Source organism: Budorcas taxicolor, chromosome 5, assembly GCF_023091745.1.
Source record: "Budorcas taxicolor isolate Tak-1 chromosome 5, Takin1.1, whole genome shotgun sequence".
In the NCBI taxonomy this organism is placed as follows: Eukaryota; Metazoa; Chordata; class Mammalia; order Artiodactyla; family Bovidae; genus Budorcas; species Budorcas taxicolor.
Genome location: NC_068914.1, coordinates 60513472 through 60585560, shown reverse-complemented (window position 1 = coordinate 60585560; position 72089 = coordinate 60513472). Strand labels below are relative to the sequence as shown.

General features: G+C 36.6%; 1 protein-coding gene across 1 annotated transcript; it reads left to right on the top strand.

Annotated features, from left to right (window-relative positions):
• Positions 1 to 16897: 16897 nt before the first annotated feature.
• Positions 16898 to 47138, top strand: RASSF9 (Ras association domain family member 9). Its single transcript, XM_052640532.1, has 2 exons — positions 16898 to 16944; positions 45881 to 47138. Exons 1-2 carry the CDS (start codon positions 16898 to 16900, stop codon positions 47136 to 47138), a joined length of 1305 nt encoding a protein of 434 aa, XP_052496492.1.
• The last annotated feature ends 24951 nt before the right edge of the window (positions 47139 to 72089 follow it).

Sequence of the window (72089 nt, the reverse complement as noted above, 5' to 3'; positions counted from 1 at the left end):
TCTTGATCAATTTTGTGACAGATTTTTTAGTTTTATTCATCTTTCAAAAAAAGCTACATTTGTTTTCATTTTTTCCATCATTTGATCTTTATTTTATTGATTTTCAGTCTTAGCTTTATTCCTATTTCCTTTTTCTTACTTTTGGCTTATTCTTCCTTCTCTATCTTTTAAAGGTTAAGTTTAGAACATTAATTTCAAACCTCTTCTTTTTTTTCCCCAATATAAACATTTAAACATTTTAACTGTTTTATCAGATCATGGTTTTAGCTGTTTCTCACTAATTCCAATTAAAGTGTATTTTCATTACAATTTATTTTAAAATATTTTCTAATTTACTCACAGGTTTTCTCTCTGATCCACAAAGTGCTGGATCCCACCCTGAAAAGGCCTTATTGTGTAGACCAGGTTGCAGTCTCATAATCAGCATTTCCAACAAATTCCCAAATGATGCTAAGGCTGCACTCAGGCATGGTCCTTATTCTCCAAGGATGACCCTTCTGAAGATTCTTCTCTCTGGCAGTTTGGAAACCCAATTTCTTCCAACACTGGGCTACTTCCAGAATCTCTGCTCTCACTTTCTGAGCAATTACTGTGTGCCTGTATGTGGAGTCAAGTCTTGCAAGGTATTGCCAAGCGTTTGTTTAGTCGGACATCTGAAGGGGCCACTATGCAAATTTCTGAGGCTCCTTCTCTTGCCTCTGCCTCATCTCTGCTGGCCTATGCTATGGAATATAGCAGCTTTAGCAGCAACAAAATAGAATCACTGTTTTCTTTGACCAGCAGCTTTGCTCTCTTCTCTGGGAGTTCTTCACCCTTAGGCAGCAGTTTGAATATGCCCAGGTAGAAAATCGAAGGGAATGTGGGACTCAGTTCTGGAGTTATCCTTCTTTCGTGAATTATCGTTATATGCTGTGTTTTTTCCCAACGCTTAAAAAGGTGTTTCATATATTTTACCCTATTTTGTTCATTTTTTATGGCAGGAAGATAAACCTGACATTCAGTATTCTGCTGTGGCCAGTATTCTGGCTGTGTATATAAATGATTATCGCAAACTCTTACCTTCAAAGGAATGAAAGATGTTCTCTCAAAATAGCTCATTGCTTTTCTTTTCCTCCACTCCTCATTTTCCACTCTCCAATTCCTGCTCCAATTGTAAGAGACACAGCAAAATACTCAATACTTGGAACTCAACTAAAAGGGAACGTCAATGAACGAGAAATCATTCTCTAAAGTAACACTTCGATTGAAACAAGTTAAATGGCAACAAACCAGCTGATGCAAAGAAAATTGTTTTTTAATTGTTGATTCATTTATATTTATTGAACAGTGACTTTTTGTCAAGCACTGGGTTAAAGATTGGGAATTAAACAATAAGGAAGAGAGACATAATTTTTTCTTTCAATTTTAAGAAAGAAAGCTGAAAGACAAATCTCACAGTGGAAAAAAAAAAAAATAGAGCATTTCAACCGCCTAGATACCAAGAGTTATCTTTGGTTAGTATCTATATTAGTGAATTTGCCATGATTTAGGATCCAAAAAAATGGCCATGTCTTAGTTTTAGATATAATCAAATCCTAGACAACTTAATTCATGATAACTGAACTCACTGAAGTGTAAACAGCAATTTACTCTGAAAGAGCAATTTCTTAATATATACTGAGGTCTCTAAACTACCCTCAAAGTCTGCTGCCACACCCTTAGACCAAAACATTCTTTCATTTTATAGAAGTCTATTATAATCAAGAGTTGTTTTGTGAGAATGAAATCAGCACAAAGATTGCTAAATGATAAGAATGGTTTCTGGCACCAGGCTCTGGTAATCTAATACTTCGCTTGCACAGTTATAATAGGTAATATTTATTCAGCTGTTATTTTCTCACAGTATTTTGAAGTGGTACATACAATTATAATCCCTGTTTTACAAACAGAGGTACTCTCTCACAGAAAGATTGAGCACCTAGCAAGTGGTAGAGTTGGCATTCAACATGGTATCTGGCTCAAGGGCCCAAGTTCTCAATTGCTTTGCTACAGGGCAATACAAGGTCACATACAGCATAGCTCCAATGGACTCATATTCCACATCGCTCCAATCTGCCTGAGCTGTCCAGGGCACCATATTCATTAGCATCAGCTATTAACAACTTCAGGTGTTTTCCTTACATATCCCTGATATGTAGCTTAGCTTGAAGGAATCATTTCTGACATTATTTCATCAAACTGTATGTAGATCTAACTTACTATTTTTAATAGAGTTGCCTAAATTTGGAGTATGTTATTTATTTAAATACTTTCTTATTAAACTGTATTCAAAATGCTTCTTTTTATGAGAGGCAGCCTATTGTAATTGGTAAGAACATAGCTTTGCTTCTCTGTCCTGCTGTTTAGTAGCTTTGCAACCTCAAGGAAGTTACTTCACTTCTGCACATTCCAGTCTCCCTTATCTGTGACATAATTATATAAATGTTGAAGCTAAAACTCCAATACTTTGGCCACCTGATGCGAAGAGCTGACTCATTTGAAAAGACCCTGATGCTGGGAAAGATTGAGGGCAGGAGGAGAAGGGGATGACAGAGGATGAGGTGGTTGGATGGCATCACTGACTCAATGGACATGAGTTTGGGTGGACTCCGGGAGTTGGTGATGGACAGGGAGGCCTGGCGTGCTGCGATTCATGGGGTCGCAAAGAGTCAGACACGACTGAGTGACTGAACTGAACTGAACTGAGTAATGTAAAAAATGAGCTTACAGCATAGACCCTCAAAAGAATTAAGGAAAGTGCTAACATGCAATGTGATCGTTACACAATTTGTTTTTCACTATTACACACAGTGATACAATAGTGCACCATTTGGACATTTACAAATACTCCTTTAGGTTAGATTTTTAGAAGCAGAACCACTGAATCAAAGCTATGTGTACTTTACATTTTTATAGAGTGTACACTGGAAAATTATTCTCCAAACAGATCATTTTGATTAAATATCCACAAAATGTGTATACCCTGGTGAATATTATTTTTAAAATTTGGCCAATGTAATGTTGAAAAAGTTACTTGACTTCGTTGTTCTATTTAGCATTTCTCTGGTATCTAGTAAGTCTGATTATAATAGTTATCTAACCATATAATATTGTGTAATATCGTGATTTATAACGATAAATATTTATTTGATTTTCATACCCATTTCTGGCACAGAGGTTGTAAAACCCTTGGAATTTACTAAGTGAGAATGGTAAAGATGTTTGTCTTTTTATGTAAATGAGGTGAATTTTGGATGGGATAATAAGAAATATATATTTGATTTTCATCCCCATTTCTGGCACAGAGGTCCTAAAACCCTTGGCATTTACTATGTGAGAATAAGGATGTCTGTCTTTTTTATGTAAATGATGTGAATTTTGGATGGGGGTCTAGTTGCCAGAAGAACTAACCATTTGATTAGAGGTTACACTTGTCAGTCCCCTGCCCCCCATCGACTCCAGGGAGGGGAGAGGGGCTGGAGGTTGAGTTCAATCACAAATAGCTAATGATTAAATCGATCATGCCTAGGTAACATCACCTCCATAAAATTTTAAAAGGATGGGGTTCAGAGAGTACCTGCATTTGAAACTGGGAGGAGAGTGGAGCATTCTGAGAGGGCGTGGAAGCTCTGCGTCCTTTCCCCGTACCTCGCCTTGGATGTCTCTTCCATCTGGCTGTTCCCGAGTTATATCCTTTTATAATAAATCGGCCATATGGTCTCTTCTGCCATTATTTGTTAGAAGAAAGTCACTAAGACAACCCTACGGCTATTAAGTGTGTCTCTAAGACCTGTCAACACACAATGGGAGGAGAATTAAGCTTCATCTTATTGAAGGAAGAAGCATCAAAGAACCTGTGGAAATATTTTTAACACTTCAACACTGGATATTTCTAATCTTTCTATGAACTTTCCGTTTACAAACATGACCATTTATTTTAAAGTCATAGGTTTTACAGCTCTGCTGCATCTGAGAATCTACAAATTGTAAGCCACGAGATTGGAGTAGCAACAGAGTCACGTTTTAAAAATATATATCTCGCATCAATCACCTGAGTAAATGCCTATATTTATGAGGAAATCTAGTATCACCTCTCCCTCTCTCCTTTACTTTCTTCCTTCTTTAGAAAAACAAAGCAACCCTGCTCATAGAAAATACCGGGAAGGAAATTTTGCAAATGTGAACAGCTTACTTGCAGTTCTAGATTTTTACCTGTCCTTGTCCCTTTCGCTCTCACAAGGTTACAGTCTCAAAAACTGGAACCAGAAAGTCAGATCTGTGTTCACTGCCCTAAAAAGCAAGTGCAGAAAAGGCAGCTTGGAAGGTCACACATTTCTTCCTAACCTACACTAACAAACATAGGTAGAATTGGAAAGTCTTTGGTGGCTGTGCTTTGACAGTTTTCCAGAATAAGTCTTCCCTCACAGACTAGAGTTTTCTGATAGAACACTAGTGAGAAAGACACAACCTGAAAACTTCCTTCAAGTTGAACTTGAATCACCCTTGGCCACCCTGGTATCTTTTTGGTCCAGAATGGCACCTTTATTCACTGAGAAATTCTTTAATATTAAATCTCAAAGGGAAGGTATGGACTGAGACCCCTGCACTTCTCAGGAGGCTCCCAGATCAAAGCGCAAACTCCCCCACCTCTTCTCCAAGAACACAAGGAATATTAAAGGAGGGGGCTTTTTCCTTTGGGACAAAAGGTTCTGGTTTGTTCTTCCTCAAGAAAGATTAGTGCAAATGTATCTGCTTCATATTATTGGTATATTAGTCTGCTCCGCCTGTCATAACAAAATATCACAAACTGGGTTACTTAAGCGACAGAAATTCATTTTCTCAGAGTTGTGGAAGCTAGAAACTCAAAACAAAGGTGCTGGCAAATGTAGCTTCTGATGAGGATGTTCCTCTTGGCTCATAAACAGCTGTCTTCTCTCTTGTCCTAATGACCTTCCTCTCCATGCCTACAGTGAGACAAGGTGCTGGTGTCTCTTCCTCTTCTTATAAGGATGCCAGCCCTATGGGAGCAGCACTCCACACTTACCTCATTTAACCTCATTTAGGTGATTCCCCAAATATCCTCTGTTCAAATACAGTCACACTGGGGGTTAGAGCTTCAGTTTATTAATTCGGGGAGGACACAATTCTGTCCATAACAATCAATATTAGTGCTTTGACACATATGAGGCTACTATGTTCTACACATCATAAAGAAAGATGGCTGATAGTGTGGTGAACTAAAATTACATTCACAAAATCTTTACTAAGTTTAAAAAAGGAAACAATGGGAAAAAAGGAAACAAAGGGAAACAAATGTACTTAATAACATATCTATTAAGTATCATCTGAGGAAAATTTTCCAAAGATCACATGATTATATTATAATTCTAAATTATTATTGTTGCAAACATTCATAAAATGGAAATAATAATACCTAGTTCTCAGAGCTATTATGATTTTCCTCTGTCATGCCTTAATAGATTTAATTGCTTCTCCCACGTATAACCACTGTGTTTCATGCACAGCTTAATTCAAGGGATGATGCTTTATATTACCATTGTTTTTCACATTCAACTAAAACTCTTTGAAAACTAGAACAGTGCCTTCTCACCTTTTAAGAGCAGACTTTTAATTCAGTGCTTTGCATACTCTAGTGTCTAATAAACATTTATTCTGTCAAAGAACTTATTAGCCTTAAGCCAAAGTGCTTGTTAAACATGAACCAAACATAAATGAGAAGAAATACTAATTAGCAAATGTATTAAGATTATGCTTGTATCTTTTTAACACTAATAATGTAACTGTTTTTAACCTTTGTTAAAAAATCATCAAAATTTGCCATTCTCTAAAATTCTTTGTGAATTACCACAAATTAATTTGAATTTCTCACTCACAAAATGTATTTCAAAGAAGAAAACCAGATTTAAGATTTTAATTTTAGCTATAATACTTGACACAGTCCAAGAATCTTAATGAATAGATGATTGTCCTTTGTAACATTTTTAAATGCTCTGATTGAAGAATAGTCTAATTATTTCTCATCTTCAACATATAAAAGTTAACTCCTTTTAAATATTTACTAATAATAACTATAACTTAGTCAAACCTGAAGGTTGACAACCAATTTTAATTTTTCTCTAGTAATAATTCTATCAATTTCATTTGTGAGTGGTTGAGGAAGTGAGAAGAGAAGAGGTGACCCGATTCTGTCCAAGAACAATCCATCCAATGGGATAATTTGAGCCTGAGTCATACATTGTACAGGAGGCAGTGAGCAAGACCATCCCCAGGAAAAAGAAATGCTAGAAGGCAAAATGGTTGTCTGAGGAGGCCTTATAAACAGTTGTGAAAGGAAGAGAAGTGAAAGGCAAAGGAGAAAAGGAAAGATATACACATTTGAATGTAGAATTCCAAAGAAGAGCAAGGAGAAATAAGAAAGCCTTCCTCAGTGATCAATGCAAAGAAATAGAGGAAAACAATAGAATGGGAAAGATCTCTTCAAAAAAATTAGAGATGCCAAGGGAACATTTCATGCAAGGATAGGCTCAATAAAGGAGAGAAATGGTATAGACCTAACAGAATCAGGAGATATTAAGAGGTGGCAAGAATACACAGAAGAACTGTACAAAAAAAGATCTTCACAACCCAGATAATCACAATGCTGTGATCACTCACCTAGAGCCAGACATCCTGGAATGTGAGGTCAAGTGGGCCTTAGAAAGCATCACTATGAACAAAGCTAGTGGATGGAATTCCAGTTGAGCTATCTCAAATCCTAAAAGATGATGCTGTGAAAGTGCTGCATTAAATATGCCAGCAAATTTGGAAAACTCAGCATTGGCCACAGGACTGGAAAATGTCAGTTTTCATTCCAATCCCAAAGAAAAGGAATGCCAAAGAATGCTCAAACTACCACACAATTGCACTCATCTCACACACTAACAAAGTGATGCTCATAATTCTCCAAGCCAAGCTTCAATAGTACATGAACCATGAACTTCCAGATGTTCAAATTGGATTTAGAAAAGGCAGAAGAACTAGAGATCAATGTGTCAACATCTGTTGGATCATTGAAAAAGCAATAGAGTTCCAAAAAAAAAAAACCATCTACTTCTGTTTTATTGACTATGCCAAAGCCTTTGGATCACAACAAACTGAAAAATTCTTAAAGAGATGGGAATACCAGACCACCTGACCCTCCTTCTGAGAAATCTGCATGCAGGTCAAGAAGCAACAGTTAGAACTGGACATGGAACAACAGACTGGTTCCAAATAGGGAAAGGAGTATGTCAAGGCTGTATATTGTCACCCTGCTTATTTAACTTCTATGCAGAGTACATCATGAGAAATGCTGGGCTGGATGAAGCACAAACTGGAATCAAGATTGCCAGGAGAAATATCAATAACCTCAGATATGCAGATGACACCACACTTATGGCAGAAAGTGAAGAAGAACTAAAGAGTTTCTTGATGAAAGTGAAAGAGGAGATTGAAAAAGTTGGCCTAAAACTCAGCATTCAGAAAACTAAGATCATGGCATTTGGTCCCATCACTTCATGGGAAATAGATGGGGAAACAATGGAAACAGTGACAGACTTTTATTTTCTTGGGCTCCAAATTCACTGCAGATGGTGACTGCAGCCATGAAATTAAAAGATGCTTGCTCCTTGGAAGAAAAGTTATGACCAACCTAGACAGCATAGTTAAAAGCAGAGGCATTACTTTGCCAACAAAGGTCAGTCTAGTCAAAGCTATGTTTTTCCAGTAGTCATGTATGGATGTGAGAGTTGGACTATAAAGAAATCTGAGCACAGAAGAGCTGATGCTTTTCAGCTGTGGTGTTGGAGAAGACTCTTGAGAGTCCCTTGAACTGCAAGGATATCCATTCAGACTATCCTAAAGGAAATCAGTCCTGAATATTCATTGGAAGGACTGATGCTGAAGCTGAAACTCTGTTACTGTGGCCATGTGATCCGAAGAACTGACTTATTTGAAAAGACCCTTATGCTGGGAAAGATCGAGGGTAGGAAGAGAAGGGGACGACAGAGAATGATATGGTTGGATGGCATCACCAACTCAATGGACATGAGTTTGACTAAAGTCCAGGCGTTGGTGATGAATAGGGAGGCCTGGCATGCTGCAGTTCATGGGTTTGCAAAAAGCTGGACATGACTGAACAACTGAACTGAGCTGAACATACACACCCAGAGTGGCAAGGACTGCAGGTTTATGGAGCTGACTTTTATTGATCAGGTATAATGTACTTTGAATGTTATCTCTGTTACTATACTAATTTTCATAATAGTCACATTAGGTATGGATTCTATTTGAAATTAGTTAGGAAATTATATTACTGACAATAATTCTCTCTCTTAGAACATTAGACCCTTTTCTTAGAGAAGGGAATGTTGACTGGGAGCTTCCATTAACAGTATGAACCAAACCTTGAGCACCCTCTGTATAGTTTTCTATTTACATCAGTCATAAGATGGGCCATACCAACAGTCTGCCTATTTACTCAGGCTCTTTGGACCATGTTCTAGAATTTTTTTTTTTTTCACTCATTTAGTTCATACACAGAAAGCATGTCTTTTGCCTCTGAAATCTTCCTGGTGGCTCTACACTGAAATACTATTTGCTGCGGCTGCTGCTGTTAAGTTGCTTCAGTCGTGTCCGATTCTGTGCAACCCCATAGACGGCAGCCCACCAGGCTCCCCCGTCCTTGGGATTCTCCAGGCAAGAACACTGGAGTGGGTTGCCATTTCCTTCTCCAATGCATGAAAGTGAAAAGTGAAAGGGAAGTCACTCAGTCGTGTCCGACTCTTCGTGACCCCATGGACTGCAGCCTACCAGGCTCTTCCGTCCATGGGATTTTCCAGGCAAGAGTACTGGAATGGGGTGCCATTGCCTTCTCTGGAAATACTATTTACCAAATGTCAAATTGTGTATGATGTTCTTAATTCCATATCATTCTCTTATTTCCCCACGTCAACAGGGTTAGAAGCCTGCAAACTATATTTATGAGGTGCTTTGCCAAGCTCAGTCATGTCAGACATGACTGAGTGATTGAACTGAACTCGCCAAGTTAGTGGCTTCAGTACAAACTTTCTCTTAAATTCTAACATTGAGAAATGTGGGCAGTGTTTGGAAAGCTGGAGAAGCTGAGAGACTGGCAAAAATTGACCCAGTGCTATTGGAGTGCACACTTCAGGATTTTCACCAGGAATAGTTAAAACTCAAGTGGAAGAAGTTGAAGAAGTTTCTCCAGAAGCTGAGAATCTGGTGCTAGCTTATGGGTTTCAGTACAATCATGGTAGCAACTTCCTGATATTCTGCTTATATTTCTCCAGTCTTTCCAACACCTTTGTAACCAATTCGCTGCATCAAACCTCACTTATCTTGAACTACCTAAAGTAGTGTTTAATTTCCTTATAGGAAACATATTGTATCACCTTCTCCTATTCATTCCATATTATATTTGCTAAAGGAGAGGTTTGAATGTTAAAATTGTTAGTTTCTGGCATATTAAAACTTGAATAGTAAATTTCTCATAATAAACACATCACATGTCTCTATAAGACATATAATTTTTGCAGCAAACTCTGTTAGTGCTTCATGAGTTCGTAAAATTCCTGTCACTAAATTAAAATAGTTTTCCTTCTTTATTAACTATGAAATAGAGGTCATTTAGGCCTATGAGATTTGAACTGGTCATTTAAATGCTTGAAAATAGATTAAGGACATACAGTTATATAATTTTACAAGAATACTGAATTGGGAGAACTGTGTTTAGAGCCTACTACTGCATTAAGTTTGGAAATCTACTCTCCTCTGCACTTAAGCAGTAAAATGAGCCCTTGCACAGATGAATTCTAAGGTCTGTGTTTTTAATTATGCTATTTAGGCTGTATATTTTTATTTTGTTCTATTTTAATGTTAATCAAAAAGCTGTATTTGAGTTGTTAATATAGCCAACAAGGTCTGTTCTTGGTTCTACTTCATGCTAACACATGTTTTTGAGCAAGTGCATTTATATCTGAGTCTCATCTTCTTCATTTACATAATGAGAGATTTGAAGTAGCGGCTAGAGCTATGGTTCTTACTTATACTAAAGTCATCTTTGACTCCACATTTTGTTCTTTGTTTTGAGTAATAGTTAAACCATCACATGGCTCTACACTTCAGTTTTTCTTATTTATAAAACTAAAACAATATTTTCTCTTTTGCTGAACATACTGGGATCAAGTGTATAAATGCTTTGTGTAAAGCACTAAAACATAATGTTATAATTATATTATTTCATATAACAGGTGAATGTATATTTGAGGATGCTTATATATTCATGTACACCCATTTTATTTTATTAAAGAATCTGTGTTTCACAATATCATCATTGAAGTTGATCAGTTTCTAGGAACAGCCTTCCTTATGTGGATTTGTCACTTTATCTCATTTAGGGTTAATAATAGCCATGGCTGATAAGGGAAGAAATTTGGCCTTTTATTTAGGACACAGGTACCTGGCCAACACCCAACAAGCCAGCTTTTCAAATACTGTTTAATCAATTAAAAGCTTGAAGCCACCTATTGAAGCTGTATGACTAACTAGACATGTGCTTACGTAAAACCTTCAAAAGCTTCAAAGTGCCATTCTAAAATTATTCTTTTTGGAGAATCAAAAGAGCATTGCCACTGTAGAATCCCGGAACTGAAATGAACCTGTGCTTCTGGGCTTTTCCTCAACCATTCAAGATTGTTACTTCTTCCTTGCTCAGACTTTTAGAGAGGGTATTTCATAACCCATAACACATCCATTATTTAAAAGATTCTGTGAGAAAAAGTACATCCATTCCCCTTTTTAGACATGCTTTCTACTTCCATGAGCACCCTTAAGAGAGGAACGAAGATAGGCACTTATTGGAATGATGATAACAGTAATAATAGCTCTGGAATTCCATTTGACCACATCTTCCACTCACTTTTTTTAAGATTTTTTACCTTTTGCTTTAAACAGCTCTGTTCCACAGGGTGCCCTTTTGCCGCATCTTGACTGGCCAAAGATTCTCATCCAAGTTTGGATTCCACTCTTCTGGCTAGTTTTAATTATCTCTGAGTTCTTCACTGTCCAAATAAAACAGGTTCTCTGTCTTACTGTGCTATGCTGTGCTGTGCTAAGTCACTTCAGTTTTGTCTACCTTTGTGACCTCATGGACTGAAGTCGGCCAGTGTCCTCTGTCCATGGGACTCTCCAGGCAAGAAAACCACAGTGGGTTTCTACACCCTCCTCCAAGGGATCTTCCCAACCCAGGGATCAGACCTGAGTCTCTTACATCTCCTGAATTGGCAAGTGTGTTCTTCATCACTAGCACCACCTGAGAAGCCCTCTCTGTCTCACTATTCTTCTCTAAATTGAAAGTGGGGTTTTCAGTAAATCAGTAAACTAATTGATTATAACAAGCGGTTATATTTAGTAAAATATAATAACATATAGTATGCTATTTCTTCACAGATTACCATATGGAGTGGAGTGATTAGCCACTCATTCATGTGACCACATGGACGGTAGCCCACAAGGCTTCTCTGTCCAAGGGATTCTCCAGGCAAGAATATTGGAGTGGGTGGCCCTGCCCTCCTCCAGGGGATCTTCCTGACTCGGGGACTGAATCCGCATCTCTCATGTCCCCTGCATTAGCAGGAAGGTTCTTTACCACTAGTGCCACCTGGGAAGGCTGTACTCATATCTGCTACTGAGCACTTCCGTTGTGTCCGACTCTGTGCGACCCCAGAGACGGCCTCCTACCAGGCTTCTCTGTCCCTGGGATTCTCCAGGCAAGAACACTGGAGTGGGTTGCCATTGCCTTCTCCAATGCATGAAAGTGAAAAGTGAAAGTGAAGTCGCTCAGTTGTGTCCGACCCTTAGTGACCCCATGGACTGCAGCCTATGAGGCTCCTCCGTCCATGAGATTTTCCAGGCAAGAGTACTGGAGTGGGTACTCATATCTACTATCCTTTTAATGAAGTAACACTGCTAAAGCTAAAAGTCAGCCAAATTCATATAATAAAAAGGCCAGCAGAAGTGTGGACAGGGTTGAGGGAGGGGGAATTGGAGGTAGGTGGTACAAACTTCTAGTTACAAGATAAATAAGTGTTGGGATACAATGAACAGCATGATAACTATAGTTAACACTGGCGTATAAGTACATTGGGCTTCCCTGGTGGCTCAGATGCTAAAGAATCTGCCTGCATGCAGGTGTCCTAGGTTTGATCCCTGGATCGAGAAGATCCCCTGGAGAAGGGAATGGCAACCCACTTCAGTACTCTTGCCTGTAGAATTCCATGGACAGAGTAGCCTAGCGGTCTACACTCCGTGGGGTCCCAAAGAGTCAGACACAACTGAGTGATTAACACTTTCATTTTCAAAAGGTATACTAACTTGAAGAGAGTAAATCCTGAGAGTTCTCACAAGAATTTTTTTTTCTTTTTTTGTTTTCTCTTTTTGTTTTATCTATAAAATGGATACTGGCTAAACCTATTGTAGTAATCACTTCACAATACATGTCAGTCAAACAATTATGCCATTCCCCTTAAACATACAGTGATATATGTCCATTGTATCTCAATAAAACTGGGAAAATTCAGTTTAAAAAAGACTCCCTAGGAAATTCCTTGGTGGTCCAATGGACTGCATGCTTCCACTTCAGGGAACACAGGTTAGATCCCTGGTCAGGGAACTAAGATCCAGCACGGTGCAGCAAAAAAAAAAAAAAAAAAGTCTTAATATGAAGAGAGGCTCTGAATAAACTGGACCCCATGCCTCCTTCTAAAACAGGCCTTTCTATCAGAATACGTGTTTTTACACTGTTTAGCTGCTGATAACAGCTTAACCACAGATTCGACAGCATTCATATGATTCAGGAGAACATTGATTCTTCTATTATTAAGTATAATGTAGCATCTTCCTTGTTGATTTTCATCCTAATTTAAATATATAAGGAAATATACTATTTTTATTTATTTTGGCTGAGCTGCATACTTAACTATGATTAAAGGAAGATTCCATTTTCTACCATCAAAACACATTTTACATGTTTTATCTTTTAATAAAGATAGGGATTGTATAGGTAGTTAACCATATTTTTGCTATGAAGATTTCTCATTGGTTCAGAAAAGAATAGATGCATGCTCAGAGTTTTTCTAAAGTATATCATTCAAAAACCTGAGCTGTACGAATCTCATACAAATATTAATATATAGTGTGCAAGTGTCAATGATTAATGTATTAATGAGGAATTCAATAGAATTGTAAAGCCAGTCCAAAAGCAGATAGGAAAGATTGCCATATATATTAATAGTTAGTGAATTAAAGAAAGAAGGCTGAAATAGTTCTAAGTTAGATGTAAAACTGGTTGATGTCTCACAGGGCAATAAAACTATAATCTTTTGAGTTATCGTTCTACTTGCATCTTTCTTTTCTTCTGTTTCTTTTTTCTTATACAACTTAAGCCCTTATTTCATAGAGTTTGGGCCTAATCAGTAGTAAATAGTAAGTTCAAAAAATCTCATTCTTCCAGGGAACTGAATAGTCTTTGAGAGGAACTGTTAGAAAAAGTTCCACTATATCACTGAATGGCTATGCAGTCATTAGTTTGCCTTATTTTCAATATAAGATAATTTTTATACTACTTTCTACCTAATAAAGAAAAATACCCAGTTCCTTGTCTAATACTGTGTCAAGACTTCATGTGTAATTTTTATTTAGTTCTCAACAGAGCATAAGACTTTTTATGAAATTGAATATTTCCTTAAGAAAAATTCTTATGAGGAAAAACTTGGATAAAAGAGTTCAAATATTTTAAAGGTTATTGATGTACATAGCCAAATTCATTTCTATCAGGGATATGACCATCCGTACTATTCATGTCGAGTAGAATACTCTGACCATCAACTGACACAGCTGAGCATTATCATTTTAAAAATCAGGCAATTTGGTAGATGAAAAATAAAATCTCATCTCAATTTATCTACATAATATCTGGTTAATAGCTGTTTTTTAAAAATGTGGTTTTGTTATTTTCTTTCAAATCATTGTTTGCTTGAATTTCTATTTAGATAAAAGTGACCATGTTTTCGATTCCTTTCAGCTTTTGATATCTGAGGGATATTAATCCTTTGTGTTTAGTTCTCATATATCAAAGAGCTTGTCATAAATAGTATTGCTAGAATATTTTATGTGAGGAATAATTACATCCTAAATGAGGTTCATTTGTGCTAACTTGAAACTCAACATAAGATTATGCTAATAAAGATATAATGTTGTTTCCTCTTGTTCCATTAAACTGCTCTATTAAAAATTGTTTTATATGAAAACTACATATATTAATAATGTTAATAAGGGTCGAGGACTGAAGCTACAGGAAACGCAAGGATATTTGTAAATGCAAAATTCTTTCCAACTTGGCTGCAGCCATTGTTAATAAGTGAACAGTATAGCTTTAGGGGATTCTATTTTGAACAACTTAGAATAACTGGGCAAGTTTCCATGATAGTGTCATTTTGGGGGGATGTGCTTGTAAATAAAGTCAAGGACTGAAGCTGAATTATATCCAAGATTGTTTTATTTATGTTGCATGTAAAGTGTGTATGTGTGTATATATATACACATATATACACACATACATGTGTATGGTGGTGGTGGTGATGGTGGTTTAGTTGCTAAGTCCTGTCTGACTCTTTCCAATCCCATGGACTGTAGCCTGCCAAGCTCCTCTGTCCGTGGGATTTCCCAGGCATGAATACTGGAGTAAGTTGCCATTTTCCAGGGATTAAACCTGAGTCTCCTGCTTGGCTGGCAGATTCTTTATCACTGAGCCACCTGGGAAGCCCCATACAGGTATAAATTAATATGTATATATATATAAACATATAAAACAAAATAAGTCATTAATACTTACTACTGTTAGTATTTTAAAGATTTTCTCTGGCATCATTGCCACAGATGCATTTAAAAGATGACTGCATTTTTAAAAAATTATCCTATCCTCCAGGAGTAGATAAGAGGTAAGGGAACCCTATCAATGCTTCAGTCCATGGGGTCACAAGAGTTGGACACGACTGAATGACTGAACCGAACTGAATGGAATTAAAGCACTGGCTATTGTAATAAATGAGCTAACTTATAACAATTAGGGATATATATGTGGCTTGTAATATTTATGTACATTACAAATAGTAAATTTTAAATAATAGTGCTATACAAAATACATATATGTATATACAGCACAGAGGACTAGGTAAGAATTATGATAGTAAATTTTGGAAAAACGAGTTTTTTGAGCTCTGTAGAATTCTGTATAAATCAGTGCATATAAAAACTATAGGAAACTTTGAGATCACCCTTTTCTCGGTGTGCTTTTGTTGAGGGTCAGGAGTGTGCTCCCAAAGTATGAGCCTTTCATGTCCTTTGCTGAGGGCTAGAGATCCACCAGCCTGAAGTGTTACTCAGACGGAAGCCACAGTGCTTTGAGATATATATATATATATATATATATATATATATATATATATATATATATATATATTTTTTTTTTCCCCCTCGCTTCCTCCAAGCAAAGATCAGAAGAGCGGCGGGGCTGGGGGCGGGCAGGAGGTGGCGCGAGGAGGTGGTAGACGAGAGGGAAGTCGGAGGAGAGGGGTGGAAATGAAACCTGAGAAAAAAATGTCTTGGGAAAATTCTGCAGGGCCTCGCCCCTGGACAGCGCTTTGTTTCTCACGGTGTTTCGCGCAGGCAAGCAACGCCCGCCCCGCACCCACGGGTTGCCGTGGTCCCGGGTTCGAGCCTACGCAGGACCGGGCGATGCCCCCAGTCCCTCGACCAGCACTACACACTTTCGTTCCCAGGAGGCGCCCGGCGCGTCCTATCTCAATTTACTCGTCCAGGGGTGAGAGCAAGCAGTTGGCTCTTCCTTCAAACTCCAAAAGGGCTAGTCAATGACAAAGATGGGCGGGGTCGAGACCCCAAACCCTGGCTGGTTCCTGTGCCCGTGCTGCGATCTTTCAGCCCTGGAGCCCTTTGGTCCTTCAGGTCTTCCAACTTTTGAAAGATGAACTGGAAGAGTGGAGGAGCTGGGGACCTCTTAACCGCCTGAACTCGGGGGGCTCAGATTCCCAAGTGGTCTTCGAGTCCACCAGGACCCAGCCTCCAGCTTCGCTCCTCTAAGTCTGAAACCCCAGGCAGGGATTTTTGTGGCGAATCGGTAGGCAAAGAATTCTTGACCCTCACTCCTGCTGGCCTCGGTCAGATTACTTTTCACAGACTGGAGCTGGCTGGGAGGTGGGGGCATTTACTTTTAAATCTTTTGTATGTGTTCACTACACCTTGTGTGGTAGGGTGTGGAGAGCGGGGGAGGGGGGGTTTCCAAATCCAGTGAAATTCCCATTCGTGGGTATTATCATGCCTGTGGGGTTGGCAGTTCTTTAAAGTTTAGCAAGTCTGCAAATAACTACAGAACACAATACAGTCCCCCTCCCTTCCTCTCTTGCTCTCTCTCTCTCTCTCTCTCTTTTTCCTTTTCCTGCCTCCAAACGCCTTCTTGGAGGCTGAAGCTGGGCAGGTCTCCAAAGGTGCAGCAGTCACAACAATCCCGCAGTTCAAAGTTAAGCAGCAGTTGCACAACTTTCAGCTGCTCTCTTTAGGCGGCTACTAATGAGCTAAGAAACCAGGAGCATCTGAGGAGGTGAAGAGGAAGCTCTCAGTTCTCCCTCCACTCTACAAATCCAACACCCGCCCCCCGTCCCATCCCACCCCCACTCCCATCCCACCCCCACTCTCACCCGCGAGAACTTTAAGATATCATCCTTGCTGTTCGCTGGCCTGGCGGACCATGGCTCCCTTTGGAAAAAACTTGCTGAAGACTCGGCATAAAAACAGGTAAAAGTTCAGCGTGTGTGTGTTCAGAAGCTTCTGTGTGAAAGTATGTGTACTGTGGTAGTTAGATTCTGATTAAAAATGCTCTTGGAATAAAGTCCTGTAGAGTTGGGGCTTGTATTTGTACTCCGCTGGTAACGATATTGTTCCAGTCGCAGTGACTGCAGTGACCGCAGTTGAAGGATCTATGAAAATAAAAAATGATGTTTTTAACTCTTTTTCTTCCTTTGGCCACTGCTGGTTCCACCGCTAGCATCCCGCTCTTTGTGCTTGTTGCCTTGCTTATTTGATAGTACTGGAATGGCAAGTTTTCTTTTGTGTCAGACAGGATTTTAATGTATTAGATGAAGATAGAACTAGAATTTATTAGCTACTAATTAGGGAAAAAAAAAAAAAACAGAACTGCTGATATAATCTGGAAACAATGCTTTGGCTCCCCTTTGAGTGGGACATTCTCGAAACCTGGAAAGTTCCCAAAGTGAAAATACTCTGTAGAGAAACTTTTTGTGAACTTATTCTTTCGAAAATCTTTGAGAACCTTAGGTGATTTTAGGCACTAAAAAACGATTCAAACAGGTGTCCTCCTTAATCCTTATTATTACTATTTGATTTGATTTGCCATTTTTCAAGCCAGCAATGCCCATAGTGTAAATACATTATTTCACATACATGCAAATTTTTCTTGATATGTACTTATGTGTATGTCAGTCCTATTAAATATTTTATTAACTCAAATACCACATTTTTATGCCTAAAAAAATGTGAGGGTTACTGTAGAGATGGACTTTACTTTTTTAATATATTTTGACACAAGGGCTTTTCCACAACTTTTCTCTCAAACACACTTGTTTGTACTTGTCATAATTTACTTAGTATAAATTTGAAAGCATATAATTACATGGCAGGAAATGATATGATTATTTTAGAGGGTCTGCATGACATTATAGTAGTACAACTTTAAAGTCAATCTCTAGACTTTAATTTGGGCCTGAATGTCTACTTGAAAAACACTGTCATTATCTCTTTCCAAGTGTCTTTATAATTTAGTTGACTAAATTAACTTAAGAAATGAAAGCAACAATAATCAGTACTATCAAACTTTCTAAATATGTTTTATTATCTAATAATTTGAATACATATCACAAATATTTCTGATAGTTAATGAGACTATGTGTATGTTAAATGTATCTTAAAGAAAGTGAAAGTATTAGTCACTCAGTGTCCAACTCTTTGTAATCCCATGGACGGTAGCCCGCCAGGCTCCTCTGTCCATGGAATTCTCCAGGCAAGAATACTGGAGTGAGTAGCCATTCCCTCCTCCAAGGGATCTTCCCAACCCAGGCATTGAACCCAGGTCTCCTGCACAGCGTGCAGGCGGAATTTTTACTGTCTGAGCTACCAGGGTAGTCTTTAAAAATATGGTAGTGATAGTTATCAAAAATAGGCTTGTATTTTAGTACTGCTGATGCATTAAAAATTATTTCAAACAACTCCTTTTGCCAAAAGAAAATCCTTACTGCTTTTTGAAGGGTATTTCAGTACCATTATTTCTGAAGTGTGTTTGTTTAATGCTGTAGAGAGATACAAAGATTACTTTGGGAAACTTCATGAAACAAGTTATGTTTTTGGCATAGTGATCTTTCTGAATAGCACCCCTGTAGATCAGAGTTGTTTTATATTTGTGTGTGTGTGTTTTAAATAATTCAAGAATTCTGTCATTGGTACGCCAAATAACAGTACAACAAAACTGGATACACCCCTGGGAGATTCCCTCCCATGTCTACTTCCGTTGCCTCAAATTGACTCTTCAACATCTACCCATACAACTGGCTTTTGTTCAGGGAGGTGAGTATACGAACATTTTAAGATGACCTTTTCTATGCAAAATTATGAAAAAGTGGAAGCAGACAATGAAAGACAGGAAGCTTAATAGTACTTTAAGTTGCTCTGAGAAAATGGAATGGTATTGAAGCAATCGAAGGTGATGCTTTATTATGAACATGTGTTTTGGTGAAAGTGGTAATAGTCTGTAATGACTGTAATAACTATGTTATTAAAGATTTGTATTTTTCCAATCCTTAAGAAACACTTAAACCACAGAGGTGACTTGGGACGTAAAACTGTGGGTATTTCCAACTAAGCAGCTAAATAAGCCACGTGGTGTGTTGAAAGGGAATTAATGTATATTTGTTTGCTTCAAGGTTTAGTTTTGCTATAGATGAGATTTTTTTTGTTTTGTCTGTTTTGTTTTTCCATATTCTCAAAGGTGGAACTACAAGTGAAATTTAGTTACAGGATTAAGTTTATCAGTTTCAGTTCCTGAGTTCTATAATGATTTAAATAATTATACTCCAGAACATAGAAACCAAATAACTTTCCTTAAATGACAGGTGATTCATCCTTTGATCGATTCATTCTTTGATGATAAAACAGTTATCTGATAACAGCCAATGCATTCTTCAAGTACATAGTATATAATTCCTTGTAAAAAGTAAAGGAAGAATTTGAGCAATGTATTTATATACATTGTGATATAAAGTGTATGCAGTTAAAAGATTATTTTATCTTTGTTGGCAGGGAAAAAATGAGGATTTTGGGAGGGAATATTAGGATTTTGAGATCACAAAATTTGAAGAAAGTTTGTTTATTGAAGTTTCCTGCGTCATGTTCTCTCTCTTTTCAGTTTTGTTCACTCTTATTAATAGAATGATATTTAATCACCGAAGATTGAACCTCTTAAGGCAGTTCTGTCAGTAGTCTCATGATACATGGATATTTGAGAGTCTTAAAGACAGATGAAAAACAAATGAAACTTCAAAGTATGAAGCATAAAAACTTTTAGGAAACATGCCCTGTAAATGTTGAGGAGGGTAGAGCCATATCTGTCTAGTCCCCAGTCGGTTCAGTCGCTCAGTCTCGTCCCACTCTTCAGGGCCCCTTGGACTGCAGCACGCCAGGCTTGCCTGTCCATCACCAACCATCACCATTGTCTAGTCCCCATTGGTTCTAATTCTCAGGACAGTGCCCGACGTGTGATGGACTTATATAGTACAGTTGTTTATGTAGTTTTATAAACTAAAATTGTTACTTGTACTCTAATAAAAAAACAGCAACATTCCATTCTCTCGTCATCATCTGATATCACCTGGTATTATATAAATGTGAATACTCTATAAAGGATTGGTTGACAATTGGTGCAATCCAAAAACCAGGGAGACGGACAAAAAAATTATATGGATTTGAACACTAAGCTAATCCTACCCTACCAGAACATATTTTCTAAATGTTGAGAATCAGTCAGTTCAAAAAACTGGAAAATAGTCTTCAGGAATACTGAGGATATTAATGCTTGGTCACAAAACCATTTTATTTGGACATATAAACATTTTATGTTTTTCATTTCTAACTTTCATGTAAATATTTAAAAGAAATGTAGCCAATCTAAAATCTTTATGCTTCAATCAGAATAATTGTTTTACAACTTTCTGATTGTTATAATATTTAACAGGAAGAGTACACTTTTCAGAAGACCCTTTGGTCTCAGGAAGTGGACTGTTTACTTTGTTTCCAATAATAATTAGAATGTCCTGTGACTGAATCCCAAAGATTGAGGATTACCTTCTTATGCAACTTTTTGTTCACATAAAGAATAATAATGTTGGAGAGTCTAGATATTTTCTTTTCAACGAACACTTAAAGTTCATGAAAATGTTTTTAAAAAGTTGCTAAGTGGCTTTTGTTTCTCATAGAAAATCCAGAGAAGCAAATAATGAAGTGTGAATTCACTGGTATTTTAAATGGACATTCAATAATTGAATTTAGATTATTAACATATTTAGGTATTCATATAAGTTCCATCTGTGAGTGTGTTTATCTTTGTATTGTCGTGTCCAGCTCTTTGTGACCCTGGCAGGCTCCTCTGTCCATGGAATTCTCCAGGCAAGAATACTGGAGTGGGTTGCCATGCCCTCCTCCAGGGGATCTTCCCAACCCAGGGATCAAACCTGCGTCTCTTATGTCTCCTGCAGTGGCAGGCGGGTTCTTTACCAATAACACCACCTGGGAAACCCCTACAATTCCTTGGTGTTTAGTAAAATTTGGGGGCAGAGAATTGGTTGGACTTTTTACCAAACCTTGCTAGAAGCAAAAAATTGCCATTGTAAAGCAGTACTTCATACGTTTGTTGGAAATATAAAATTAGAATACTTTTTTCAGGTGATTCACTGAAAATTAACAATGATTATGAAATAGTCTAATTGTGTGAATAAGACCTTATAATTATCGTTAGGTGTCATTCAGCTGGGCTTCTCAGGTGGGGCCAGTGGTAAAGAACCCTTATGCCAATGCAGGAGACATGGGTTTGATCCCTGGGTAGGGAAGATTCTCCTGGAGGAGGCCTTGCCAACTCACTCCAGTATTCTTGCCTGGAGAATCCCACAGACAGAGGCGGCTAACAGGCTACAGTCCATGGGGTTGCAAAGATTCTGACATGACTGAAGTGACTTAGCATGCATGGATGCACTATTCAGACAACTTGTCTTTCCTTTGGCATTTTCCTTTGGCATGCGGAGCTTCAGAGAGCAATATGAGGCCCCTGGTTTTAGAAAACTTGATTAGATATGTTTTGATTCATTTAAAAGCAAATGTCAATCATAAAACAATATAGCTGTGTTATTTACTACTAATAATTTTTTTACAAAATGTTTGGAGACTTTTGATTTCAAGTTGATATTAGGACAAAGTTTGTTATTACCTTTGATATAGGTATAGTAAAATGTCAAAGGAAAGACAAGTTGTCTGAATAGTGCATCCATGCATGCTAAGTCACTTCAGTCATGTCAGAATCTTTGCAACCCCATGGACTGTAGCCCGTTAGCCGCCTCTGTCTGTGGGATTCTCCAGGCAAGAATACTGGAGTGAGTTGGCAAGGCCTCCTCCAGGAGAATCTTCCCTACCCAGGGATCAAACCCATGTCTCCTGCATTGGCATAAGGGTTCTTTACCACTGGCCCCACCTGAGAAGCCCAGCTGAATGACACCTAACGATAATTATAAGGTCTTATTCACACAATTAGACTATTTCATAATCATTGTTAATTTTCAGTGAATCACCTGAAAAAAGTATTCTAATTTTATATTTCCAACAAACAAACGCATGCCACAAATACTTCATCAGAAGGAAGAATTAAGTTTTGTGCTCATGATAGAATTACTGGCAAGCCGGATGTTTTCTTTTTGTAATTAGAAGTATGGTAATTTATGAATTCTGTAAAACAGGAAATTATCATGTTCTATTTTGTCTAACCTCCAGTAAATATTTGAAATGCCCCTGAAACTGACTTGAGAAATGCCAGATATTTGAGTACGTACATCTTTTCAGTTCCCAGGTGTTCCTGAAAGAGATTTCCCCTGATGATACCTGGTAACTTAAGTAGTTATTACTTGGCAGTAGACAGTGCATTAGGAACAATGATTGGAATTCTTTAACCCTGGCAAAAATACCCTGAGAGCAGTGGCTGCGGTGAAATTGAGCCCTAGGTTAAATCTTGAATTGTTTCTCAAAAAACTAGAAGCCAACTTAGAGCCCAGGACATAAGATGCTTTATTACGCACGATATCAATTCGTGAAACATGTACAGATGAAAATCTTAAGGTTTTTTTCTAAGTATTTAAAAGTTTGTAGCTAGTTAACAGTTTTATTAATATGGCCTTTTTATTAGCTAGACTATATAACTTAGAAAGTTTTGATGTTATTTGTTTGGTATATATTTGGGTAGATCTGATAACGGCTCTAAGTAATTCACAAAACTATGGCTCTTTTCTTTTGATTTTATTTCTAAAAATGGAAGAAAGTTGAAGTAGTAGTATGAGTTTACCTCTTCTAGGTAAATGTGGATGCCAGTCCTTGATAAGAAATCTATTAGTAACATATTGGCTTTCTTAAACAAGGCAACATGCCATCTGCATTATGTACACGTGGCCGGAAAACATTCAGCATACCTCTGTGTAATAATGTTCTTTAGTGTATACTTGCTTAGGAGTTTTAAAAGATATCCATTCGGCCAAACATGCATAACACATACAACATTGATTTCTCTATATCTCTTTTTTTTACAAAATGGATTGTGATTCAATTATTGTGGAGACTATTGCAAGGCTACACCTTTTAGAGAAAGTTTGCATATCTGTTGATTGTAATTTGAAGTAATTACTAATGCAAATGGTCACCCAACAGCAAAGTATGTAATAATTACTTGTGTGAATGAAATAGCATCTCAGGGAGATGTTTAGCATTGTCAGTGATCAGTAAACTATTTCAAGAACAAAAATGAGTGATGGGTATTAAATATGCTGACTGACAAGGCAAATTACTCTCAGTGGTTTATATCTGCAGGCTAGAATGCCCTCTGTTTTTATAAGTGAAGTGACTTAAGATACCTATAAGAAAATCTCATAGAGTGTACACTCAGTGAGATCAGGGACCTCTCCTATCTTGTTTCTTTCTAGATAAGATTGAGTAGGTGCTTAATAAAACTTGTTGATTGAATAAATGAATTCATATACTCTCCAAATACAGCTGGTCCCCATAAAGCATTTGCATCAGAGTCATACGTTTGTGGTGAACAGATCATGGGTAGTCAAAGAATGAATCCATAAATTCATGGCTGACCTCTCATCATCCCTGCTTCTAGGCTCAAGTCCTTGCTTTCAGATGGTTAAGGGCCATCTATGAGATATAGAGGCTGTAAGAGACTTTTACTGTACTCCTGGTAAAAAACAAACCAAGGCACAGGGTGATTCATTCTTCTCTAGGGATGCTTTCACTTCCGCTCATGCTCCTTGAATGTAGCCATGTGTGTATGTGAGTTAGGTTTGGCGGGTGACGGTAGCTGGCTACTCTAGACCCCACTGCTGAATGTAGCACATTTCCTCCTTCTGTGGAGACAAGAGGGAAATACAGTTGGGGAACTGTTCGTTTTTTCACATGAAAGGAGGATTTATGCTCTTTGTATAAGACAAATACAGTTATGAGACAACGGGACAATGCTAGAAATAGGCAGAAAGTAATCTTAATTGAGAACTCCAGTTCTCTAGGCACCTAGAGTTTAGGTCTTATCTTGGATTTGCCATCACTGGTTGTGTGCACTTTTTTTTAGTCTTTATTGAATTTGTTACAATATTGCTTCTGTTTTATGTTTTGGTTTTTTGGCCTCGAGGCATGTAGGATCTTCTCTCCAGAGGAGGGATGGAACCCAAACCCTCTGCACTGGAAGGCAAAGTCTTAATTACTGGACTGCCTGGGCAGTCCCTATTTTATCTTCCTAATACAACAACAACAGTAACAAGAGCAAGCAAAGGCAATTTATTTTTTTAACAGAAAACAGAAAAACTCTGTAAAGCAGTTATCCTGCAAAGGCAAAATGTTAAGGTTGACAGTTAAAGAGGTTGCTCTTTAAGTAGAGGAAATACACAATTATGATTAATAATACACTAAAGTCATTATGGGGCAGAGTAAATCCATTTATAACACATCTTAAAACACTTACTATGTGCACTAAGTAATTTACATAATACTTAAAATTGCCCTGTGAAGAAGGTACGAATTTTCCCCCGTTTCATACTTTAGTTAAGACCCAGAGTAGTGCAACAGTTAATAAGTGGCAGAGACAGAATTTGAATCCATCCTGTTAACCATTATTTTGCATGGTTTACTTAGTATTTAGTTTTCTCATCTCTAAAACAGAGTTAATACTAAACCATCAAGAATTTGGATTAAATCTGAATATAAATAAAAACTTAGCACAGTACTAGGACAGTAAAAATTCAGTAAATATTCACTCCTTGTTCAAGTCTCTAGGATTAAATATGTTATGAAGTATATCTTAAGTTTTTAATACCTAAACATGATATTTTGGGCTTCAAAATTTCAACCTTGACTCACTAGAACTCTGGTCTCTTTTCCTGATCACCACTGATCTCTTTTCTTCCCTAGATACAAAGACGTAAAATTAAAAATTACCAAATGTAATTAAAAATAAATATATAAATGTTGCACAGTACTAACTTTGGATCTTGATGAAATATTTCAATGCTGACAGTTTTACCTTTAATTGTCACACCTCATCTTAGCAAAATTATTAGATGATTAATGATTTTGCAATGTATGGCATAGGGCTTCCCAGGTGGCGCTAGTGGTAAAGGACCTCCTGCCAATGCAGGGGACGTAAGAGACTTGAGTTCCATCCCTGGGTAGGGAAGATCCCCTGGAGGAAGGCATGACAACTCACTCTAGTGTTCTTGTCTAGAGAATCCCGTGGACTGGGGAACCTAGTGGGCTACAGTTCATAGGGTGCAGTCAGACACGAGTGAAGTGACTTAGCATGCAGCGATGCTCGGCATAGTTTAAGAGACAGTTCTTTATGTGCCTCTGTGAACTTTAACTAAAACGAAATGATACATAATTTGAATATTTTAGTATTATCTTTGTTTAATAATACGTGAGACTGAATTAGATACTTAAGGTGTCTTTCATGTTTCAAGCTTCTGTGATTTTAAAATTCCCTCTGCAAAATATAATTCAATTCTCTTGTCCTGCTTTTTGTGACTTTTCAAGAAAACTTTTAAAAATGGAATTGAAAGAAAGATTTTTTTCTTATAATTTTATTTTACTTAAACATCTCATGCATTGCCACATAACCTCCACCATGAAAGGTAACATGGTAAAAGTCAGATGGTTTATTTTCAATTATAAAGAGACATGATTAGTTTATAAATTATAATATCTAAGAATTATTGAGTATTTGCTAAGCACAATTTTAAATTTAGTAGCACAAATGTAAAAATGATAGGAATAGCTATCATTTTATTTTATTTCTTCAGGACTGGTAAACTCTGTATTTTGTATTGTACCAAACATGCAAAGACACAACCTCATTCCTAAGAGATTAAACTCCTAATTGAGAAAACAGCACTATAGTAGCTCATGCATGAAATTGTTTTCTAAAAATCACTCTTCCATGGGAAACTATCATTGACAGGGTAAATAAAGTCATAATCTTTATACTACAATTTTAAAAAATGAAAGTATAATCTTTTAGAGTTGAGGAAGGCTGTTCTTCTGTAGAGTAGCTGCTCACTAAATGTTTTTGATTGACTCTAAATAGAAATACATAATAGAGAAGTAAATGGAGAAAAATAAAAATAAAAGGAGCATCGTCATAATTAGATAGTGTTTATTAAACTCCCACAGTTAGGTGACAGGCTTGGACAAGAGAAGGGAACACAACAAGGTTTATAAAGAGAGGTAGGAGGGGACTGAATCATACAAAGCTAGGAGTGACTCAGGGTGATCAAAAGAGAAGAATTCAGGAAGCAGGCAGAAAAAAGGTCAGTTTGGCAAGAATCCAGAATCTTGCTGATTTTACAATTGAGAAAAATGTTAAGGATGTGTTTATATAAGAGTAATAGACTTACAGTCAACTTTAATTGACTGATGTTTATTCTAATAATCATGTTAAACTGGTCAGTCTATCAGTTTATAGAATTGAGTTCTGCCATTTTGTGGATCTTTTTAAATTTTAGCTCTACTAATGCAGATAGTGGTACAATTTCAACAAATTTTCATCCTCACTAATTATGATTATAATTGGTAGGAATTTTGTGTCTGGGTTTTACTGATGTACTACACAGTATATACTTGGTCTCAATCAATGACTGAGATATTTTATAGCCACCTAAGATGTCTTTGGTTACTCTTATGCTCCTCATTTACTCTTATTTTTTTCAATCCTTCTAGAATTCCCTGCAATTATGATTAATTGGAGGTACGTAGGAACTCTTAGCAGTGAATCAGCTTAAGGGAGACCACAGACCTTCTTGGGCTTCCCAGCTGGCGCTATTGCTAAAGGACCCATCTGCCAACACAGGCAACAATAGATATGGGTTTGATCCCTGGGAAGATCCACTGGAGGAGAGCATGGCAGCCCACTCCAGTATTCTTGCCTGGAAAATCCCATGGACAGACGAGCCTGGAAGGCTACAGCCTGTAGGGTAGCAAAGAATCAAACATGACTGAAGTGACTTAGCATGCACACCCCCACAGACTTTGAGAGTAGAACTTGTAGATGTGTATTTTTAACTCAGCACATTATTACCTTTGTCTGGAAGCTATGAGAGATGCCATTGAACAACCATGGATGTCTCCATGGAGTAGACATATAATAACTACAATCTCATAAGAAGAAAAGAATTGTACACAATTAGCAAAAGCACTGGAGAAGGCAATGGCAACCCACTCCAGTGTTCTTGCCGGGAGAATCCCAGGGACAGGAAAGCCTGGTGGGCTGCCGTCTAAGGGGTCGCAGAGAGTTGGACACAACTGATGCGACTTAGCAGCAGCAGCAGCAGCAGCAAAAGCACTTATGAAACTACAGTGGACCTCTGAGTTCTACCATTTTTAATGCACAGGAAGTCAAGCACTTTATAGCAGGCAACCACAAAGTATTAGATTTAATTTCTTGACTGCTTGTTCTTCTACTTTGGTAGTGAAAGTCAAAGAACTTTTTCTTAGAATTATTAATAATAGGCATGGAACTTAGACTAAGGTTTTTTTTTTTTAATGATCATTTTTAGTGGTTCTACTTTTAGTTAGGAGAACTTGCTTAATCGCAGTTTAGAGAATTAAGTAAAATGGCAGCTTTTGCTATGCAATGCCTTATGTAGTCTCAGCATATAATAGTATTGCTTTATTATCTACCTTAGCATCTGAAAATAAAACATTCTCACTCTCCCACTCTATCAGATTTGGCATCTACTTGTATATATTTCCCTTGTTTGGACTCAAGATAATGGTTATTTGATGATTTTTAAAAATTCAAAAATATCAAATGAATCTCTTTCTTTGGGGGCATTATTAAGATTAAATGTGAATCAAACATGGACCTTACTTTAAGGAAATTGTTGCTCGGTAGACACACAGACATAATTTAAATAATTAAAATACAGGCAGGTATTTTAAAACATCATAATAAAATCTATATTTTCAACAAAAACATTTATTTACCTTAAGATGTGTGCCACATGCTTTTCTATGTGTTGCAGATAAAAAAGTCAGACAGTCAATCTCTCTATTCTTATTGAGGTTATAGTGCCGTGGTGGACAGGCAGACAGTAAGCAAACAATAAATGAACAAGAAATTTCAGGTAAAGATTACAGTTATAGGAATCACTATAGAGACAGAGCTTATAAGAATTCAAAACTGAGTGGAAGGGCATGATAGAAAGTATCAGGATGGGAAAAAAAAACCCAATCAATGAGAACTACAATTTGGGCTCTGAGTAAATAGGAATATAGTTGTATCATCATAAAGAAAAGAAAAAAACGGCAAGAGTAATTTGAGGGAGAGAAGAACATGAGGGTGAAGAGTAAAAAAATTCAAGGTGTCCTTTGAATGTTACCAAATATTCCACCTCCAAACACCTGGTGTTTGGACACACTGCACTTTGAAAGCAGCCTTTCATCCAGCCTACTCCCATCCCGCCTGACATCCATATGGGACTGATTAATATGGAACATACTGCACCTGGAATGGGACTTTAAAGGCAAAACACACTAGTTTCCCAGCCAAGAGCTTCAAGCTGACTAATCCTATGTTAAACCCATTCATTCTTCATACAGCATTTCACTGCCATCATCTTAGTGAGCCTTCACTCATTGCCTTTGTTTGAAATTACTTCCAAACATGGTCATGACTTCCATGAGATTATGCATTCTACTGTATAAAGACCAGATTATTTTTACTTTCTTTTAATTGGAGGATAATTGCTCTACAACAACATGAATCAGCTATAAATATACATATATCCACTCCCTCTTGAACCTCCCTCACAATATTTTTACTTTCTTATCCCCTAAAAGACACTTAATCCTTGAAAGAAAAGTTATGACCATCCTAGGTAGCATATTGAAAAGCAAAGACATTACATTGCCAACAAAGGTCCATCTAGTCAAGGCTATGGTTTTTCCTGTGGTCATGTATGGATGTGAGAGTTGGACTGTGAAGAAAGCTGAGCAATGAAGAACTGATGCTTTTGAACTGTGGTGTTGGAGCAGACTCTTGAGAGTCCCTTGGACTGCAAGGAGATCCAACCAGTCCATTCTGAAGGAGATCAGCCCTGGGATTTCTTTGGAAGGAATGATGCTAAAGCTGAAGCTCCAGTACTTTGGCCACCTCATGCGAAGAGTTGACTCATTGGAAAAGACTCTGATGCTGGGAGGGATTGGGGATAGGAGGAAAAGGGGACAACCGAGGATGAGATGGCTGGATGGCATCACCGACTCGATGGACGTGAGTTTGAGTAGTTCGAACTCCAGGAGTTGGTGGTGGACAAGGAGGCCTGGCGTGCTGCGATTCACAGGGTCTCAAAGAGTCGGACACGACTGAGTGACTGAGCTGAACTGAACTGAAAGAACAATACACAGAACTATTGTATAGATATCAGAGTTCAAATAATATTTTAGTAATTAAATAAACAAAATCTAGATTTTTGATGCAAGTAAATCATCTAGGTCAGGAGTTGGCAAACTTTTTGTGTAAAAGGTCGTATAATAAATGTTTAGGTTATTCCTACCATACTGTCTCAACCACTCAACTCTGTTCATGTGGTGTGAAATAGACAATTCAGAATTAAGTGGGTGTGACTGTACATAAACCAATTTTTATTTACATGGAGTGGATAGTTATAATCAGCAGGTCCCAGTTGACTGAAAAATTCCTTTATTTCTCCCTCAAAACCCTTCCACCACTCATGCTCCAGAAAAATAAGTAAATAAAAGGACATTTAGACAGGTAGACATGGTGACTGTGTTAAAGGGGGACGAGATAGAGAAAAAATCTAGGAGGACTCCCAATTTGCAAACTTGAGTGAAATGGCAGGGTGCTAGTGATTCCCATTTGATAGGATGGGAAATCAAGAGATGGAAGAGTTTGAGATGTGGGAGGAAGAAGTGATGAATTCATTTTGATGGGCCATGTTTAAGGTGGCTATAATATAAATAAAGATCAAGTAAACATGTAAATACAAAGTTGGGAATATCGGTCTAGAGCTCAAAGGGAAAAATAATAGATTTTGGAACTATCATCATACAGTTGGTTGATAAAGTTGTGGCTGACATTACAGTCACCCAAAAGATATATATCAGTTCGGCTCAGTTCAGTCACTCAGCCATGTCTGATTCTGCGACACCATGAACCGCAGCACACCAGGCCTCCCAGTCCATCAGCAACTCCTGGAGTCCACACAAACCCATGTCCATTGAGTTGGTGATGACATCCAGCCATCTCATCCTCTGTTGTCCCCTTCTCCTCCTACCTTCAATCTTTCCCAGCATCAGGGTCTTTTCAAATGAGTCAGTTCTTCGCATCAGGTGGCCAAAGTATTGGAGTTTCAGCTTCAACATCAGTCCTTCCAATGAACACCCAGGACTGATCTCCTTTAGGATAGACTGGTCGGATCTCCTTGCAGTCCAGGGGACTCTCAAGAGTCGTCTCCAACACCACAGTTCAAAAGCATCAATTCTTTGACACCCAGCTTTCTTTATAGTCCGACTCTCACATCCATACATGACCACTGGAAAAACCATAGCCTTGACTAGATGGACCTTTGTTGACAAAGTGATGTCTCTGCTTTTAATATGCTCTCTGGGTTGGTCATAACTTTCTTTCCAAGGAGTAAGCATCTTTTAATTTCGTGGCTGCAATCACCATCTGCAGTGATTTTGGAGCCCCCCAAAATAAATTCAGCCACTGTTTCCATTGTTTCCCCAAAGTGATGGGAATGGATGCCATGAACTTAGTTTTCTGAATGTTGAGCTTTAAGCCAACTCTTTCACTTTCCTCTTCACTTTCATCAAGAGGCTCTTTAGTTCTTCTTCTATTTCTGCCATAAGGGTGGTATCATCTGCATATCTGAGGTTATTGATATTTCTCCCGGCAATCTTGATTCCAGCTTGTGCTTCCTCCAGCCCAGCGTTTCTTATGATGTACTCTACATATAAGTTAAATAAGCAGGGTGACAATATACAGCCTTAACATACTCTTTTTCCTATTTGGAATCAGTCTGTTGTTCCATGTCCAGTTCTAACTGTTGCTTCCTGACCTGCATACAGGTTTCTCAAGAGGCAGATCAGGTGGTCTGGTATTCCCATCTGTTTCAGAATTTTCCACAGTTTCTTGTGATCCACAAAGTCAAAAGCTTTGGCAAAGTCAATAAAGCAGAAATAGTTGTTTTTCTGGAATTCTCTTGCTTTTTTGATGTTCCAGCGGATGTTTCAATTTGATCTCTGGTTCCTCTGCCTTTTCTAAAACCAGCTTGAATATTTGGAAGTTCACAGTTCACATATTGCTGAAGCCTGGCTTGGAGAATTTTGAGCATTACTTTACTAGTGTGTGAGACAAGTGCAATTGTGTGGTAGTTTGAGCATCTTTGGCATTGCCTTTCTTTGGGATTGGAATGAAAACTGACCTTTTCCAGTCCTGTGTATATAGTGAGACAAGAAATGAGTCATTAAAAACCTGGAAGATACCTATCGTATCAGTTATCATTTACTGATAATAAAAGCATCATAAAAATTAGTGGTTGAAACAACTTTTTTTTTTTTTTTTTTGGCCACATGGGGTCTTAGTTGCAGCATATGGGGTCTAGTTTCCCAACCAAGGATCAAACCTGGGCATCTTGCATTGGGAGAATGGAGTTTTAGCCATTGGACTACCAGATAAGTTCTAGCAATGCATTATTTGCTTTGATTTTCTAGGTAAACTGGGATCATTATTCTGGTTTTTACTTGAGCTCTATCATGAGCCACTGTGAGTTTGTCAAGTCTTAGGGTCCAGTGGGTCAGCTGGTCAGCTGAGATGGCTGGATCTCCCTGTCTCTCCATGTGGTCTTTCATCTCAAGTTTTTTCATTAAACAGTGGTCTCAGAACAGCATTCCAGGAGGAAGAAGGAAAAGTTGCAAGATTTCTTGAAGCCTGGACTCTAGAACTTGCACATGTGGTTTTCATCTCATTCTATTGGCCATACTTAGTCCTAAGGTCTATTCAAGGAAAAAGAAATAGATTCCATGTTTCAATGGAAAAAGCTGCAAAGAATTAGTGGCCACCCCTGCATGACATCTACATTTATTGAATATGCAGAAGCAAGGGCCACGTCGGAACTGAAAAGTAGAAAGGGAAAGGAAGAGAGAGTAAAGTTATGAAGTCAAGGGAACAGACTACTGCAATAATGAGAAGAAAAGGTCACAACAAAAATCTTATAAAGAGGTCAAGTCAGATCAGTTCCAAAAATAGCAATTGGATTTAGAGATTACATCTTTAATACAGCTAGGAAAAAATGTGTCTACTGTGGGTGTGTGGTGGTGGAAGTCACTTTAAAGTGGTTGTTTTGGAAAGAGGTGAATTGGAGAAAGTGACTGTGGGTTATTATTTGAGTTTGTGAAGGAAAGATAGTTGAGGTGTGTATGTGGTCAAATTGTGTGACCTGGTTGTAGGAAGGACCAGAAGTAAAGATAGAAGATATAAAAGAGTTTGAAGAGTGAAGAGAAGTCGCTCAGTTGTGTCCAACTCTTTGCAACCCCATGGACTTTAGCCCACCAGGCTTCTCAGTCCATGGGATTTTCCAGGTGTGAATACTGGAGTGGGTTGCCATTTCCTTCTCCAGAGGATCTTCCCGACCCAGGGATCGAAACCAGTCTCCCACATTATAGGCAGACGCTTTTCTGTCCAAGCTACCAGGGAAGCAAGAAGGGATAAACTGGGACTTCCCTGGTGGTTCAGTGGTTAAGAATCCACCCTGCAATTCAGGGAACAGGGGTTTGACCCCTGGTTGGTGAACTAAGATTGCACATGCCCCTGAGTAGCTGAGCCCCTGCACTGCAGCTACTTAGCCTGAGCTCCACAATTAGAGAATTCTGTGCATCGCAACAAAAGATCCCACATGATGCAATGAAGATCCCATGTGCTGCAGCTGAGATCCCACTCCGCCAAATAAATAAATAAAAATGAAGTTATTTTAAAACATTATAAAAGAAGGGATAAATGAAGCAAAGTCCTAGAGGATGTGGAGACAGTGACATTCAGAGGTTATTAAAGAGTTAAAAACTTTGAGAAGGTAAATGGATGTAAGATACTTTTCATATAGATGACCAATGTTTTTCTTTTATCGGTAACATTTTCAAGTAGCTCTTTACAAAAATGGCATAAGGCCCTGGTATATTCTTATTTTTATAAGTAATTTACTTGTTGCTCTTTAGGTAATTGATCTGTGACTAATGTGAAGAGATGATTATTTTAGATAAAACTTCCAGTTGGAAGTCACAGTTTATTACTGTTTATTATATACTATGTTCAGAATGTAGAAATCAGGAGTAAAGAGGCTCCTCTTATGTTTTCAGCTATCCTACTAGAAATTCAAATTCTTACACATTTCTAGTGCCATTCAAATCTGCCAGCATATTTCAGAACACATTTAGAGAGGGGATGAGTAGGTGGCTGCAGGCAAATACAAGCTGAAAATCACCATCATTAGAAAACAGCTTCCACTAAGAAGGCAAAACCAATTATGGGCTTAGCTGCCAAAAGGAAAACAAATTTTAGTAGTTGACATAACTACAGCTATTGTTAAACTAAATATTCAGGCTGGGTAACTTTCCTTTAATGAATATGCTCTGTTGTTATGAAATATTTCTTTACAAAGTACAAATCAATAAGGAAACTTTAGGTATTTGCGAAGCACAAGTAACACTTGGAAGTAAGCCCTAGAATTTCCAATAAGATTAGATATTTTCTCAGCATTTCATCTGGTAAACACTACATGTTAATATTTACATTTTGAGTATAATCAACTTCCGGAATCTGAACTATAAGCTTAGTTTACTTAACCCCCAGTAATCTCCAATACACATTCTTTACACATCCACTTCCCTTTTCTCTGTTTATGGAAATTATATATAGTATTTATAGGACCCTGCAGTGATGGAATGTTTAGAGTTTTTCTTAGCCTATATGACTGGCTTATATTATTACACCCTAGAAAATTAAAACTGATATTAGTAATGCATAGAACTAGTGATTTTTTCTGTGTATATGTATGCATAAAATTTTAATTTCCAAGATAGTTTTAATATTTTGCTGCCCTTATTTTTCATAGAATGATTAATTTTCTGAAGGACTCTAGTTTTAAAACTATTTGAATAAAATGTGAATAAAATAAATAGTTTGTGCTTAATGAAAACTATTTGATAGCACTATTTTCATGCTTTATCTATCAAAACAGTAATCCAAATTTGCATAGCAGCCTAAGCAAGGACTTGTATTATTTGTGACTGACACAATCGATCCGTGATTATCTCTTCCTGAGACTGCAGTACTATCATCTCAAAAATGTTACTTCAGAGGGCATGCGTTATTCTCTGGGTAAAATAACCAGAGTTATTTTAGCTTGTGGACGCAGAGATTCCTCACCATTTGTCTGCTTCATTAATTTTAGTTTTGTTCAGCCTTTGTTTTGTGTGTGTCTAAGTGTGTCGCAAAGAGTCAGACACGACTGAGTGACTGAACTGAACTGAACTGAACTGAAGTGTGTAAACCATTCCCTTATTTTTGTGGTCTCCAAAATCACTGCAGATGGTGACTGCAGGCATGACATTAAAAGATGCTTACTCCTTGGAAGGAAAGTTATGACCAACCTAGATAGCATATTCAAAAGCAGAGACATTACTTTGCCAACAAAGGTCCAACTAGTCAAGGCTATGGTTTTTCCAGTGGTCATGTATGGATGTGAGAGTTGGACTGTGAAGAAGGCTGAGCCCTGAAGAATTGATGCGTTTGAACTGTGGTGCTGGAGAAAATTCTTAGGAGCCCCTTGGACTGCAAGGAGATCCAACCAGTCCATTCTAAAGGAGATCAGTCCTGGTTGTTCATTGGAAGGACTGATGTTGAAGCTGAAACTCCAGTACTTTGGCCACCTGATGCGAAGAGCTGACTCATTGGAAAAGACTCTGATGCTGGGAGGATTGGGGGCAGGAGGAAAAGGGGACGACAGAGGATGAGATGGCTGGATGGCATCACCGACTCGATGGACATGAGTTTGAGTGAACTCTGGGAGTTGGTGATGGACAGGGAGGCCTGGCGTGCTTCGATTCATGGGGTCGCAAAGAGTCGGACATGACTGAGCGACTGAACTGAAGTGTGTAAACATTACAGAGTCAAAACTGTCACTTAGTAGTTTTTTGTTTTTTGTTTTTTTAAATTTTATGGGTAATGTAGGGGAATACAAAGTTTTCCTTGACCCTGTTAAGTTCCATGCCTGGTTCTGAAAATTAAATGACCAAAAACAGACTGACAAGAGAAAAGCATTCAAATTGATTTATTGTAAGTTTTACACAACACAGGAGCCTTCTTAAGCAAATGAAGATCTAAAGAAATGGTTAAATCCCAATTGTTTTATGCTAGGTTTAATGAAGAATGCACAGTCATGGAGAAGTGTGGTAGGTAGGTCAAAGAATACAAAGAAAGTATAGTAAACTGGGAGAAATTTAATGGAGTCTGTTTGGATTCTTCTCTTCACTTTGTATTCAGAGATAAGAGTGCTCCTTTCCTTCAGATATAGGAAGGGCATCTCTCACCTGAGGGTGCTAGGATCACTTTTAGGGGAGAGGCTTGGATGGAATGTCCACGTGAACTCCCCATTTCTCCCATTTTCTAGAACTCCTTCCGCTTAAAATACTCAAGGTACCATATTTTGAAGTATCATGTATTGAATCCCATCAATAGTATATTTGCTTTACTTCACATGCCTTCATGGTGCATTAAGGTGATCAATGTTTAAGTACAGAAAATAGCCCAAACAAAATAGATTTTGAAAGTCAATATAGCTTTAAAAATGTGTTTAATTTTGATCATGCTGGGTCTTCATTGCTGTGCACAGACTCTCTAGTTGTGGCGAGTGGGCTTCTCATCGTGGTGGCTTCTCTTGTTGTGGAGTGTGAGCTCTAGCGCACCGGCTCAGCAGTTGTAGCTCACAGCCTTAGTTGCCCTGTGGAATGTGGACTCTTCCCAGACCAGGGATTGAACCTGTGTACCCTGCATTGGCAGGTGGATTCTTAACCGCTGGATCACAGGGAAGTTCTCAATATAGCTTTTAAATAACTAGGGGCCATGTCATGCTTTAGAACTTACTAAAAATGTAGCATATGTATAGAAAAAATATTAATTCTCTCTAGTTGCTGGGATGAATAAAGTACTTTTAAAAAAGTCTGAATTGAATGCGCAATTCAGCATTTTACCCAGAGGTCTACTAGAGGAACTATAAAATAATTTTATAGTTGCTGCTTAAAACAGGTGAAAGAATTAAGAGTCTGTGTACTGACAAACCTCCAGACTTCCAAGAAAGTCAGTCATTAAATATCACATTAATAAATGATCCTGTATGTATTGACAATGTATAGAAGCAGGTAGTAAGTAAATATATAAAATACTTTTATCATAATATCACAAAAGTTGGGGTTTCTTTTCCCTCTTCAGTAGATGACTATATCTGACTCAGATTTAGTATCTTTTTCCAGAGAGAAAACTTAATGTTGATTATTGTAGTAGGCAATAGGGAGTTCATCAATATAGATTCAATTCTACCTTGTTTAATCCAAATTCTTCTTATTTTCCTTATTTCTACATGATCTGTATTTTCTCCCACATACTAACTGAGGGTGGTATTGAACAAATTCTTAATTTCTTGTGCTTCAGATTTTTAATCTTTATAATGAATTTGATTACAGGACATAGCTGATAGCGTTGTGATGAGAATTATATTAGTTGATATATATAAAGCACTTAAAACAATGCCTGGCACATATTAAGCATGCGATAAATGTGAGCTATTGTTATCTAATGTTTCCTTTTACACACACCCCACTGTTCTTTTCCCCAGTCACCTGACTTATTTTCTAAGTATCTATTCCTTAACTACCCAGCCTAAACATCATCATGTTAAGTAATAAACTGAAAGAGTCCTCCTCACAGATAAGATCCAAGGATCTTAGATCCAGGATCCAAGATCCTGTCCCAAATGAAATCTCATGAGGTTCTTATACCTAATTTGACTTTAAAGGGTTATGGGAATTGAGAATGTCTTGAAGATATTGGGGTCAACTTCTATGTCTTCTTATGGTTTATTACATACCACCTAACTTTGATTATTATTGCTTTTTAAAAAATTTTGTAGCATTTTTATACAGAATGTGTTAATATCTCATGATTTCCAATAATATTTAAGATGGTCTCGAATTTTTAAAATCTCTTTCTCTCTAAGCATATCTTTTCTCCTTCCCTAGCTATATAATGCATTTCTGAACTTAAAGATCATCTTATCTTCTATAGAATTTTACCCTCATCATTTATTCACATTTAGTAAAATCATAGTTCTGTTAACACATTATTGACCAGGGGATTTTTTGCAGAAACTAATGCCTCTGGTCAGTAATGTGTTAAGAAATGAATGTTGAATCAAGTTATAAAAATATATATGCTATAATTCAAAATGGACAATTTATTTGGGGAATAACTAACTTATTAGTTATCAGGATAGATTCAATTGATTTACATAGAACTTTTTTTCAATCCTATATTTAAACTTTTATCTTTACCAGTCTGTCTTGAAATTTCTGTTTGGGTCATTCTTTTTCTCTTACTACAAAGCCACCCAATTATAGTACACAAAATATAAATTTTTCTCTTACATAATAGTAGTGATGTTAACTAATTAATTAGCTAAACTCATTGTAGTGAATTGGATAAAATGTTCATTTGAGTTTTTCTGTAAGATGTTATGGCCAAACCAGTATTTGGATTGTGATAATTTTGATTATTGGGAAAAGATGCTATTAAATTTGGAAGCTTGACCTTTTAGTTTGAAAAGAGATGTGTCATGTAATTTAAACCTTGACTACCCAAACTAATTACTTATGGCATCCCTCAGTATTTTAAACTTCATAATTGGTATAGAGTTGTGCTTGTAAGTTAAAATACCAGTTTATAATCTTTGGTATGGAATGTGATTTAGTAAACTTGCCCTTTATCTTCACCTATCTTTATTCTTTAATTAATTATATGCTTTTATTCAAGACAATGTAAACTTCTACAAGGTTATTTTAGATTTGAGCCTGAGATAAATATCCTGAATTTGAATTTCTTTTGTTACTGTATTATAGCTGCCATTCCTAATCATTAGTTCTGAATCTTGCATTGTTGAGTTAGTCTGTCTCCAAGTGTTATTTACTGACTTGTTTTAAATATGAAAGTCACATGTAGTGGGTTATACACTGAAGAGTTCTATAGACTGGATCTAGTTCCCTGTGATAGTTTATTTGGTCAAGATATTTTGAGAACAGACTTCATAAGAAGGATTTTTATAATTCCACAGGCATCTATGTTTTCCATGGAAAAATCTGACTATTATGAGGCATTGAAATCTGTTCTCTGTACTGGATCAGAATCTCAGTGCAACATGTATTTTTCTTCTCTGTATTCTTATTTTTATTATAGGATACATAAATGAATAACATATGTTGTATTAATTCTGGTTGTGGTCCTTGCTATGGCTTTGAACTGCATGATGATATCGGTGAAAAATAAATGTCTGTCTTTTGAGGAGTTTAAATATATTTGAGGTTTAATCAAAATTTCAAAGGGAATTAATTTTACTATGTGTTAGGAAATATTAAGGAGATAATTCATACTTTATAGAATGAGAAGTTTGACTGGAAAGCATTCACTTAATTTGCACTGCATGTAAAAAAAATACTAAGACAATATCTTAGTTTGGCCAAAAGTCTGATAAAATTTAGAATAATAGCAACCTTTGTTTTGTATTCAGCAATCAGAAAAGCACAAATAATCAGATTTTTAAAAATACAGTATTGTATTCCAATTCATTTGAATAATGTGACTTCAAGACAGTATTATATTCCAGGGTGCCTTTGAATAATGAAAGCAAGAAAATGTTATATTCAGTGTAGTTTTATTGCTAGGGTATTTTTAAAGATACTTTCTAACTTGTCTAGGCATGTCATACATGCCTGTACTGTCCACAGCCTTAACTAAGTGATAGATTTATATTTTTTTCTCATTTCCCCTGGTTATCTCTGAGAATTTCCCTTTGGTCCTGTAAGGACTGCAGATATTATCTTGACTACTTCTCCTAAACTGAAGGTGTCTCAAAACTTTCATTCCTAATTCTGGTCTTTGGTTGTCCACTCTGTCACAGGGCAGCATAAACCTGCAAAGAAAGAGTAAGGGAGAAATACAATGAAACCCTTTCTGCTGACTTCCAACCCACTCCATGCCTCTGGCACTGCCCTAGTCTCCTTGGCCACTTCTATCCTGTCATTTCATCCCCACATCTTTTCTTCCTACTGTCCATTCCCCATTTAATGGTCAGATATTCAAATACTGTTTCTTAATGAAGAAGGAAGATTTACTATTTCTTAATGAAATCTATGAATGCAAGTTTGGGTTTTTCCCCCTGAACTAAAATTAATCCTATTCTGAATACTTGTGTTTCTATAGCATCTTAATGCAGCTATCAGTACTCTTTAGGACCAGTTCTGGGACTAACTGAGGGAAGTCCAGTTGGGCAGGATTAATAATAATAATCATAAAGACTGGCCATGAGGGTGAAAGGAGAAAAAGTTCCATTAGCAACCCATTAAGTAGAATGCCAACTTGCATCACTTATTTTGGAAATGTCTCACTTATTTGTTATTTTTGTTTTAATATATTATACTGTTAGATTCTCCACAAGATGTAAGAAAAAACAGAATAGACAACGCTGTGATGAAAGTATATTTTGTTGTATATATGGATCAGGATTCCTCAACGGGCTTCCTCTGTGACTCAGCAATAAAGAATCCGCCTGCAATTCAGGAGCCACAAGAGATGCAGATTCAGTCCCTGGGTGGGGAAGATCCCCTGGAGGAGTAAATGGCAACCCATTCCATATTCTTGCCTGGGCAATCCCATGGACAGAGGAGCCTGGTGGATGTCCACGGGGTCCCAGAGAGTCAGACATGATGAAGCAATGAGCCCACTCATGCACGCATACACGGTTCTTCAACAGCACCACTGTTGACATTTTAGGCTAGATCATTCCCATGCTCCTAGCATCCCCAGACCCTAATGTGAAAACCTGAAATGTCCCCACACATTTCAGGCAAAATCACCGCTGGTAAAGAACCACTGGTTTAGGAGAGTGTTCAGTTTACATAATAAGCAATGGTAATAAAAAGAAACAGAACAGTCTTTGGGCAATGAGGCAACACTGAGATACGTCCAACATGCCCGTAAAGCTTCACAGGTCTGTATCCTTCAACCTGTTGGAGACTTCCATCACTGTCTGTAGACAGAGGTTCCACCAATTGCTTGAGACTGATAAAAGTATAACTTTTGATTTCCAAGCATGGAATATGATTCTGCAGAGTTGAGCAATAAGAGCATTTCGCTTAGAATCACTCCTATATATGGCAGCTGGATTATGTTAGTATCATACTTCCAGGCTGGCCTAGGAAATAAAAAGTTATAATGTAGATTCTTTGGAAAAATGCATTCAGAGATCTAAATATTTTTTATAAATACCATGGATTGCTAGTTTACATATACTGGGTTTTAGCATATCTTATAATCTAATTATTCTTAATAATTTCTCATTTTAATGATTCTTATTTTTTTTAAGTAGGGCTCAATATGAAATATTTGTCCTGATAAATTTTATACATCAAATTTCAATTAAACTTCAATGTCTACCATACTAGGAAGAAATGTCATTTTTAAAATTATTCTCCTGGGCCCCAAGTTCATTTTTTTTGGTACAACTTAATAAAGATAGCCAAATATTATCTATTTATCTTTATTTTTCTCTGCCTTCACACTTAATCTTTTTTCTGTAAATACTTATGTTGTAGATCTTCAATTTGACATTAAAATGTCTTATTTAAAATTTAAGATTCCCAGATTTAAATAGTTGATTTATGCCCTACTGCTTTATGCACCATAGTTACTCAATGGAAACTTGCTGAAGAAATATTTAGTTGTATGAATTTGCATGTGTAATCCCAAGCCAACTGATCTTAATTCTGTGTGTTTTGTGGTATTAAAGCTAATTATCAGTGGAGACATTTTTAAGTTCATGATTGAATACAGGGTGAAGGCAAAAATCCTCATTTATAATTTTCACTCTATTTCAGAATAAATCTGGAAAAGTACCTGTGAGGCTAACACATGTTGCTGAAGAGTTTCATTTGGCATATAAATTTTCTTAATTGTCTGAAGAAGATACTCTAAAAGGCAAAAACTGAATAACGAAATAGTTAATAGTAGTCAGATAAAATAAAATATATGTATAGATTTATTTTCAGTGTAATAAACTTTATTTGCACAGTGTTAAAATTAGAGAGTTATAAATCAGAGAAAGATTAAAAAGATTCTCAGCTCATCTGTGATCCAAATATTATATTAATGATCCTTTTAAACATCTTTTATTAGATAAACAGTTGTGTTATATTGGAAGTGTACATGCAAAAATATTGACTAGCTGAAAACAGGTAAAAAAATATTGTGGGATAAATTGGAAAATATTTTGAAAATAATACGGTTAACTACTGTAGCAAGCTCAGTAATGTTACTGAATAATACCACACCCTTCTCATCATTAAGTAATAACAGTAATTTTACCATTAGTGTTAATAACCTATATTTACCCAGTACATTTTCCACAATTTTCAAAGCACTCTTCTTCCTTCTGATATTTGAAGGAATCTTGTGAGAAATGTGAGTCAGATATATATATATATATATATATAGCAGTATTACAATGATGAGTACAGAAGATTAGAAAGATTTATAATTTTTCTAATTATAAATTCATAAATAAATTTATGAATAAATTCCATACGTTAAAATAGTTTCTCAGAATTCAAAATGAATTAGTTAGTGAAAATGAGTTGTTAGTGAAAATTAAGATGAAATCATATTTTAAACTATCAAGTATTGTTCCTACTATTCCTTTTTTGAAAATCTTTACAAATAAATCTTGTTAATGTTTCAGAAGGCAGAAAAGAATTTAAAGCATCAGATAAAAATGGATACTGTGGTACTATGAGTGTTTTTTACTTTCTTTTATATACATAAATAATTGTTAAGCATATTTTCTGATTATAAACTATTTGAAAACATAAACAGAGCGTGTTGTTGTTATTCAGTCTCTCAGTCATGTCCGACTCTTTGCGACCCCATGGGCTGCAGCACACCAGGACTCCCTGTCTTCCACCATCTCCCGGAGCTTGTTCCAACTCATGTCCATTGAGTCAGTGATGCCATCCAACGATCTCATCCTCTGTCATCCCCTTCTCCTCCAGCCTTCAGTCTTTCTCAGCAACAGGGTATTTTCTAATGCTCTTCGCATCAGGTATTGGAGCTTCAGCTTCAGCATCAGTCCTTCCAATGAATATTCAGGATTGATTTCCTTTAAGATTGACTGATTTGATCTCCTCACAGTCCAAGGGACTCTCAAGAGTCTTCTCCAACACCACAGTTCAAAAGCATCAATTCCTTGGCACTCAGCCTTCTTTATGGTCCAACTCTCACATCCAAACATGGTAGCGGGGGTTTAGCCGCTAAGTCGTTTCTGACTCTTATGACCCCATGGCCTGTAGCCTACCAGGCTCCTCTGTCCATGGGATTCTCCAGCCAAGAATATGACTACTGGAAAAATCATAGCTTTGACTATATGGACCTTTGTTGGCAAAGTAACGTCTCTGCTTTTTAATATGCTGTCTAAGTTGGTCACAGAGCAAGCATCTTTTAATTTTGTGGCTCCAGTTGCCATCTGCAGTGATTTTGGAGCCCAAGAAAATAAAATCTGTCACTGTTTTCATTGTTTCCCCATCTGTTTGCCAAGAAATAATGGGATTGGATGCCATGATCTTAGTTTTTTGAATGTTGAGCTTTAAGCCAGCTTTTTCACTCTCCTCTTTCACCTTCATCAAGAGGCTCTTTAGTTCCTCTTCACTTTCTGCCATAAGGATGGTGTCCTCTGCATATCTGAGGCTATTGATATTTCTCCCAGAAATCTGGATCCCAAACAAAACAATACTTAATTAGAATCTTTGAATATATTCTATAATATCAAATTTAATAAAGTGTAAAATACATATATAATTTTTTAAAGTGTACGTATGGGAAAGGTCATAATATATACTAAATAATTATGTAGTATATATTGTGTTTATAATAATAAGGACTTTCTACGTGGCTTAGATGGTAAAGAATCCACCTGCAATGCAGGAAACCTGGGTTCCAATCCTGGATCAGGATCCCCTGGAGGAGGAAATGGCAATCCACTCCAATATTCTTGCCTGGGAAATCTCATGGACAGAGGAGCCTGGCAGGCTACAGTCTCTGGGGTCACAAAGAGTCTGACACGACTGAGCAACTAACACACTTTAATACTGCATAATTATAGATGCAGTATACTTATATATTGGGATTTCCAGGGGACTCAGTGGTAAAAGAATCCACCTGCCAATGCAGGAGACGCAAGAGACAAGTCTATCCCTGGATCAGGAATATCCCCTGGAGAAGAAAATGACCACCCACTCCAGTATTCTTGCCTGGGAAATCCCATGGACATAGGTGCCTGGCGGGCTACAGTCCATGGGTGGTAAAAGAGGCCAACATGACTTAGTAACTAAACAGCAAATGTTTTCTAAATCATACAAATATTTCTGTGATCCACATTTCCATGATGGTATCAACCACTGAAGAGATGCTCAGCAAATATTTGTCAAATGAATGAGTGAATAAAAACTCGATTGGAGCCATACTATAAAATAAATATAGTTTGCAAAATCCTAAGCTTGCTATAAAGTAGAATTAAACATAATGAAGCTTATACTAGGTATGGAAGATTTACTGCCTACATTCAATAAAGAATGGTCATTACTTTTAAACATGCTCAGTCAAGTGGCAGAAGTTTTGAAAATTACCTAGTTTGAATGATGATAATAAAAATTCCTCAAAATATTTAGAGAATAATTGACTCAAGAAACTAAAAGGACATTTAGAGCAAACTTTTTTTTAAGTGTTTGGAACCAGTTAGCCTGTGAGACTATTAATAAAGACACTCAATTTCTCATATATAATATGGAAATAATAATCTTTCTTGATTGTGCATAATGACTGTTAGGGTTATATCATCCAAATGAGCTGAAAACTATCAGGTCTCTAGTGGAAGCCATAACATATAAGCCCTTGCTCCTTCCAAAACAAGAGAATCCCAATTAGAGCAGGGATCATGGAAGAACTGGGGAATTCTTATTGTCTGCCATTATTATTCTAGCGTACATAAAGACTCCCTGATCCCTGTTTTCCAGTCTTCACAGGTGCAGTGTAGAGCTGAAGTGTTTATAAGTCATGTGTCATCCTTAGCTACAGACCCAGAACTGATGTCTCCCATCTAGAAAATGGAACAGGACATAAGGATTACTCTAAGGAGTTAGCAGTAGGGTTTTTATATTTATGAGAGTTTTGTCAGCTAAGAGAGGCATCCAGGCCAGTCAAAATCCTTTATTGCTGTATGAAAGCAGGAACAAGATTAATAAGAAAAAGGCATAGAAGGTAATACATTTCCACATACTTTTCTCCATGGCTGGCTATTGGGAAATGTCCTTCCTTGACCAGTTGGGTGCTCTAATGAGGCATTATGGTTCCACTGCTATCAAAGGCTAATTTATGTGATAAAGTTCCTCTTTAAGAAGTAGTTTATGATTTTTCTTCCAATTTAATCCACATGTCTAAGCCATTAAACTCATAAACTTGTTTTTACAGTGCATCAATTAAAAGTACACTCCAGTCAGCTTTTTTGCTTAGGCTGAATCTTCACTCTGTCACTACTAACTGTGTGATTTTGTTCCAATTCACATGTCACCTTCTTAGAGAAGTCTCTCCTGAGCTCTCTAAATAAAGTAGACCTCTCCTCTTCCAAGTCATTCTCTATCACTTCATCCTCTTTAATTCTCTTCCTAGCATTTACCACTACCATATATTAATTACACATTTATGTCCATGTCCTTGTCTCCCTGGCTTACTGCTATATCTTTAGCATCTTTAGGCATATCTGGCACATGGTTGACATACAGTAAATATTTGCAGGATGAAATAATCACAATTTCAATAATGGACTATTTTCTATTATTTTACTCTATTAACATTCTATTTACATTTCCATGGTTATTCCCTAGTCCGATGTCTCCAGCAAAATAGTCTTGGGTGTGCATGCTAAGTCACTTCAGTTGTGTCCTACTCTTCGTGACCCTATGAACTGTAGCTCCTCTTGCCCATGGGATTCTCCAGGCGAGAATACTGGAGTAGGTTGCCACGTGCTCCTCCAAGCGATCTTCCTGACCGAGGGATTGAACCGGCGACTCATGTCTCCTGCATTGGCAAGCAGGTTCTTTACCACTAGCACCACCCTGGGAAGTCCCAGAATAGTCTTATTCCACCTCTTATTCATCACCACGTTGATTTTTTATCTTAACTCTGGTAATTCTAACTGCAGTTATATTGTGTCTGGCTTTCTAAAGATAAAATAGCCTCCATTATCTTTGACGACAATTTGCTTGTTCCAGAGCCCAATAAGAGTTAAAAAGAAAACTAAGATATTTTTCATGGTCTTAAATTTTCTTTATTACCATAAAACGTCTGATGATTATGTCCTCTCACCTCAAAATGCATCTCTTGCTAAGGGTAAGATTTAGAGAGGGTATTAAAATTAAACCATCTTTCTGAGTTTATACAGTGATGACAGGAGTATAATGTACTTTGTTTTTCTTTTAGATCTCCAACTAAAGAAATGGATTCAGAAGAGAAGGAAATTGTGGTTTGGGTTTGCCAAGAAGAGAAGATTATCTGTGGGCTAACCAAACGCACCACCTCTGCCGACGTCATCCAGGCTTTGCTTGAGGAACACGAGACTGCATTTGGAGAGAAACGATTTCTTCTGGGAAAGCCCAGTGATTACTGCATCATAGAAAAGTGGAGAGGCTCTGAACGGGTTCTTCCTCCCCTAACTAGAATCCTGAAGCTTTGGAAAGCATGGGGAGACGAGCAGCCTAATATGCAGTTTGTTTTGGTTAAAGCAGATGCTTTTCTTCCAGTTCCCTTGTGGCGGACAGCTGAAGCCAAATTAGTGCAAAACACAGAAAAACTGTGGGAGCTCAGCCCGGCAAATTACATGAAGACATTACCACCAGATAAACAAAAAAGAATAGTCAGGAAAACTTTCCGGAAACTGGCTAAAATTAAGCAGGACACAGTTTCCCAAGAGCGAGATAGTATGGAGACATTAGTTCATCTGATTATTTCCCAGGATCACACTATTAATCAACAAGTCAAGAGAATGAAAGAGCTGGATCTGGAAATTGAAAAGTGTGAAGCTAAATTTCATCTTGATCGGGTAGAAAATAATGGAGAAAATTATGTCCAGGATGCATATTTGATGCCCGGTTTCAGTGAAGTTGAGCAAAAGCTAGGCTTGGAATATGATGAAAGGCAGATTCTGGAGGACCTGAGAGAAAGTGATGGAATTGTACAGCTGGAGGAACGACTGACCTACTACAGAAAGCTCATTGATAAGCTCTCTGCCGAAATAGAAAAAGAAGTAAAAAGTGTTTGCATGGAGATAAATGAAGATGCAGAAGGGGCAGCTGCCAGTGAACTTGAAAGCTCTAATTTAGAGAGTGTTAAGTGTGATTTGGAGAAAAGCATGAAAGCTGGTTTGAAAATCCACTCTCACTTGAGTGGCATCCAGAAGGAGATTAAATACAGTGACTCATTGCTTCAGATGAAAGCGAAGGAATACGAGCTCCTCGCCAAGGAGTTCAATTCCCTTCATATCAGCAATGCAGATGAGTGCCAGCTAAAGGAAAACAGAGGAAAGGAATCTGAGGTGCCCACCAGCAATGGGGTGGTTTCTCCTTTTACTCAAAGAATATTTAACATGTATACAAATGACACAGACTCAGACACTGGTATCAGCTCTAACCACAGTCAGGACTCGGAAACAACTGCAGGAGATGTGCTGTTGTCAACGTAGTTTAAATGGCTTCACTCTGACCTACTTTAATATTGTTTGTGTTTGTTTAATTTAGTAGGAAAATTTAAATATTCCACTCTGGAGGAAAATATAAATAATGTTAAGGAATTCAGTGGCTAGTAAGAACTAGAGAATTTTGTTTGTTGGTTTATTTTTGAATTAAGAGTTCCAGTGTTATCTAATTATTACAAGTTCAAACAATGAGCTGTTTATTAGGAGTGCAGCAAAAATAGCTTGTAGGTATATAACAGAGAAATAATTTGCTGTGAATTATAATCTGTTTCTATGAGAAGTGATTTATTCAAACTTCAAACTAATTCTTAATATTAGACATCAATATATTGAAACTATACACGTGAACATGTAAAATTAAGATGTATTGTTATAGAGTTTTCAACACTGTATCATTGGTATTTTATAATCTGTAAAGTATATGATAACTCTTATATTATAACTGTATTAATTCAAATCGTTGTTCATTTCTTTGCTATTTAGAATGTATAGCATCTCTGTTACTTCCTGAACCCCTCTACCTGTTTAGGTTTAGATTACAGGAGATGGAAGGGTCGTTATTGGGACATGTACAAATACCTTCAGTGGATCAGACAGTGGTATAAATAAGAAAAGCCAAGTTTTGCAGACAACAGCAACTTTTCTAAGAAAGCTGAAAATTAATAAGAGATATTTATGTGATTTCTCTATCTGATATGCAAACCTTTAGATCAAATCAATCATCTGTGCAGGTTCATTCTTTGAGTGAGATACGGTGTGGGTTACAGAGAAAAATCACAGGGTCATAGTCCTATTTGATTATACCTTATTTTAAAAAAGTAAAGGGATGCAGCTTGGGGTCCTTTGTGTGGGTAAAATAGAGTTCCATGTACCTTAAGTATCCCCTGGAGGAGGGCATGGCAACCCACTCCAGTATTTTTGCTTGGAGAATGCCATGAACAGAGGAACTTGGAGGGCTACAGCTCATAGGATCACAAAGGGTCAGACACGACTGAAGCAACTTGGTGCACACAAAAAAACACCCATAAATATTAGTATTTTCCTCTGAAAATAGAGATAAGGAACTCACCTGAACAAAAACCTTTTATTCTGCTACACTGTAATTCAGATTGTCTATATGGTCCTTCATCTAAGGTGCAAACAAACAAACAAAAAAGTAGCTCTACTCTAGCCCACTCTCAAGCTTGAAAGTAAGTATCCAACAAGTTGGATAGATGATTTAGATTCTGTCTTGACTGACAATCATTATAGTGCCAGAAGAGGCTTGGTTTGGCTTGGGTTTTAGTTAGGAAGTTCCTTTCTTTCTCTTTCTCTCTCTTATCTCCTTCTTTCCCTGACTTATTTCCTGCTATTGAACACATGACATAATCATATTAAAAACTGTTTTGTTGTACTATTACATGAATACAGCTGCAATTCATTTTTCTTTTAGCTAACAACTTTCCCACATGTGAGTAGACAGAAAGATTATTTTACTTAGTTTTAACATGTGGATATTGGTTAAGATTCTCAGTATTTCTCATTTCTTTCCTTTTTATCTTTATGCTTACTGTACTATATGTTTTAACTCAGTTTCCTAATCTTTTTTAAAATTTCTCCATCCTCCAGACATTTTGCCAACCTTCGGGAAGATATTTAGAATTTTCTTAATATTTCAGTTTTGGGGAGTATCTAATGTTACCATTTTTCATACTAAGATTCTGCTGAAGGCCTTACTTGCAGTTACATGGTAAATGCCTTATCTGAAGTTGCATGGTAAGAAAAGTAGGCATTTCCACTGTAGGGAAAGTATGATAATAAGTAATAACACAAACATGGGTTTAATTTGAAATAAGAAGAGAATTAAATAGTCATTTAAGAAAGGGAAGTTTATTTGCCTAATATCTCATTAATCATTCAGTACGATGGAAAGCTCTTGACATATTTATTATTCTCTTCTCGGGATTAAACTCAGAAGATCATCATCAAAGATAACACAGTTGTAGTATTGTTTTTCAAAAGTAATCTCTTTGGATTATTCTCTAGTGAGAAAATAATGAAAAGAACATTGTTATCTGCTATATAATTTGATTAATTATCTGAATCCAAATCTGGTAAGAAATAGAACTAGTTAGATAATGGCATTTTAGAAACTTTGCCTGATTTTATACAATGTCTGATTTTATACAATGTCTGATTTTATACAATTAAGCATAGTGAAGCATTCTAAGGGCTAATTCTTCTATTTTTTCAGTAAATAATGTTAAAAACTCTTGTCCAAAAGCAAGACTATTGAGTTTTAAAATCATATTACAATTTCAACTTGTTCTGTTGTTATTCAAATGTATTTGTGCCTTTGATTCATTACAGTATTAAATCATCAATTACCATGGTGAATCTCTAATTTAGAATAATATATTAATACAAATAAAAATACTAAAATGCAGTACCCTCATCTCTGAATTGGAGAAGGCAATGGGACCCCACTCCAGTACTCTTGCCTGGAAAATCCCATGGATGGAAGAGCCTGATAGGCTGCAGTCCATGAGGTCGCTAGGAGTCGGGACACGACTGAGCGACTTCACTTTGACTTTTCACTTTCATGCATTGGAGAAGGAAATGGCAACCCACTCCAGTATTCTTGCCTGGAGAATCCCAAGGACAGGGGAGCCTGGCTGGTTTCTGTCTATGGGGTCGCACAGAGTTGGACAAGACTGAAGCGACTTAGCAGCAGTAGCAGCATCTCTGGATACTGAGCAATGCAAAATTAAATGAGAATGTATATTCTAAATTTACAACTTGATAGAAACTGTAGTATTTTAATTATTTATAGAAGCTCTAAAATAAAATGTTTATAAATTCTTGAGTAACCTAACAGATTAGCTATGAAATTGTTATATGAAGCTAGAAATTGCAAACAAAACCTGACTATTTTTCCCTGTAACAAGACAGGTTTTCACAGACTGTCTTGTTCATTCTCCCCCTTGAAATGTCTCTTTTTTTCTTCCATCTGCTATATACTGAAATACCATCCGTTTCAAGCTTTTTAATGTGTTCTCTCTTTCTATGAAACATGTTTTTCTATTCAACCATTGTAATAATTTATCTCTGAAACCACGATTATTTTAGGTGTATTTTTCATAAAGGAACATTTATATTCTGGCTTAGCATATATTTATATATGTACTTACCTAACTTCCCTCCCTCAACATTTTTTTATTGTCTTGTTACTTGTCTGTCTTGTTAACCTTACTTCCTCTAATCAGTCTCTTTGCCCCTACTCAATTCTGAAATTGAATTGCTAAATTTTACAAGATTATAACTTTAAAAAATTATTTCTATATGTGGTAAATGATACCGGTGCATTTTATACATAAATATGCATTTTAGCAAACTTAAAACATTAACAATTCTACTTATAAATCCTTTGGAAGAGAGACTACATCTTAGTGTCATTATGAAAAAATGTTACTGTACTATTTTCTATTTTATTTTTAATTCACAGAGTTACCAATTACAAACAATGGGAATATTTTCTTTATAAAAGCATCAGTGGTTAAATTATGGTGTTTTTCACTGCATCCCTGCATTTAATAAAAAATATTTTATAGAGCTAGGTTTTAAGTGGTAGACACACAAAATAACTTTGAAATATCTTAACTATTTTATTTTCTCTTTTTCATTAAAAATATAAATAAATGGCCTTTCATTGGTGTGTAGAAGCTATTTTAATCCATTAAAATTTTATTTTTATATTTATTTAAACATCTACTGTACATGACAAAATATATATCTGTGGCTGTTTTCTAATTTTTCAAGGTAGGATTATTATTTTAATTGAAATGTATTTTTCTTGAGACAAAAGGAATACCTTTTAATGTGATATAGATTTCTTTTAAATATTAGGCTATTTCTTTTCATACTACCTGATTGGTTTAATAACTTGATGTAACAAGTACAAAATACAAACAATTTCTTCAGGTGTAACCAGTCCGAAATAATAAAAGGAATAGTTGCATTCTTTTATGTGATATTGTTTGTCTTTCGGGGTGTGTTGCCTGTCTATATTAAAAATAAATTTTTTATCAGTTGAAATTATATAATTGTCATGCTGACTCACACAAGTTAATATCAGGCATCGTTTCATAACTATGAATATAGAGCAAAATGATCTAACAAAACGTTTTGTTTTGGGTTTCATACATATTTGTTTCAACTTATCATGAAAGAATGTCCTCGCTTTTATACTAGATGGCTGGATTTATACTAGATGGATACTAGATGGCTATCTTACTTTCTATAATGAAATCCAGTTAAAAATAAAAATACTCAAGTATATATCTACCCTGCTATTATTCAGTTTGTCATTACCCTTATTTCTCAAGCAACAGTAATTTTAGTTACCTTTAATTTTGGAAATAACTCAATAATTTGAAAAATAAGGAAACTCATTTGTTCACTTTATAAATGACCATGAAATTGCTCTTAAAGGATTGTATATAATATTTAGTAGTGACACATAGAAATAAGTTAACATTGTTTTAGTGTATCTCAATAGTGAGAGAAAATACACAGTAGTCATTTTCTTAACCTAAAATTAACTTGTGTTTTCAATAACCCTTGGAATTGAGAATCACAGTTTGTAAGGTCCATAATGAATAGTTTCATATCAGGAAGTGAAAAACTAAATGCTTTCATGTTTTTAAAAGAGGAATTTATTGAATTTTTTCTGAATACAAATATCAGACACATTTTTACAGAAGATTGCTAAGTCTCTCCCTACATCACATATGTATATATATAATGTATATGTAATACCATTGAGTGTGTTTTCAAGTAAAATAGACATATGATATTCAAATTATTATTATTACTATAATTCAAATACTCAAAAAATGTGTACCAGGAAAAGTAAGTCTCCTTTCTATCCCATGACTTAATTATCTAGATATCCTCCTCAGAAATATCACTGTTATTTATTGTTTTAGAGATAACCTGTGCATATATATGTATATATATACACGCACACATATGTTCCTACAATATTCATGTAGAGGTTTGATGGTAGCAGGGAATTCCACTATATCAATCATAGTTTTATTTCACTAGTCCTCTTCTGATGGACATGTAGGTATATTCCAATCATTTATTATTATTAACAATCATTTACTGTTATCTCATCAATGCATTTCTGTTAGGCCAGATCGCTAGATATAGAAATACTGTGTTAAAGAATGAAAAATGGATTTTTAAAAATTTAATGAACATTGCTAATTATTCTTTAAGGAAATTAGCTCTTTAAGAACTGAATTGGAATCATATGCATTCCTTCCACAGTGTGTGCTGCTTGTTTATTTGATAGTAAAAATTAAAAAAAAATTATTTTGAATTTATGGATTTTTCTCATTAATAGCACATGAGGGGTTCTTTTTTTGGTGGGGGGGATTATTCTTTAAAACTGCCTTTCCATTTCATAATAAGTGATTTTAAGACTGTTTCTATCATATCTTCTGTATGCTATATTTGTTTCATGTCTTATTTTTAAACATTTGAACTATCTGAAATTGAGTTTACCACAATGTTCAAAAGTAGAAAGACAATTTTTTTGATAGTTACTAGAAAGAGAATTATTTTGATAGTTACCAGTTATTCCTCATCACTTACTAAATAAATCTGTCCCACCTTTTTTTGGTGAACCAATCTCTGGTATGTCTTTTGGGTCTATTTCTGGACTTTCTATAGCATTCCATTGATTTAGATGTGTATTTAATTAGAATTTGTGCTTTACCTGGTGATTGCTATAACTAACATTAGAAAGTAATTTGGAAGTACTGGTATCTATTAACAACTCCAATTATTCACAGCTTTCAGTCAGTACTCCTATTTTTCATAATAAATGGCAAGAAAATATTCCAAAATTTGTGAAAACACATATACATTCAAGTATTTATCAAGTTTTTATGAAAAATAGTAAATTAAAAGCCCAATAATAGAGGAATTAGGTAAATTCTGAGGTATTACTTGTGTGAGAAATTTATAAACATTAATACTGATGTTTTTATAAGACCATACAACAGAGAAATCTAGTTTGAAAGAAAGGAATTACAAATATATATTGACCAATCGTGTTAAAAAAAAAAAAATAAAAGCATGCATTGTTGCTGTTGCAGTCACTAAGACATGTCCAACTCTTTGGGATCTCATGGACCACATCACTCTAGGCTCCCCTGTCCTGCACTATCTCCCAGAGTTTGCTCAAATTCATGACCATTGAGTTGGTAATACTATCTAACCATCTCATCCTCTGCCACCCTCTCCTTTTGCCCTTCAATTTTTCCCAGCATCAGGGTCTTTTCCAATGAGTTGGCTCTTCCCGTCACATGGCCAAATATTGGAGTTTCCACTTCAATATCAGTTCTGCCAATGAATATACAGGGTTGATTTCCTTTAGAATGCCTGGTTTGATCTCCTTGCAATCCATGGGACTCTCAAAAGTTTTCTCCAGCACCACAGTTTGAAAATATCAATTCTTTGTCACTCAGCCTTCTTTATGGTCCAACTCTCACATCCATATATGACTACTTGAAAAACCACACAGACTCTGTTGGCAAAGTGACATCTCTGTTTTTTAATATGTTGTCAAAATGTATATTGACCAATTCTGTTTTTTAAAAAATGCATACCAAACAGCAAATTCATATAAAAATGAAGATGCATATTTTTTGCTAAGAGTTTTTGTATTAAGGTGAAAATTTGGTTCACAATATACTTCATATATACACATCATAACCTAAAGACATTAAAAGTGTTTTCTGTACATAACAGAATATCCCTCTGACTTTCTTATATTTTTTTCTGAGACTTTTTAGAGACTTTCATGTACATTAAACAGCTAGAGTGATGAATAATGATAAGATTAACCAACTGGGAACAGAAAGCCTGAATGCTATAAGCAAACCTTTTGAATCCCAGAATATCAAATTCCTACCTATAAAATAATCTTTTAAAAGAAAATGAAAAGTTAAAAAAATAAATTAGCTAATCCACATTTGGCTTCTCTGGTGGCTGAGTGTAAAGAATCCACCTGCCAAAGCAAGAGACACAGGTTTTATCCCTGGGTCAGGAAGATCCCCTGGAGAAGGAAATTGCAACCCACTTCAGTATTCTTGCCTGGGAAATCATATGGACAGAGGAGCCTGGTAAAGAGTCCACTTTGCAAAGAGAGGAACATGACTTAGCGACTAAACAACAAAAGCAATGGTTCTTTCTAGCTTGATTAAATTATGTAAGATAATGCATTCAATGGCTTTGGTAAATGACAACAAACACTAGATATATTTCTTGTTTTTGTCTCTGTTCTCTTTCTTTTATTTCTGGCAGCAGCTATGCAAGGTTAAATCAAAATAACCCATTGACAAAAGAAGGAGTTAAAACTAAAAATTCTGCCTTTCCCAATATTTTCACTCTTATCTCTTTCCAAATTAGTTAGGACAGGGCTGTAGGGATGCTAGCATAGACCTTGGTAGACAAAGGAGTCATGGTTATGTTAATTAAACAATACATGGGCAGGGAAAAAGAACATCATTTATGTTTCCAGAATAGAAAAACTATGCTAGAAATAGAGTTGGAGAGAAAAATAGCCTGTATTATTTATATTTGTATTGCTCCAGAATCTAACAGATATTAGCACCTAGTATTTACCAAAAAATTTTTAGTAAAATCAGATGTGTAACTAAGAGTTCTAGCACAGTTCTTAGACCATAAAAGCTGTTCTATAAATATTAACTATTATTTTGTAAGTAATGCAAAAAGTGAAATTTCTGTCCAATAATTTTCTTATTATAATTTAACTATCTTGGAAAGATTATGTCCTAATGTCTATCACTCAGTACAAATACACTGGCACTTATACAGAGGCACATTCAAGGTAAAGTTTTTCCCTTCTGAGTCCTATTTTTAAAGTTTATTTTTCATTCTAAGTAGCATTTGTCATACCTCACACAAGAGAATGGAGAGAGTTTTATACCATTTCAGAACTGAAACTAAGACTTTGAAATGCTTCTTAGCATTACCTTTTGCATATGTAAGTTTCATGAATCACTCCTCTAGCAAGTGCAAGTGTTTGACATAGTGATTGCCGATAAGTTTTCTCACTTTCTTGCCAATATTTTTTTCTGATTTTTCAAGTATTGACAAAAAGCTAAATTACCTTAAGGAGAAAGAGCCCAAAGATGGACAGGAAAGGTAACTACCCCCTTTTCAGCATCTACTCACACTACCCACTCCTGAGGTCATCTTCCAAAAGATTAAATCATGACAAATGTCAGTCCTGAGAGGAACAGCAGTTTCCTGGGATGAAGCATGGTAATGCTAACTGGGATTTATAATTCAAAAGTATGTCAGACTAGGGAAGAACATGCCCTGGGTTGGAGAGTTAACTTTTTAGGCATTCTGAGCCGTGAAGCTTTCTGCAGTAATTCCCCAAACCTATCTCCACAACAGACTCACAAAGAGTGCTTGTTAAAAATTCCTAAACTTCACCCTGGAGAACTGGACTAAAGGAGGTCTAGATCGTAGCCCCAATTTTTTGTGCTGTTAAACAGCTACCCTGATGTTTCTAAAGCAACAACATTCAACTGTGTTTTATTAATTCTAGCAGAGCTGGTGAGTATCTACAGGCTTTACTATGCTAAAATAAAGGATGTGAGGAGCAAGAATTCTCAAACTGAATAAGAGAGATCATTGGCTTAGGAAAGATGTAAACAGTTCTAGGGTCTGAAGCCAAAGGCAATCTGAAAACAGACACTAAATTTGTTAAAAGGCAGCTCCAGAGATGGCAGGTGCCCAAGGACATAACCCTTATTGTATCACTTTCAAACAGCATGTAATATGAGGTGAAAATGATAGAAGAAATTAGACTATTGTGGGGGCTACTGTTGACATATAAGTACTGCAGGTATTTTGTGTGTGTGTCTCATACTCTTTTCCTCAAAGAGGCAAGTAAGTAGGCTTGCACATTGAGAATTATAAACTATCCAACCTGTTGTGTTTTATAAGCTCAAATTAAATACGATTTCTTCCATCATAAAATAGCTAAGAGTTTTCACTCAAGAAGCCAGGTCAATTCTGTTCAATTTGGATATCAGGCTGTTTTCCTACATGATTGTAGTCAAATTGTTCAAGCATTTTGTGCTTGAATTTTCTCAACTGAAAAATTGAGGTAACAGTATCTGAATTTTTGTAACGCTTTAAGGAAAAATGATGTAGCATAAAAATACCGAGCAAGGCACCTGTAGGCCTTTTTTAATTGCAGCAAGTATTACTACAACGATATGTTCTCGATCTTATTACTTTTTAATATGTTAAGGATAATGAAATAATCATGTATCATTTCATTTATGTCAAAAAAATTTAAATGCCCATCGGGTTGAAGAGTAGGCTATGTTACAGTTTTTGCTGTCAGTTTTGGGGGATTATTTACAGAGTGTCCATCTATTCATCCCATTTGTCATTTCAGCTATGTATTTACACAGTTTGTACTACACCATAAAATTTCATTTAACATTCTTGACTACAATCCAGCCTGAAAATTAAAATTTTGTACAAAAAAAGAATGGAAATAGAGCTATATATTGAAATATAAATGCGAGTTTTATTCAGTTCAGTTCAGTCGCTCAGTAGTGTGTGAATCTTTGCGACCCCATGAATCGCAGCACGCCAGGCCTCCCTGTCCATCACCATCTGACGGAGCTCACTCAGACTCACGTTCATCGAGTCCGTGATGCCATCCAGCCATCTCATCCTCTGTCGTCCCCGTCTCCTCCTGTCCCCAATCCTTCCCAGCATCAGAGTCTTTTCCAATGAGTCAACTCTTCCCATGAGGTGGCCAAAGTACTGGAGTTTCAGCTTTAGCATCATTCCTTCCAAAGAACACCCAGGGCTGATCTCCTTTAGAATGGACTGGTTGGATCTTCTTGCAGTCCAAGGGCCTCTCAAGAGTCATCTCCAACACCACAGTTCTAAAGCATCAATTCATCGGTGCTCAGCCTTCCTTTCTTGGAGAATGACTGTATTTATCCTTAATTTGAAGCAACAACCAAAATTTTAATGAAATTAATAAGATAAAGTTGCACTATACTTGGTCATTGAGACAATTATGAAGAGATTGTGTATTCATAAAACAGACAATTAAAGGCAGCAAAAATTGCCTAGAATCTCAAAATAGACCACAAAATTTTCAAAGTTAAGAAATGTTGGTGTGTGTGAATTATGTATGGTGCAGAATATCTCTCAGACACCAAATGACAATTTTTCAAAAACATCTGACTGTTAGGAAAAATTAATTTCCAATATTATTCAATTATGTTAAGGAATCAAGCTATTATAGAGTGTTTACATTTTCTGTTTCTCAAGATAATGAGATCAAGTTCATAAATATTTGTTATGAAACCAGGATTTTATGTACATATGCTGCTACTAAGTTGCTTCAGTCGTGTCTGACTCTGTGTGACCCCATGGACGGCAGTCCACCAGGCTCTCCCGTCCCTGGGATTCTCCAGGCAAGAACACTGGAGTGGGTTGCCATTTCCTTCTCCAATGCATGAAAGTGAAAACTCAAAGGGAAGTCGCTCAGTCGTGTCTGACTCTTACCGACCCCATGGACTGCAGCCTATCAGGCTCCTCCCGCCATGAGATTTTCCAGGCAAGAGTACTGGAGTGGGTTGCCATTGCCTTCTCCATAGGTACATATGAAGTAGTCATAATTGTCAATACTTTGTGATTTAGAACAATTTAGGATTTCTTAAGAGGAAGACTGACCTGCACTTTTGTTATAACAGAAAAGTTAGTGATACAATGGTTGGCTAAAAATGTTATAACATGTAGTGTTTCTTTCATTCCTCAAAAAGCATTACTGAACAAATACACATTATTCTGTGTATAGTACATTTTACCTTACCACTATTATTTCATAACAGATAACATCATGAAAGACATAAACAAAACCCCAATTTCCAAAGAAACAAAGGCTGCTGACCAGCTTTCTCTAATGTTACTTCAGTTTAATTGAGCTAGGGAGGCAGTATGTGACTTCAGCACATGAGGAAATAGATGATAGTTATGAAACAGCTGGAAAGAGACCAACTCCAATCTCTATCTCCATGTCACATTAATGAAAAGAAAAGATTGCTTTAGCAAATCGTATCAATTATTTTCGAGATTCAAGCAATAAAGATACTACAGGAAAAAATTAAGTGGCTATTACCATATAACCAAGGTATCAATAATGATTAAAGATGAAGAATCCCAAAATGCTATAAAAGATAAAATATATACTTATTTTGAACTGAAATCTTATGTCTTTTCATATACACACACATAAATAAGTAAGCAACATTTTTTTTATATAATGGAATTGAAGGATGTGATGTGAGTTGAATACTTTAAAGCCTTGATGCAGTGATGTGTCATCCCAAATAGACTTTTACAAGCACTGTGTACAGGCCTCAGTCACCATGGAAGTTCAGCTGAAACTGGCTCTGTAAGTCTCCGTCTCCACCTGATTGTACTTAATACCACCATTAACTGGGATCATGGGTGGTCATTTCTTTATGTCTTACTCCACTATCTTAAAATTATAATTACAGCCCTTGCTTAGCATTCATCATTCCTTGTAGATACAAATTAAATGAGGCTTGAAGAGTGTGTGCTTACTCTATGCTAAGTGAGTTATGAATTTTTAATACATATGCCAGGGGAATTTTTCTAGATGGGTAGAACAAGAACATGCAAGTCAGGGAAAGGGAAAGAAAAAGGATTGATTATAGTTTTCTTAGGCAATCAGTGCTCAATTGTCAAGTATATGAATCACCCTGGCTGCTGCTTCCTTCTCATTTCAGGTGTATTAGGAAGGAGTTAATAGTTAACTAGCCTCTATAAAACATTTACCCAGACATAGGTTATCCAATTGGAAACCTCAGTAACTCCTTAGACTCTTCACTATATCAAATCCTCACATTAAATGATCCATTATTTTGGTCACCCACGTAGTTCTCAAAAATCCCATATTTATTATGGTCTTATTGCAGTTAGGGGCTTCCCCTGGAGAAGGAAATGGCAACCCATTCCAGTACTCTTGCCTGGAAAATCCCATGGATGGAGGAGCCTGGTAGCCTACACTTCATGGGGTCACAAAGAGTCGGACATGACTATTGCATTTAGGGCCTGAGACAAATTTAAGAGTTCCTGTACTTCATGTTTCTCATATTATGAACAAAATTCCAGACACCTGATGTTTTAAAGACAGTTAGTGGCAGAATTATAACTGAGATTCAGACCTCATTCTTTTTTCTCTTTCTTCCTGTTGCCTTTAGGAAAGTAGAATATTTGCAGTCTCTGTATTAACTTACCACTTACTGTCCCAATTCTAATATTCTAAGAATATTTATCTTAGTATCTTTTCCTTCTTTGAGGAAAAAAAAAAAAATAAGAAAACAAAACAGTATTGTTAGAGAAGTCTCATGAAGCCCTGGAAGCTTTAGAGTCTAGGATCAAAGCCCTCTGTAACTCATACCACACACTCACAGAAGCAACAAATGGACAACCGCAGTATTTTGTTTACCTTTTCAATCTTAAGTACTAGAAAACGCTAGACCTGACAAGTATTTCATGAATATTAGTTGAATTCAAATGAACTAGTCATTTTAAACAACTGGTTATACAATTCAAAGACATGTACCTTCTCCCTATCTCAATAAGCAGTTAACATTTTTCAATATATCTACTACAGGACTGTTGAGAGTCCTTTGGAAAGCAAGGAGATCAAACCAGTCGATCCTAAAGGAAATCAACCTTGAATATTCATTCGAAGAACTGGCACTGAAGCTGAAGCTCCAATACTTTGCCTACCTGATGTGAAGAGCTGACTCATTGGAAAAGATCCTGACACTGGGAAACTGAAGAGCAGCAGAAGAAGAGGGTGACAGGGGATGAGATGGTTGGATGATATTGTTAGGTAGGTAGAATAGGGAAACGGAGTCCAAAATGGTGGTGGCTAAAAACCAAGGAAGGTCAAAGGAAGGTCCGAGGACCAGAGTGAAGACTTCAGGTAGAATGAACAGCACTCCTGGCTAAGCCCAATTTGCATAGGGCAGGCCCAGGTGGAGGCAAAAACATATAAAAGGAGGAGCCAAAGCACTCTCTCTTTCTCTCCCGCGTGCATGCACTCTCTCTCTCTCTTCCTCTCCTGCATGCATGCGCTCTTTCTCTCTCTCTCTCTGCCTCTCTCTCCCCCTCTCCCACGTGCTCCTCCACTCTCTTCCCTTCAAATCTTTGGGTTGGCATGCCCTCACGCTTCAAGGATGGATTCTCCTGCTATCTTCTAAATAAAAGAGCTGTAACACTGATTTGCCTAAGAGCTATAACACGGTTTGTCCAAGACCCGAGAGCTGTGACTCGCCGAGGGCTTTAATGTCCATCACTCCAAATCTTTTTTGTGACAAGACAAAGAACCGAGGAACATACAGTCGCGTAACAATATCACCAACTCAATGGACGTGAGTTTGAGCAAACTCTAGGAGATTGTGAAGGATAGGGAAGCCTGGCATGCTATTGTAGTCCACTGGGTCACAAAGAGTTGGACATGACTTTGTGACTGAATAAAAATAACTACAGGAAAATCAGCAGCAGTTTCCAAAGGGGCAGAATAAATATTGTTTCTGAATGCCATAAGTATTAGACAATCTTTAAAGAAGTACTATTTCATATCTATCAGATTTTAAAATATTTCATTACATTTGTTGCTTTGTTGCTGTGAATATATTTTACAAAAAGGCTGACAGAGTATCTCTTGTTGAAGTCTACCTTCCTGAGACAAGAGTTTGCACAGCCATAGTCTTTCTTCCATGGATGCATTTATTTACTCCAAACTTGTGATGGAAATAAAAGAAGAGTTTTCTCTGCTGGAGCCACACCAAGTAAATCCTCTCACTCACTCACTTACTCAACAAATGTTTCTTGCTAAAGGCTTTCAGTTTTGTCAGTCCTTTCATTCTGCAGGGATAAATGACACAGGAACATTCCAGAAGTTATCTGTTAAGCCACCCTCTGGAGTTCCAGTCATTGTGGGGAGTCAGCCTGCCTTTTCCTCTCACCCTACCCTTTTTGCCACTCCCAGGGGACACCCTGGGAGAGTTTACTCAAGGTGAAAAATCTCCAAACCAATCTGTTTATATAGGCTCTCCCAGTAACCCATTATCATAGATAATTGAGAGCTTACTGTACTCTAATTATAATAACAAACATTTTGAGCTTTAGCCGAAAACTTAAGGTACAAAACTTTTAGGGATGACTGAAGAAGCTGAACTTAGGTAGGTCCCAGTTTCAGGGAGCATATTCAGCAAGAGAGGGAGGGAAGAAAGAGTAGATCATATCAGGTAAACTGAATGCTATGTAAACATGAAATCATCACTAACAAGAAGAAATTATAAAAATAAACTAATATTTTAAATCTGGAAGAATTACATCTACACAATATTTATAGTATATACAATGATGACCCCACTTTATAAATAGCAGTAATTGAAACTTTCCAAAAAATCTCAAAAGATTTCCGTATATGATATCATCCTACCATTATAATTCACATGGAAGAGAGTTAAGTGAATTTACTGCATTTATAGATGCTAAAACAAAAGCATATCAAAGTATTTTTCTCCAAGCATTATCTTCCAAGGTGGTAGGCAGAGAATAAAACTTGTCTTTTAGTTCTCTCATATCAGTTTCTTATCTTAAATTATATACACATTTTACTTTTTAAAAGCTACATTTTAATTGCTCTTCTTGACCTTCCTTCCTCTTTTATTCCCTCCCTCCCTCCCTTCTTTCCTCTCTTTTATGTTCATTTTTTAAATACCAGAAGTTAGATGGCTTTCTTTTTTTTTCATCTACAGATTAGGAGCACCCATGAAATTCTTCACAATTTAAATTTTCAAGATTTTAGATTATACTTAAATGGAAGAATGCATAACTTATTTAGCAAAATCCATTCAACTAATATTTGATGATCCTAACAATGAAAGCAAAACATGCTTAGTACTGTGGTGAAGACAAAAGAAGTATGATTTAAGATGGGGGCAGTCTCGAAGCAAGACAGACATACGGCCATGAAAAGAGAGGAAGTGATGATTATAATTAAAAAGTAACATGGCAGAATTTTAAAGAAAATCTATAAGGAAGGGAAAATCAATTAGGTAAGAAACTTAACACTTTTGATGGTCTATATTTAACTAGGGACTTTCCAATCATTATCTCATTTCAATTGCACAAGCCTGTGATAGATATTATCATCTCAACCATCCAGATTAACAAACAAACAAACAAAAAAACCTTGAGACTAAAAGAGGATAAGCATATTTCCCAGGATAATACAGTCAGATCTGAAACTAAGTGCATGATGCCAAAGATCTTATTTTGGACCCTGAAGGACTTGGAAAGTTGTTGTTGTTATTTAGTCCCTAAATTGTGTTTGACTCTTTATGACCCATAGATTGTGGCCTGCAAGGCTCCTCTGTTAATTGGATTTCCCTAGCAAGAATACTTAATAGGCTGCCATGTCCTTCTCCAAGGGATCTCCCCTACCCAGAGATAAAAATCAGAAAACAACAGAATGGGAAAGACTGGAGATCTCTTCAAGAAAATTAGAGATACCAAGGGAACATTTCATGCAAAGATGGGCGTGATAAAGGACAGAAATGGTATGGACCTAACAAAAGCAGAAGATATTAAGGACAGGTGGCAAGAATACAGAAGAACTGTACAAAAAAGATCTTCATGACCCAAATAATCATGATGGTGTGATCACTCATCTAGAGCCAGACATCCTGGAATGTGAAGTCAAGTGGGCCTTAGAAAGCATCACTATGAACAAAGCTAGTGGATGTGATGGAATTGCAGTTGAGCTATTTCAAATCCTGAAAGATGATGCTGTGAAAGTGCTGCATTCAATATGCCAGCAAATTTGGCAAACTCAGCAGTGGCCACAGACTGGAAAAGGTCAGTTTTCATTCCAATCCCAAAGAAAGGCAATGCCAAAGAATGCTCAAACTACCACACAATTGCACTCATCTCGCATGCTAGTAAAGTAATGCTCAAAATTCTCCAAGCCAGGCTTCAGCAATACGTGAACCATGAACTTCCTGATGTTCAAGCTGGTTTTAGAAAAGGCAGAGAAACTAGAAATCAAGTAGCCAACAACTGCTGGATCATCGAAAAAGCAAGAGAGTTCCAGAAAAACATCTATTTCTGCTTCATTGACTATGCCGAAGCCTTTGACTGTGTGGATCACAATAAACTGTGGAAAATTCTGAAAGAGATGGGAATACCAGACCACCTGACTTGCCTCTTGAGAAATCTGTATGCAGGTCAGGAAGCAACTGTTAGAACTGGACATGGAACAACAGACTGGTTCCAAATAAGAAAAAGAGCACGTCAAGGCTATATATTGCCACCCTGCTTATTTAACTTCTATGCAGAGTACATCATGAGAAACGCTGGACTGGAAGAAACACAAGCTGGAATCAAGATTGCCGGGAGAAATATCAATCACCTCAGATATGCAGATGACACCACCCTTATGGCAGAAAGTGAAGAGGAACTAAAAAGCCTCTTGATGAAAGTGAAAAGAGGAGAGTGAAAAAGTTGGCTTAAAACTCAACATTCAGAAAACGAAGATCATGGCATCTGGTCCCATCACTTCATGGGAAATAGATGGGGAAATGGGGAAACGGTGGAAACAGTGTCAGACTTTATTTTTGGAGGCTCCAGAATCGCTGAAGATGGTGACTGCAGCCATGAAATTAAAAAGACGCTTACCCCTTGGAAGAAAAGTTATGACCAACCTAGAAAGCATATTCAAAAGCAAAGACATTACTTTGCCAACAAAGGTCCGTCTAGTCAAGGCTATGGTTTTTCCAGTAGTCATGTATGGATGTGAGAGCTGGACTGTGAAGAAGGCTGATCACTGAAGAGTTGATGCTTTTGAACTGTGGTGTTGGAGAAGACTCTTAAGAGTCCCTTGGACTGCAAGGAGATCCAACCAGTCCATTCTGAAGGAGATCAACCCTGGGATTTTTTTGGAAGGAATGATGCTAAAGCTGAAACTCCAGTACTTTGGCCACCTCATGGGAAGAGTTGACTCATTGGAAAAGACTCTGATGCTGGGAGGGATTGGGGGCAGGAGGAGAAGGGGACGACAGAGGATGAGATGGCTGGATGGCATCACTGACTTGCTGGACGTGAGTCTGAGTGAACTCCGGGGGTTGGTGATGGACAGGGAGGCCTGGCATGCTGCGATTCATCAGGTCACAAAGAGTTGGATACGATGAGCAACTGAACTGACTGACTGACTGACTGACTAGTAGAACAAAGGTAGATAAAAAATTAAAGATTCTGATTTGCTGATTTTGAGGTTTGAGGTTTCATTAGAATTAAAAAATCGGTCGCTATCACTAAGAGAAAATTCGTGGCGCAGTGGCCTTTAGCTAGTTCAGTCACTCAGTCATGTGTGACTCTTTGCAACCCCATGGACTGCAGCATTGCAGACTTCCCTGTCCATCACCAACTCCCAGAGCTTGTTCAAACTCATGTCCATTGAGTCGGTGATGCCATCCAACCATCTCATCCTCTGTCATCCCCTCTCCTCCTGCCTTCAATCTTTCCCAGCATCAGGATCTTTTCCAGTGAGTCAGTTCTTCACATCAAGTAGCCAAAGTACTGGAGTTTCATCTTTAGGATCACTCCTTCAAATGAATATTCAGGACTGATTTCCTTTAGGATAGACTGGTTGGATTTCCTAGCAGTCCAAGCCTTGAGCCTTGGTTATTCCTTATAATGACTTTAAGAAGAGCTCTGATGATTATATTGATAAAACCAAAGTAGGATAAAGAAGGAAGAGGTTCACTGATATACTGACTATGATGCCTAATTATTGGGAATCTGCTCAGGTAAGTAAAGAAGTATATAGAGGAGATGAGAAGAGAAAAATATTTCAGAATTTAAGATTAAGCCATGGAAAGAATTTCCCTGGGTGTCCAGTGGTTAATACTCTGCACTTCCAAGGCAGGGGATGAAGGTTCAAGCCCTAATCAGGGAATTAAGATATCACATGTTGCACAGCATGGCCAAAAATTTTTTTTAAATATGGAAATTAACATCTAAATACCTTGAGGACTAAAGAGTCAAAAGACTAAAGATCACTGAATTTAAAGAGTTTGAAGCCTTGTAAGGCTATTGTGTAAAAAAATTGCATAACATTTCTAATCTAGTCTACATAGACCACTTAGTAGCTAAGTGGAAGCTACTAAAGAAATAACATGCTAAATATTCAAGAAAAATCATTTCTTATATTTTTACACAAGCATTCACCAGGGATTTTTTACTAAAACACATGTCAGTTATTAGAAAAAAAAAAAAAAAAAAAGAAATGGGGGAGTGCCATGGTCCAATATTTTGGGAAATAGTGTATCCTACTATTATTGGTTATTTGCAATGCATATTAGCAGGTTAAAATATCTGAGAATATCTGTGTTAAAAACAAACAAAAATACACAATAAGAACAACACAATAACAAATAACCTGGTTCATTTAAGATAACTATGTCCAAGATTATTTGGTTTCTGAACTTTATTTTTTCTGTTACATCTATAAAACATTCACTAAAGTAGCATTTTATGAGACATTTGGGGAAACAATGGCTTGCCTGATAAAATTAAATTGTAGTCTTAGCAATTATTTTTTCACTTTCATTGGGAAGTAAATTATTCTGGAATCTTTTACTTTTTCTAATTTTACTTTATTGAAATAAGTAGCCAGCTAATTTCTCCTTTGTCTTTAACTTAGTAAACAAAGCTTCATTTCTACTGAAGCTTCTATTGAATATTTGATTTTACAGTCATTAAAGCACATATTTGTGTACTGGTGTTATAGAAATGTACAAATACTCATATTTCTAAAACAATATGAAAGAATTTTAATTATTACAAATATGTTAGGGTTGGCCTCAAAATATTTGTAGATACAGAGGAATAGAGGGTACCACAATAATAAAAACTCATAAGAAGAACATATTAACAGGTCCATCAACCATTTATTTTTTTCCATGCAATTGTATATACATACATGCCATACACATACAAAAAATATATGATGAAAGTACATATATTGATTCATGTAAATATAACATAGGCTTAAGAAAAATTAAACGAACACACATTAGAATAGTAGTGTGTGTGTGTGTGTGTGCTCAGTCACCTAGTAGTGTCTGACTCTTTGCAAACCCTTGGACTGTACTCTAGAGAAACTGGTTTCAATTTTTTTTCCATTTGTTCCAATTATATATTCTAAGGTTTTTACCATAAGCATATACTATATCTACAATTAAAAAAACAAAAACAAAAAACAAAAACCTCCTTGACCAAATGCTGCCCTGATCACAAGAGAAATTCAGTTTGGACTTTAAAAGGCTGTTTCACATTCTTATAGAAAATTACAGACAACTGAAACACAAATGTAAGCCTGCACCAGTGCAGGTCCACACCTGGGTCAAGAGGTAATCTAGTGGTATTATATGTAATACTGTGGTGTCTCACATCTAGACATATGCTGAAAAATATGATTATAAATGAGTGTGGGAAAGATAAAATCTCACATGCAAAGGTGTTCAGTGGATTTTAAAAACAATGTGGGAAAAAATAACTCCTTTCAAGTGAACAATAATCCAAACATAGGTTAACCTTTCTTAAAAGAATAATTGAACATCAGGTGTCCTGCTAGGTTAAACAATATAAAGTTACTGTTATTAAACTATTTTTCACTTAAGATATCTTCAAATTCATTTGGCTCAAACTAACACTTGAACATTCCTACAATCAGGAGGTTAATCATTTACAACAGAATGTATCTACTGAACTGAGGACTAGTTCCTGTGAGAAAATAAATTGAAAATAGAAAGTACTTTTGCTGTTTAGGATTGAAAAGTCATTCTGTTGTTTTCCTTTTCTTATTTCCTTGTATCTGATGGAAAGGATTTCCAAGGACAAATAATTAATAGTTTGATTTGTACTATATTTAAGACACATAATTAAGCTACAGGTTGCAGCTATACACAGAAATACATATTACAAGTGATGGGCAGGAATCTAATGAGATGATAACCTTCGCTGGTGGTTCAGATGGTAAACAATCTACCTGCAATGAGGAAGACCTGGGTTTGATCATTGGGTTGGGACAATCCCCTGGAGGAAGGCACGGCAACCCACTCCAGTATTCTTGCTTGGAGAATCCCCATGGACATGGGGACATGGACATGAGCCTGGAGGGCTACCATCCATAGCGTCACAAAGAGCCGGACATGACTAAGCAACAATGAGATGAAGGGTTTAGGCCAAATTACAGTAAACGTTTAATTATATGGACATATAATGTAACTCACCAATAGGAGAAAAGGGCACAGCAATTGCTTTCTTTCTGCTGTTACTGCTACTGCTGCTGCTAAGTCGCTTCAGTCGTGTCCGACTCTGTGCGACTCCATAGACGGAAGCCCACTAGGCTCCTCTGTCTCTGGGATTCTCCAGGCAAGAATACTGGAGTGAAGTGCCATTGCCTTCTCCAATGCATGAAAGTGAAAAGCGAAAGTGAAGTCGCTCAGTCGTGTCTGACTCTTACCGACCCCATGGACTGCAGCCTACCAGGCTCCTCTGTCCATGGGACTTTCCAGGCAAGAGTACTGGAGTGGGGTGCCATTGCCTTCTCCGGCTTTCTTTCTAGAATGAAGTTGTCTTAAAATAATAAGATTCTCTCTGGTTTCAATCCTCACCTGTTGAAAACTGAGCATATTTTATTCGATCCCATGATACTGTTACTAATCAAGATATTGACCACCTACTTTTTTCATGAAGGTTTAGAGACAGAAATTCTAGGTTAACAATGCTAGTTTTATGACTTCTAAATTCTATTAACTTTAGCTACATTCAACTATTTTTTTTTTAAAGCTGCTCTTGTTTTTACAAATGATCTGCTAATGTGTCATAACACAAATATACTGAGCTGGTTTGTTGAAGTATAATAGTAACCCCTAAAGCCTTTGTGGCATTTTTGCTTATTTGTTTTAGTTGTTGTTTGTTTTAGTTTGTTGTGTTTGAATACAAGTTCTTAATTACATAAAGTGAAAAGAGAAATGTTAATATATCACTGTGAGGAAAAACAAATACAATAAATCAAAAAAATAGTAGTGAGTCACAAAGGAAAAAATGGTCATAAAATTGGGTGACAGATTATGTAGGCAAAGAAAAATCTCAGAGATGTGCCAAAATCAGAAAGCAAATAATCAAGACTCTATGAGAGATATGGAATGGAAAGTTCCACAGGTAAGCAACTTTCCTTAGAAACAATGTAATAGAATATGTGAGAAACAAACTGAGCACAATAAATAAATCAGAGCACATTTAATCTTTGCATATAATATATGATGGAATCATTTCTTTAACATCTTTTTTAGCTTGTTTGTTTGTTTTTTGCCATACCCTGAGGCATGTGGGATCCTTAGTCCCCAACCAGGGATCAAACCTGCGTTCCCTGCTTTGGAAGCGTGGAGTCTTAACCACTAGATCACTGGGGAAATCTCTAACAGCTCCTTTATACTAAAAACTGAAAAAGTTCAAGACGTTGTGATTATTCTTAGACCTCAGTGATGATACCTGAGTGATGAAGAAGGTATACTTTGCTAATGATAAATTACCGCACTGCCGAAAGAGCAAAAAATGTCTAGAGAACACACCAGAAACCTTTATATAAATATCTCAAGTTCTATGCACACAGAAATTCACATAAAATTACCTAATATGATCATTTATCTATTGGTACATAACAAATTATCTCAAAGCTTAGCAGCCTAAAAACAATACAAATTTATTATTTCACAGTGTCTGTAGGTTGGCAGCCTAGAAACAGCTGAGCTAGGTCTTCTTCAAAAGCGCTCACAAGATTGTGATCAAGGTGGTCTCATCTGAAGGCTCAATTTAGGAAGGATTATGCCCTCAAGCACTAACTTGGGAGAAATACACGCCTTAGTTACCTTAAAGTCACACATCTAACTTCAACTGTAGAATCAGTCCAAATTATTTGGAATAAAAATTGCAAACTTTGAAATGAAAATGACTGAAGCAATGACAATAGTTAGAAACAAAACATTCTTAAATGTCTCAATATAGATTTTAGATGCTATTACTCTGTTAATTCACTGATTCATTGATTTTTTTACCTATTCTTTCACACTCTATTTTTGAACCCTCACTTGTTTCTGAGAATATGTCAGTGAGCAAAACCATGTCCCTGTGCTCATTCAACTAATATTATGTTATTAGGGATAGAAAAATATTCAATATATTAGCTGGTGTAGCTTGCTATGAAAAAGAAATGCATGTTATAAAAGTATGCCTAATTTCATGCACAATGGTCAATCCATGTCTCCCTGAACAGGTGACATTTATGCAGATGCTTGAAGGACGGAAATTAGCAAAATGTATTATAAAATAACAGGTTGAAGAGCACTTCAGAGGGAAGAGCAGGTGCATAACCTGAAGAGTGGGTATGTGTGATGTTTTTACAGAACAGAAAAGAAGAGAAGATGGTTAGAAGCATGGAGAGGAGGAAATCTGAGAGGAAACCACTATATTGTGTAGGCCTGTTAGGTCATCATACAGGTTACCATTTCTCTGGGTAAACTGGGAAGACATGGGAGGCACAAAATTAAAGCTTTGCTTTAACAAGATCCCTATGGATATTGTATATAGAACAGAAAGCTGTTCTATATATATGGGGTATACAGGACAGTAAAAATCCACCGAAACAGTTCAGGTGGGAAACAGGGGCTTAGATAAGGGCGACAGAAATGAAGGTGGTGAAAAGGGCCAAGTTTGGTGTATACTGTGATGTGTGGTGAAATTTTTACTAAAAAATTAGATGCTGTATAAAAGCAAAACAAAGGAAGCTGTGTTTTTTCTTCTTTTGCAGATGCTTAATTAAACAGAAAATTAATCCCTAATATTACTGATGAACTTTTCATATAAACAGTTTAAACTAGGTTTTTTGAAGGAAATAATATTTTTTACTGGAAAAAAAGAATTTTGTCTTTTTAAATTTCACAAGCTCTTTATTTGATGTAGAATTTTTAATAGCTTTAACACTAAAACATTTACAAATATTTCTGAAATATTTCATTTCTCACTAAGTAATCTGTGAGAAGCCTGTCTCAGAGAAAATGTTATAAGATTGCTTTATCTCAACTTTCACTGTTTATTTATAATAAACTAAAAAATCTTTTAAAAGTCTTGATGAATGATGCTCAATATATACTTAGGGCAAATGTCAAAAAGCTTAAAAGTCAATTATGTATCCTGGAGTGTCATATTGACAGACTCACTCTCTTTTTCACTATTGATTTACTCTCTGTTGGATAAACATAAGTACACAAAAGGGAAAGAAATCTATTTTATTTATTTATTTATTATTTTACTTTACAATGCTGTATTGGTTTTGCCATACATTGACATGAATCTGCCACGGGTGTACATAAGTTCCCAATCCTGAACGCCCCCTCCCACCTCCCTAGCCATATCATCTCTCTGGGTCATCCTATTTTTTATAGTGACTAGAACTTTAATTCCTTGCAAATTTGTTGTTAAAAGCAGAAACAATAAATAAAATTAACAAAGCAATGGCACTAATAAAGATGACTAAGTAATTTTATCTAACTTAACTCACTGAATTACTTTTGCTTGAATATTCCAAGCAAATGCTATAAAACTATTTTTATTTTTTTGCCTCATCTCTGTGTAAGGTTGAGGAGATTGGATTTTGGTTAAGTTTAACCAGTATGGGGCCTATATCTTTCATCTGCAAAATGGTAACATTGGGCAATAAGAGTACTGTGGTCAAATATAATTTACAATTTTATTATGAGAAAATATTTTAAAACTGATTTACAAAAATTATTATTTCAAAATCCATAATTGTGCATGAGTTTAAATTTGCTTTATTTTGGAAGCTTTGCTAAGTTTATAATCTAACATATTTATTCAATAATTATGTATTGTTTATTGTGTTAATATTTGCAGAATCATATACCAAGCATCACCCTCTCTTCTCATCCCTTAAATTTTCAGTCTTATTTGGGGAATGAAATATACAAACATAAATCAACAGAAAATGAGAGTACTCAGATAGCATGTGGTTCGGGTTGGGTATTTTTATAGTTAGGACTCTGAGGTTGTGAGTGACAGAAACCTAGTTAATTTGCTTATACAAAAAAGGAGGTATGTTGTAAAGAAAAGATTCTCTCACAATTAAGGAAGTTCTATTGCAACCCTGGCATCTCTAGAAACTTCAGGGTTTATACGAGGAATTCACCTCTGGCAATACTATTTTTCTATCCATCTTTCCCCTCCATTTAGCATCATTTGTTATCCTACAAACAGGCTTTTCCATGTAATGGGGAACATGGCCATTAGCTGACCCAGATCCCATGTTTCCTGTTCCATGTTTACAAAACAATAGAGTTTTCTTGTTAGTATCATAAGAAAAACACTGGAAACAGACTTTGTTTGGACAGGATAAATCAGTTCTAGACCAGTAACCATTGCCAGTAGAGTGAGGATACTGTGACCAGCAAGCTGGGGCCATCTGTCCTCCTACTTTTGTGAGAGGTAAGGAAAAGGAAAGAAGTCTGAGCAGGAAACAATAATAGCAAAGCAATAACTTACCCAGTGGTCAACCTAGAACATGAAAATTTAGAGCAGGAAACATCTGATACTCATCTTAAGGAGTAAGGGCTTCCCTGATGGCTCAGATGGTTAAGAATCTGTCTGCAATGTGGCAGACTGGGATTTGGTCCCTGGGTCAGGAAGATC

What these genes read in the sequence shown, in the direction of transcription:
- RASSF9 (XM_052640532.1), top strand. Translation starts at nt 16,898, where the DNA reads ATGGCTCCCTTTGGAAAAAACTTGCTGAAGACTCGGCATAAAAACAG. An exon ending in AAGACTCGGCATAAAAACAG is followed by an intron (nt 16,945 to 45,880) that starts GTAAAAGTTCAG and finishes TTTTTCTTTTAG; the next exon opens with ATCTCCAACTAAAGAAATGG.